This window comes from Ambystoma mexicanum, chromosome 13 (genome assembly GCF_040938575.1).
Source record: "Ambystoma mexicanum isolate Mex_15411 chromosome 13, UKY_AmexF1_1, whole genome shotgun sequence".
NCBI classification, from domain to species: Eukaryota; Metazoa; Chordata; class Amphibia; order Caudata; family Ambystomatidae; genus Ambystoma; species Ambystoma mexicanum.
The window spans coordinates 496360333-496432421 of record NC_090938.1 but is presented as its reverse complement, the minus strand read 5'-3'; positions in this window follow the sequence as shown (position 1 = coordinate 496432421).

Sequence of the window (72089 nt, the reverse complement as noted above, 5' to 3'; positions counted from 1 at the left end):
CTTCAAACAAGTCACTATGAACGTCACTAAATATACAACGTTTCAATGGTTGTACAAACTATGGGGCTCTTAATTACGCGGCCCCCTACAATTGGTTGGCACTCTTACATCCGTCAGTAATTTTCCACCAACGTTAGCAGCACACAGGCTGGACTGCCAGGTGCTGGTGTGCTGGTCATAACCATAGCTTCTCACCAATTAGCATATCATCTATCATCACCTCAGTGGTCAGTGGTCAATTAAGCCTTTGAACTTGACCTTGGAAATTTTACTTGCTCTGGAGAATTCAGGGGAGTAGAGGCACGCTCTGCCCCTCTGCGTAGGTGTGGTTCATCATGTTTGTCCAGTTCCATCTATCTACATGACTGAAGACCACAAATTTGAGCTCTGGTGCATTTAACATACTATTTTTTAATAAACCTCTGACGTCTATCTTGTTTTCATCCATGCCTTCTGAACAGAAGTTTCATTCTTTCACACGAATGTAATTACTGTCTGCTCATCCCAGTCTGATAAGACCTTGGCTTCTTAGGGCTGATCCAGCCTTGCCTTTCTGAGATTCACTTCTGTAATTCAATTGGTTTTTCAACTGCGACACGCTGGAAAAGGCCTTCCTTCTCTGGTCCAGCTCTGCTATAACACGTTGTGGAAGGTTCTAGGTTAAAGTATCGAAATCAAAAGGTTTGAATGCCTTTTATTCGACAGTCAAAGGTTAGATTTTTTTTATTTATGGGGGGGGGTTTCCCCCCAACCCCCTGTTTTCTTTATTAAAAAAAACTTTTTTTACCAAACCAAACTAAAAAAAATAAATAAAGAAATAAAAAAATGCAAACCTTTTTTTTTGACCCTTTGACTTTCGAATAAAAGGTCATGCGATCCTTTATTTTCGAAACTTTAACTGGACCCGTTGTGGAAACATCCTTTCTTTACTTACTCCTATATATGTATATATTTGAGCTTCCGGCAATCTATTTACTACATAGCTAGCCTCAAGAATACTTAGTCTGCTTGTGTTTCTTTGCATCTGTACACGTGTAAAATAACTTGATATCTTCATCGTTTCTGTAGCATACGTTTCTTCATCTCGAGCCTGAGATGTCTCTTTTCTTTGATACTTTCTTGATGCCTTATAGACCATTGTCACCTTGTGTCTCTGCATATCAGTTTGGTCGTTTTTCAAAGCAACGAGCTGGGGGTAGATCTCTGTCTTCGGCTGGGACCTCCCTCTGGAACAGCCTCCCTGCCACTCTAAAACTTGAGGAGAACCATCTCCGGTTCCGGAAGCTCCTCAAGACCTTCCTCTTTGCTTCCGCTTTCGCTCTCCCACTCCCCTGCTGAACTGCTCTCTTGGCAGCGTGCACCTTGTCTCCCTCTGTCCCCTGGGCCAAGGTACCTGTTCACCCTGCCTCCCTCCTGCACTGTCTCCTGGCCACCCCTTGCACTGGTGGACTGTATCTGTACGCATACAGTTCCCCACACCCCCATGTTCTTCTTTTTCTCTGCACTTATCAGATTTACCCAGTCTGCTGCCTTAAATGCAGCACTTTCTGACTGCACTACCACTGTTTATTGCCTCTACTATCTATTTATTTTTATTTTATATCATTTATATGTCCTTCTCCTCTCCGCACTTTCCACTCTCCCCCTTCCATGCACTTTTCCCCTTTCCCTTTCCCATGTACTTGCGCGTTCTCAATGTCACTGGGCCTAGTAAGATCGTTTTGTTCTCCCCTGTTTCCCTCCCTTGCCTTCTCGCGCTCTGAAACACTTCTGTACGAGCGCAATATAAATAAATTATCATATCATATCATGGCCATCATACTGTCTTGTATGCAGGTATGGCTTCCTTAATGGAAACCTTGCTTCCAGGATTCTCCTTGGTATCAGTATTTTCACTGGTACTGCACATGTTTCACACTCTGGTTCCCATCATATAGGCAATATGGACAAGACGTTTGAGGTGGGAGTACATGGCTCCTTCAATACACTAGGTATCTCGAAGTGGTCACTGGACTGGCTGACCTCCTTCCTCACTGACCATCCCTCCCAAGTTATCCTGGACTATTTTTCCTCTCCCACAGCTTTCACCACATGTGGTGTTCCTCCGGGCTCCAATCTCTCTCCCTGGCTCTTTAACATCTATCTTGCTCCACTTGCACACCTAAGTTCCTCTTTCTCCACTTACTTCCAATGCAGATGACACACAACTCTTCTTCAAACGTCCCTCTGATCCTCTCCTTACTTCCTCCATCATTCCCAACTGCCTTTCTGCCATCCAGTCCTGGTGTCCCTCCAATGATCTATGCCTCAATGCCAGCATGACTGAGATCCTTCCCATTGGGACTCCTTCTCCCTCTTTCTTCCCTTCACTGTGGCCTCCCTTTATGGGCTCTCCCTTCTCCCTCATCTGAAGCCAGAAACCTTGGAGTCATCTTTGACTCCTCTCTTTCCTCCCCCCCTCACATACAGGACCTTGCCAAGAAGTCCTACTTTCAACGCCACCGCCTCAAAGGAATCCTTCCTTTCCTCACTTTTCCTCAGAAGCTCAATGTCTCTAGAGCTCTGGTATTCTCTAGGCTGGCCTACTGCAACCTCCTCTTCCTTAACCTACCCTCCTTCTCTCTACACCCCCTCCAGCTTACCCAGAATAGGGCTGCAAGACTTATCCTTGGCCTCAGACCCAGGGACCGCATCTCTCCAACCCCTAAAATCCCTCCACTGGCTGCCGGTTGCTGCAAAGATCAAATTCAAATCCCTCTGCATCACCCATAAGACTGTCTGGTATATCGTTATAGACTTCTTTTGACTTTGATGAGAAAATAGTTGAGCAACCTCTTCCTCCTTTGATGTTTATCTATTTTTGGGAACTCATCAATATGAAGGTCACTTTGAGGAATCACTAATGCAGGAACTTGTATGATCACAATAGAGCATATTCCTCCCCAATTCTTGGGCAGCTACAGATAAGCTCTGGATCCACAGGCCCAATATCGATCCATCAGCACGGCAGTTCCTCCATTCATTCCTGGTACTGATTATCTCCTTACGTCCTTTTTTTTCTCTAACCAGAACCATGCTTTTGTTCCTGAAGCATGTTGTCGCATTATTTAGTGGTACTATGGACACTGCTCCTGCTTCATTGTCAACCCACGTCAGTAGTTTAGAATACTTGGCCCATGACTTTAGGCATATGCCATTTACTATTTGCCCTATGCTTACAGATTCCTTCCACAACAAGTGTGAGGTGTAAGATAACATTCCTACTTGCCATCATTTGCTGTTGGCAACTCGTCCATACACCAATAACTGAGGTCTATCCCAACATCCTGGTACTCCTTCTCTTTCCACTATGACCGAACAATCCATCCTCTTCATTTCAATAATTTTTACTTTTTCTCCAGCCACGGATGAATACACAAGCATCTTGCTTGTTCAGCCTATTCATGTTTCCATCTTTTGTGTTTTCCCATAAGCATCTTCATATGGAAATGTTCTTCTTGATCGCCATTGTAGAGTTGCTCATTTTCCTTCGAATTGGCCTATAGTTGTGCATGCTGCTAGATGGCTGAGGCACTTCGCATCATGTGCAGGCATTTCTCTTGCAATTCATGTTTTCGCTGCGTCCATGGTGTAGGGGATGAGAGAAAATACATAGCAGCTTTCATCTGATCTTCTCTCTCCTACCTTCTCCATGTGCTGGTACCACATGCTATTCTTTAAATGGGCCGAATTATCAAGACATGTATTTATATTCTCACTTTCTTCACCAGTATCTCTTTTAGTCGAACAATTTGTTCAGTAAAATCTGGAAATATGCTGCCCGTGCTTTTGTTAGGGATCATAAAAAATGTTTCATTGTCACCCCCTGTATCTGCATTTTTTATCATTATGTGTCTAAATGCCATAATAATACGGAAGAACAGACAAATCATAATGCAGAACGAAATTACAATTACTATTCCAGAAAAAACCCATCGATTTTCTTGATGGTAGTGCATCTCTTCTATTTTAATTCAATATTTAATTTTATTATTTTTTGTAAATCACACTTTTGTATAAAAAACTGGAAGATAATTGCGATGATGATTCTGAAAATAAATATGATTGTTTTTAGGATTGCCAACAAATGTCACAATGTCCATGTGTCATCTTATCAGAGCTGGGAAAGACTGTAATATATAGGTGAAAAGAGCATTCAAGAATGTGTGCAATATTTATCCAATTAGCAGCATAGAAGATGCAGTGTGCTCCTTTTCTTTTGCCTCTGGTACATCAACACATTGTTCTTATTTGTATCTAAAAAAGTTCCAGGAAAGCTGTAAGTCCATTCATTCCATAATAGATTTAGAAAATGTCAATTTTTAATTCAAAAGTGTTTTGCTATTCCATAGACTCTTTTTCTTTGCCCTTGGATGCCGATCTTGTCTGCATGTGCGGAACTTCTTCTCTTGCTTCACTGTCAGTGGATGCAGGAGGGGTCGAGGTCTCTCCTTTGTATGGTTTGATGTTGTGCAGATGCAGCCAGGCTCTCCTTCCTTGTAGCTTGACAGCTGTGGTGTAAAAGCAAGGAAATATCGAGGCTGAGTACCACAAAAGAAAATTCACCAAACAGGGGCTATAAAGATTCACAGATCTTTAATACTGCGCAGTTACAAAGAAACACAGATCTGATACAGATAGCTATCTGGCTCTCGACACCCCGCAATGAGTACCAGCCAGTCAGAGTGAGGAGGGAGAGTGCTGGACATCTAAACATTCACATTTTTATAAATTTCCTGCAATATTGTTCAGCCCCTTTACAGGTTACTAATCTGTGGTCTAGAGTTTGTGCCGAGTTCACATATAGTTCATACAATAATATGCACATGGATTACATTGGTTTGTGTTTCCAACAAGTTACAATGGCAAAGTGTATTCCTGGATTTAGCATTGAGCCTTAGTACATATCCCTTCACAATGTAGTTCTACCAGTGTCCACGCTCGACATTTACATAGTATTGTCCTCGATGTGTATTCGTGGATGAGGCTTATTAGTGCAGACAATCCTTAGACCACAAGTCATGCTCGGGGCAAGGTCTCATTACCTAGTCTAAACAGTCGGCCCTCGGACAGTCTAACCATTGACAGAACTCAAAGGTCATGAAGGCTTGGTTGCGAGTTATAAACACAATCCACCATTTTAGAACAGAGAATCACATACGAACAGAAATCAAAATGGCGGATGATTCTAAAATGGCGGCGAAGTCGATCTAAAGTCGGAACTTTGCAATGCGGGTTTCTTCGCAGAGTGACTAGGCTTAGGCCAGTATAGATCAAAAGAAGTCACGATATGATTTCCCTTTTAACAAACCCTCCTTTTGGCCTAAGCCAAGCGCTAAACTACAACTAGTCACTTTACGAGTAACTCCACGTCTCAATGTCCATACAACCCGAATCACAATCATCAGAGATATCAATCGCCATAAGGTCTGTGACAGAAATTTCTTTCAACACAAATTTGTTGGTCATTCTTTCCGGTGCGCGTACCTTTTGTCCTAATGTTCCCAAAGTCTGTGCACAACATCCCCCTAACATTGAACATATGGCAGGAAGACATTGTATACAGCAACAGCAGAACAACAGAATAATCAATAAGACTGAAAGTAGCTTCCATCCCCAAGATCGTAAGAAGTCCCAGAACCAAGCGCTAAGATCCCAATTTCCCTCGGGAACATGCACTTCTGAACTAAGGATGTTCAGATTTTATATAGCCTTAAAGATGTTTGGGGAGGAATCCGGTACGAAAATGGAACAAGCGGACCCCACTCATTTACATACTCCACCACGCTCAGCCAGGATGCCGTCTAACGCCATCCGGTTCTGTAGTGCCACTAACCTTATTGCTTTCTGTTCTAGAGTCATGTGATAGATTATGTCAGTGGTCCGGTTGATGGTTCTCTCCAGTACTCTCGCTAGTCTTCTGATATCCTCAGAGTTAAGTATTTGCCCCCAAAAAGGTACAAAGGATTTTGCTACGTCACCCAGAACTTGTGATGAAGTATCGCCATTCTCGTCCGGACTTGGACGAGCCCTAGAGATTTCTGAGGTACTAGCTATAAATACCCCAGGCAACAGAATTCCTAAATAACAGGTTCCCTGCCCATCCCTAGGTAGCCATGGGACAGCTTCATTACCGCAAATGAAGTAGACAGGTTCACCTACATACAAAGGTATGTCCTCACTGGTCAAGTTCGCAACATTGGTGCAACTCTTGAAATCACCCATTGACTGAGTACCATTCTTCTGTAAGCAGAAAAAAACGGAGTCGACACTATGGTCGACAGTGTAGGAAGGTGGCGTGGCATCCCTATTGCCTAAAGGAGCCATCTTGAAAGAGATCAAAGATTGAAAAGGTTGAGACAGTCTATCAGGCCTAATGGAAGCAACATTAAGCTTGCTTCTATTTGCAAAAAGTGCACATCCCCGGGGCGTATTCATCTTTCAAACTCATTCAAATTTGTTCCATCAAAGTTCCGCGAGATGCTATCATTCCATCGGCCTAAGAATAGTGCCCTTAGAGAAGCATAACATCCAGTAGTTAGAGGCAAAGAATGAATATACAAGCCCAACCCTTTTTCTCCATGTTGCGGTAAATGAGAGCAGACCCAACAGTTAGACCTGTTCAAAATTGAATGTGTTGCATTCATCATAAGCAATAGTGTGTTATTGTGGTAACTCCATCTTCGTTGAGAGTCTCTAGGAGATAGAGTATACAGATGCACGGAAGTTGTAGGTACAGTGGGTACATTTTCAGTGGGCAAAAGTGTTTCGAGGGGACATATTTCTTCCATGTACCAAAATCCTAAAGCAATTACTATTGTGAAACCGGTTAACATGATTACAAGAAAACAATATGATATGATATGGTATTTATAACGCGCCTATACACAAGTGTTTCAAGGCGCGAATACGTTTTTAAAAGACCATGTATTCGATCGTCCATTGTTTTTGCTGGCACACAGTCACTTATTTGTTCCATACGTGTAGAGGCGATAACAGGCATTGTTCCTGCAAAACTAAAACACCGTAGTTCATTTGCTGGTGATCTCCAGATCACATGTTTTCTTAGTCTTTCCCTATCCCCAGCCAACACTTTCCTTTGTATGCAAAAGACAGGGCAAAGGACAAGCCCTATGATGATTTTCCTGTTGGCACAGCCGAACCGTGCAGAAAGTCTAGCTCCGTGGACGCAGATTGTACCTTGTGAGTCCTGGTACAGTGTGATCTGCGAACAGTGTGTCGTTGCTTCCTGATGGAAGTGATGAATTTGCAAAAGAACCTAACAGCGGTGAAAAAGGATCTGCAGGAGAGTGTGGAGATGAAGCAGCTGTTTCCCCAGGCCCCACGGGCTCAGGGAGTGTCTCTGAAGTGCTCTCAGTACTGCTCAATGCTGAGTGATCGTTAAGAGCAGAGCAGGTAAGTTTCTCCGTATCTTCTTTATCGTGTGGCAAGGGGAATGGTATCCTCTTGACATGCGATGCATGTATCCAGTGCCTCTTGCCCTCCACCCGAATCGCCGTCTGTGTGGCCAGGAGGACCTGGTGCCGTCCTCTCCACTGTGCTGCGAGACAGGATGCTCTTTCGAATGTCTTAAGGATCACCCGCTGCCCAGGTCGGATACTATGACCTGGCCCCTCGTACTTTGCTGGGAGGGCTTCTCGCACCTGTTGGTAAATCAAATATAGATTTTTAGTTAACCGGTCACAATAATCAGAAAGAAGTACATGCTCAATGTCCCTCAGAGCCCTGGGTTTTGGGAGGTTCCAAATGTTAGCTGGCCTACCCATGACCAGCTCATATGGGGAGAGCCCAGTCTTAGTATGTGGGGTGGTGCGCATTGACAGTAACACTATCGGTAAGGCATCTGGCCATTTCAATTTGGTGCCGGCACACGTCTTAGCAAGCTTGTTCTTTAAAATTCCATTGTGTCTCTCTAGCAAATCAGCACTCTGAGCATGTCTAGCCGAATGGAACCGTTTATCGATCTGCAATCTCGTGTATTTCTGCAGAATTACGGCAGCGATAAAATGTGGACCATTGTCTGACCAGATGACCCTTGGAAAACCAAACCCAGGAAAATATTCCTTAAGCATGGTTTTCGCCGCTGTCATTGCTGTGGCATCTTTTACAGGAAAGGCTTCAACCCATTTACTAAAGGCGCAAATAACCAAAATGAACTTAAAATTGTTACAACACTCCATTTCAATAAAATCAAAGTGGATCACTTCAAAGGGGACAGAAGGTAGACCAAAAGTACCCCTTGGTGTCGATGTGCCCTTCCCCATATTGTGCTGTAGACAGATCATGCAACTTTGGACAAAACGTTCTGCTGTTTTCCAGATGTTATCGTTCACCCAGACATTTTGTAACATTTTGCAAACTTTCCTCGCACAGATGTGGGTGGGCCCATGAGCCATTGCGACCATCATAGTAATGTACGCATCTGGCAGCATCCATTTTCCCTCTAACCTATCCACCCAACACCCATCATCATCCAACCTCGCCAAACCCTCAGCCCATTGCTTAGTTTTTTCTAGAGTGGCATCGGCTTGGGTATTCTTATAGATTCAATACCTTCATCTATGGTACAAACATGTGTGGCTTCCTTTGTAGTGTACATATCTGAATAGAGATCAGTAGCAGTTTGTTTGGCTATCTTGTCAGCAAAAGCGTTCCCTTTTCCTACATCGTTTATGATTTTCTGATGCGCTGCGCATTTCATGATCGCTAACTGAGTGGGAAGTGCAAGCGCTGAAAGTATCGGCACTATCAAGGAGCCATATTGAATCTTCGTTCCATGTGAGGTCAAGAAACCTCGTTCTGCCCAAAGTCTACCGAAGTTGTGAACTACCCCAAAAGCATACTGACTATCAGTATATATGTTTACTCTAAGCCCTTCGGAAAGTTTACAAGCTCGAGTCAATGCAATAATCTCTGCGGCCTGCGCGGGGTTTATGCGAAATTCTTTTGGTTTCCACAATCATGCTTAGTGTGGTGATGGCATAAGCAGCCGTGGATGTACCATCCGGAAGTTTGAAACAGGAACCATCGCAAAACAGCTCCCCTTGTGGGTCATTCAAAGGTGTATCTTTCAGGTCGATCCTGCCTTTAGTCTCTTGTTCTGCGGTGTAAAGGCAGTCATGTGACATTTCGTCACTGCAAGCAGTACCTGGCGGGAAAGGTAATAGTTCAGCCGCATTCAATACACAACAACTCTTTATTTGTATATTTGGTGCAAACAAGATCAATTTATATCTCGTTAATCATGCAGAGGTGAGGTGTTGTGTTTGTGTTCTATTTAATAGAACATCTACAGAATGAGGTCCCAACAAGGTTAAAGCATGGCCTAGGACTGTACCCTCGCTCTGTTTTACTTAAGTAGCAGCAGCAGAGACCGCTCTTGGACATCTCGGCAAAGCGCATGCAACAGGATCAAGGGAGGAAGAAAATTAACCGCACGGCCTATTCTTCCCTCCATGTTCCTGCATTAATACAGCCAAAGCACATCCATCACGTTCATGCACATACAACTCGAAGGCCTTTTCATAATTTGGTGTGCCCAAAACTGGTGCTGAACACAGTGCAGTCTTGAGCAGATCAAACGCTTTCTGGTGTTCCAAGTTCCACGGCAATGGCAAAGAAATGCCCTTCTTTGTCAAAGCCAACATTGGTTTAATCATTAGTGAGAAATTGGGGATCCACTGCCTACAGTAAGAAGCCATTCCTATCAAGGCTCTGACATCCTTCTGTGTATTTGGGACAGACATGCTAGAAATTATTTTAATCCGTTCAGGCGTCAACCTTCTTCCCTCCTTTGACAGGAGATGGCCTAAATAGGTGACCTCCTTTCAACAATATTGAAACTTTTTGAGTGAAGCTTTATGTCCATGTTTTGCTAAGTGGATAAGCAACAACACGGTGCCCTCCTTACAGGCACTTTCTGAATCAGCAGCTAAAAGAAGATAATCTACGTATTGAAGCAATGTACAAATGGTAGGCAACTCGAGTGTATCAAGCTGCTCTTTCAAAGCCCTACTATAAATGCTTGGACTTTCCGTGTATCCTTGTGGCGCCGGGTGAATGTAAATGATCGTCCCCCTAGGGTGAACGTGAACAGGTATCTGCTATCCTTGAGTATAGGACTGCTAAAGAAAGCATTTTTAAGATCTACGACACTAAAATGAGTAGCAGAAGCTGGGATCATAGTTAATATCGTCGTTACATCAGACACAATAGGAAATTGTGGAGCAACAATCTTATTGATAGCGCGTAAATCAATAATAAATGAAAAGGAATTGCATTATCTCCTTTCTTATACACAGGCTAAATCAGACTATTGCACAAACTACCTGCAATTTCATCAAATACCCCACGGTGTACAAAATCGGAAACTATACACTTCAGAGCTTGCTCACCATCAACCGAAATCTTATACTGAGGAATACGTGGCAACTTTACTTCTTGTTTCAAAATGATTTTAACAGGCTCAATTTGTAGAGCACCAACATCATTGTCAGCAATTGCCCATAAGCACTCCGGAACATCACTAAATTCCGGCGGCAAAGTTATAGTCAGGAACTGTGAGGCAGAAAGTTGCTGTCGTGAAATCGTCAAAGGCACTCCATCCGAAGAACAATGAATGACTGCATTTCATTCCTTCAACAGATTCAACCCCAACACATTCTCTCCACAGTTCATTGTCAAAAGAAACGGACAGTGATCCGTGAATGGACCCAGTGTAAACAGCACCAGCGAAGAAACCGGACTAACCACTGGTGTACCAGACAACCCTACAGAAACATTGGTTTGCCCTGACAGTGTAATGTTTGAAACCCGTGAATGGTCAATGGAACACTTCTGCGCTCCTGTATCTATCAAGAATAGATGTTTCCTATTTCCCACTATCATTTGCACGTAGGGACCTTTCTGATTAACGGAATAGGTGTTGGTTCCAAACCATGCTTCGGGCAATCCTAGCAAAACAATATATCATCAAAAGGAAGGTCTTCAGAGAGGTATGCAGTAGAAGGATGATCAAAAATGTTTCTATTATCCACACTCGGTGACTGATTGTCTTGTGAAAAAGACTGTGAATTCTGAGAAAACTGGCTTCTACCAGGACCGCCTGCCCCAGGGCAGCCTCTGGATCGTCTACCCATGGTACCAAATGTGTTATTCGACCTCTGCTGGAGGATCGGGCATTGTGCTTGCCAAAGACCCTCTGGTCTGCAATAAGCACATTGGTTCGGGTGTACAGGACCCAACGGCGCATTACCCTGTGGAAAATACTGTCCCCTAAACTGTGTACTACCCCCTATTGGGCCTCTAACAATATGTTGCAATAAAACTTTAGTTTTCAGGTCTCCCTTTCTCTTTTCGATCCTCTCTTTTTCATTTTTGACTCGGTTTTCATAGTACTGAGCCATATACAATACTTCAGATTGAGACTTAGTTTGCCAAGCACTCTTGGAAGTCATAATTTGCGACTGGATGTCAGGTAACAATCCACGCACAAATTTGTCTACAAATAGTTGTTTTCCAGACTCTGTGCTCAAATCTTGTCCACTGAAATCTGAAAACACTTGTTCAAACCGATTAAAGAATTCGGTAGCACCCTCAGACTTTCCTTGGACACAAGCACTAAGTTTGTCCCAGACAATCCTTCTCTCAGGAATTAAGGCTTTCAGTTTTGTCACTATTCTATCAGGCAAAGTCAGTATTACCTGTGGCGGTCTCTCGCCAGCTGGTCTATCTCTATCTTGTCTAGCCATATTATCCCATGTGTCCCCTAACCCTGCTGCATCATCTACTGTCCTAATTTGTTTCCACAAATCAATGGGTAGGAGTACGGGAAATAACAAATCTATATCACTCAGAGTAAATACTGACGACTGCAAGACAGATTCTATCTCTTTATAGAACCCCGTCGGATTCTTTCTAATATCTGGGATGGATTGTCTAATGGTGTTCACTTCCTGTCTGGAGAACGGGACGTGAACAAACTGTGAAACATAATGTGCAGGAATGTCATAAGCAGCAGTACCTGCTGTGGCATTAGCTGGAACCTCAACATTTGGGACACATGTCAGAGGAACCTCTCTCATAGGCAACTGAGAGATAGGAAACTCTGAATGCTTACTGAGCAACAGAGCTAAATTGAGTGCTAAAGCAGCTGAAGGAGTGTCAGACAAAAAAGCTCTCTTATAGATGTTCCATAATTCTGCAGGACAACAAATCTTTCTTTTTATACATTCATCCTGCAGGTATTCTACCATAACCTGTATCACTTTCCTCTGCATGTCTATACGTGTCATATACTTCTACGGGAGATATCGACATGTCTGAAATCCATCTAATTGCATCTTTTGTGCAAATTCGTGTTTCCTCACTCATCGACTTATAAAGAGGAAGGAAACGTTTCTGTACAAAAATAGCGCTCAAACTATCAACATCAATTTCTTCATTCCGTAACCTTTCCAACTCCCTTCTATACTCAAAAACCCTCTTTATGTGCTCATATACTTTCTCCGCAGTATCTTTTGAATATGCAAAAAATATTCAGATCCCTCAACCCTTGTGGGAGATCTAAATCATTCAGTCTGTTCCACTTTACAGATAAATAAATTCCCAGTCCTTCGATAAAAACATTTTTCTCAGGAAAACTTTCTAGATTAGAGAGTGTGGCAAAAACATCTGATTGTTCACCCTTCTCCATGCATTGTCTAGCCCACGCAGTTAAATCACGCTTTATCTCTTTAGACACTGTATTGTAAGTTATAATCTTTGATTCCGCTCCCTTATCAACTACAAGCGGAACAGAACCACTTGGAAGAGAAAGAGTAGAATAATCTTGTACAATCGGTAACCAAGGTACTATCACTGGTGCAGAAGACAAATCTACCAGACCCGTAACGGTAGGCAAAGGCAGAGGTACAGGTGGAGGAGCAGCGATAGGAGAAGGAACAATAACCGGAGGAAGAGGAGCAATAGGAGGAACAATAGGAGGAGCAGGAACTACCACGGGAGGAGGAACGACAGCAGGAAGAGGTAAAGCAACAGGAATAGGAACATACAGAGGTGGAGCAGTGGCACCAGGCCTTCGTTCATTTAAAAGCTTGTCAATTAGTTCATCAGACACATGAACATTTTTAGACGGATATATTTTCTGAATACCAAGTTGAAAAGCCCTATCCATATTTCTAACTGAGTCTGACTGTTTACTTTGATCATACAATAACGCTTTCTCAGCGTTGGACATGTGCTGGCGCGCATGTTTCTCTCTACTTTTAAGTTGCTGCATCGCTTCTTTCTTCCAATTTTGTAATACATCAAATGCTGCAGGTTTAGCTTTTTTCTTTAACAATATAGACTCTAAATATTCTATACAAGGAATCTCAAAGCTACCATTGGTTGGCCACTGAAGTTCGGAAGCATGTCTAGTTTGTCTGTGCCAAACATCATTGAACACTACACTACCAATGCCATGCTTACAGTACATAGTACACTCCGGCGACCCCTCCTGTGGCGCCGGACAGCTAAATTTCAAAGATTGTCTGTCTCTGCGGAATAATACCCTGAAACAGGCATATCAGATTCCTGGTGTTACCTGATCAATAATTCTGATCGTTAGTACAATACGCCAAAATCAAATTATCAGGATACTTAAGAATCAGGTCACGACTCACCTGATCAAAGAACTAAAGGAGGTCCGATCGGATTCCAAAGGACAACTAAGGACCCTTGTGGTTGGTGATTTTGGCAAAACTAGCCGCCACGATATATGGACCCTCGTCAAGATGCCGTCTCGGACCGCGGGCTCACCGTCTAGGGATCGGGTCGTGCAGTACTGTTGAGGTATCGTGTCTCATCCAAGAAGGGGCCCCTTTCACACCGTCCGATCCCGGTCCGATAGCCGCGTCAACACTTCAACGAGATGGCATCAATCTTGAAGGTCCCTATTCGGGCACCATCTGTAAAAGCAAGGAAATATCGAGGCTGAGTACCACAAAAGGAAATATACCAAACACGGGCTATAAAGATTCACAGATCTTTAATACTGCGCAGTTACAAAGAAACACAGATCTGATACAGATAGCTATCTGGCTCTCAACGCCCCGCAATGAGTACCAGCCCATCAGAGTGAGGAGGGAGAGTGCTGGGCATCTAAACATTTGCATTTTTATACATTTCTTGCAATATTGTCCAGCCCCTCTACAGGTTAATAATCTGTGGTCTAGAGTTCGTGCCGAGTTCACATATAGCTCATACAATAATATGCACATGGATTACATTGGTTTGTGTTTCCAACAAGTTACAATGGCGACTGCGATTGTAGCATAACACTCTCTCTCGAGTCATATGCATGGGGTAGTAAAGCTGCCCCAGTGCCACCCTCAATAATGCAAGAGATACGTCCTGCTCCTCCTGTGAGGCTTGACCTTGTATCTCAATTAGCTGAACAATAGACAGCATGTTAAAACCCTCCTTTACCAACATACACCATCATGTCATCTGTTTAACACTTCTTATTTCAAAATCAGAAATATTTGTGAACGATGCTGCCTTTTTAGCTTCTACATCTGCGGTTTCATTTCCACGAGAAATCATGTTTGTTCTTTAAGTAATTACAACCATTACACAACCACACTGCGCATGAACATTGGAATTAGATTAATAGAATATTTAATGGAGTTGAAAACAGCCGACATGTGTTTCGACCACAAGGTCTTGTTCCCGGCTGATATGTGCATATCAAATATCACAAACATTTGATGTACATAACAATAACAAATATAACAAATAAATAGAAATGGAAAGTCAGACAATGTTGCATACATATTCGGGGCATATAGGTGCACAGAACAAAGCCAGGTCAACCAATAATTCAGTTAACAATATTAGAATGAAGCAATTTTACCATTCATGAGTTGAGTACAACATAGTCACCAAAGTCACCAACAATTCATAGCAGGGAGACAGAAAAAGATATAACACATTGTAAGTGAACACATAATCCATTAACAATTGATAAGATGACTGTCTTAATCTACCTTACAACATACACCTGCTATTGGGAGTGCACCTCTACCATTACTTACCAATTTTGGCTGATTAACCGTATTTATAGTACCCTAATGGGTGACACCAGAGCCAAGTGAACCATAACACATGCTCAATCATGCAGTGACTATTCAGTAACTTCAATAGGCCAGCAGGGATGTCATTTGGGGGTCACCATGGGTCACAACTGCAACCCCTGTGATCTCCCTTGCTACCCCTGTGGTCTCCTTAGCTACCCTAAAAAAATAAATTTTAAATAAAAATGTTTTCTTAATTTTTTTAACTAACCAAAGCTCCTGGGCTGTGGCCAGCGCCATATGGCTCTTTGCTTCTGGAGTGTCTGGCTTTGTTGTTCAGGCCTCTGTATAAGAAAGAATATGAATAGTAAATAATTTGTCTTTCTGGAATTCTATACAATAACTGCTGTACTCATTAAAGGTTTATTTCAGGCACGCTTTAGGGGTTGAGTCACTGATGTAATTTGTTCTTAAACACCTCAAATTCAGAATGCAGACAAAAACTTAAAAAAAACATTTAGAGGGTAATTCATAGAATTCGGCGCACAAGTGGTGCATGCCGCTGGAGCACAGAGTGCGCGTGCGGCAGTCTGCGCCAGCCGCGTGCGCCAAAACTCATTTAGGCGCACAGCATATTCATGGATTTATACATCCATAACCAGCCGTGGCGCAGAGTGGCGCAGCGACCCTGCGGCAGCGCCAGTTATGCCCCCGACCCCGCCCCGTGCGCCAAAGAAATCGCACAAATCCAGTACCAGGCGCAAAGGCCCGTGGACCAGCATACAGCCCCCCAACCACGAAAATGCATGCAAAACTCCCAGCGCATGCCCCAGGATACACATTCCCCGCTCGCAGTAGGCCAATAGCATGTAAAACTTCACACGCACCCCTCGGAATACACGTACCCCACTCGCGCTAGGCCAATAGTGTGTAAAACTTCACACGCACTCCTCAGAATACACATACCCCGCTCGCGCTAGGCCAATAGCGTGTTAAAATTCACACGCACCCCTCGGAATTTGCATAGGCAGCCCATCCACCCTCCCCATAGCCCATGGAGTGTGCATGGAGTATTACACACCATTTGGCAGTGTGGGCCCTCCCTGGTGTGCCCCTCCCGCCCTCCCCATGCCCTGCAGGCAGCCCAAATGGCACCATGCACTTGGGAGCCCTGACTCATGTGTCCCCCAACCCCAGTGTCGGGCACCTGCCAGCAGGCCCCGACTCATGTCCCCCACCCCCAGTGACGGGCACCCGCTAGCAGGCCCTGACTCATGTCCCCCACCCCCAGTGAGGGGCACCTTCCAGCAGGCCCCGAGTCATGTCCCCCACCCCCAGTGACGGGCACCTGCCAGCAGGCCCCGACTCATGTCCCCCACCCAACACGTCATCACAATCCAGACCCATGGCCCTTATGGCCACCCAAATCCCACCCCATGCCACCCCAGTCCAAACACCCAACCAAGCATTCCATCCACTCCACATTGAAATCCCCATGTCATGATAGATCCCATATAACCAGTATGCCCATGAATACATGTCCATCAGACCCACACATTGTCGACACATGAATGAGAAAACCCACATTGTGACATGCACGAAAACAATGAGAGAAGACCACACCAATGAAGTTAAAAAAAATGTATTATATAAAAACAGACTGAATAAAATGAAATCACACAAGAAAAAATAATCATAAATAAACATCAGGATTTGCAAAATTAAGGGAAATAAATGAATGCAGAAATCAATAAAATCCAAAGTGAAATGGATCCAATGGGTCAGTCCATCAAACAAAAATCAGAGTAAAAAAAACAAAGTATTCCCCCGTGGGTCCAAAAAAAGAAATCCAGGTCCAAAAATATTTACAAATGAACATCAAGGGTCCATGAACAAAAGGCGGGGCATAGTCCATGCGCCCCAAAGGAAAAAAACAATAAAGGAAACCTACAACTACATAACTATTTACAAAGGCGGCGGCCTAGTCCCACGGCTCACTGTTCGATGTTCTGGCCCAGGGCATCCTCGAACTCCATGTCAATGTTCCGGAGGGGGGCCTGTTCCCTGGACTCAAGGTCTCGCAGGGATGCAGCCATTTAATTCCTCAAATCCCTGGGAGTTTCCTCGAGGCCCTCCGCCCGCCTCAAGGCCCGGTGCATGGAGTTCTCCGCCCTGAGCATCCTGAGCCGTGCCCTCTCCGCCTGCCGCCTCTCCGCATCTATCTGCCGGCCCAACCACTGCTACATGGAAGACACTCCCAGTCTGGAGTCCTCCTGCCCCTCGGCCGATGCCTGCCCCCGGGGTGTTGATGGCCCGAGGCATGATGCCTCCCATGCTGTGCCTGCTGCTGCCTCTGATGCAACTGCCTCTGCCACCACGACGACATCCGGGCTGATGGAATCCCCCAGCCCTGTCGTGCACGTGCCCTGCACGTTGATGCCGGCACATCCTTCATCTGCTGGGGTCCAGTTGGTGGGGTGTCCACCCCTGCTGGACCTCCGACTCCCGACTGCGGCAGGGATGGGATCTCCACCTGGCTGGCTGCGTTGGTTGGGGCAGATCCACAGGGGGCTCTGGTGGCATCTGGGCCGGAAGACGGCACGGAGAATGAGTGGCGTATAGTGTGCACAGAGGAGGAGAGGGCCCCAAGACTGGCCGACACATGGAGGAAACCCCCGACCATGGCCCCTCCCAACTGGGTCATGTTGGCACACAGCTCTTCGTGATGACGTGCGTGGTCCCCCCAGGAACCATGCACGTCATCACGAATGACACGTGTGCGCAACGCGACACCAATCAGGATGGACTCCATCCGATCACGGGTCCCCTCGTCCGCAGGTAGAGGAGTGCCAGATGACGTGGACCTCCCCCCTACCTGCGGATAGGCCTGGGACGGGGCATCCCTGCTGGTGCATGGTGATGCAGTCACAGTGTCAGGGAGAGAGACATGCACAGGCACCTACGTGGTTACCTGTGCTGCCACCTACCCCTGGACTGCACCACTTGCACCAGTGGTACCACCCCCACCAAGCCCCATGTCCGGCTCTGTAGTGGCCTCCTCCTCCTCTATACACACCACTAACCTGGATGGCTCCACACCGTCTTCTGCCGTTGCAAGCCCCTGTGGGGGCTCATCCATCCCTTCCTCTGCAGCCATAGTGGCAGACGCGGCACCAGTCCCCTCGCTCCCGGATGATGGAATTTCCTGGGAGGGTGACTGGGCCTTGCATCGCTGGCCGGTGGAGGCATCCTTGCCGCTTTCCTCCACAGCGCCGTCTCCCCCCTCTTCTTCACTCGCCGCTGTGTAAAGGGAGACATTTAACACAAGCATCAGGGTACTGTACAATAGTCCCCTAGACAGGAAGCAATAGCAGATGAGTGGCACTGTCAATCGTCACTTCCATCATGTCTCCCAACAACACATGGGTCAGTGCAGGCAACACACATGCAGGAACCGGCATGGCACATGCAACAAAGATGTGCATCCATATCCACCGCACCGTAGATACACCCAATGGTGGCCTGAGACTCACATGCATCATGGGAAATGCTGATCACATGCACACGCATCAGTGGAGGGTCATGCATATGGCCTTGTATGCCCACAGACACAGTGGATACAAGGATGAGTAGGCTGTATCAGTGATTCAACACATCGTTACGGACATGTGTCATGCATCCATGGTGCGCACACTACTCTGACACATGGAAATGTACTTCATTCATGTCCATGACAGCAGCACACATCTATCACACCACAAACATGTCACGGTACAGACACAGGCATGCATACATGTGTGCATTCCGCATGCTGCTCAGCATGATGCATTGTAACACATACACCATCCATGTGCGTCACGCATGACTAGACTCACATGCAGCACCATAATTTCCCTGCACACACACATCCATACATGACCCATGTCACACATGCAGCCGAGTACCTAACTACCACCACGCTTCAACATGCACTGTTTCAAACGTGAATGCATGGGCACTTAGCGCTCAACTCCAGAAGGGCCTGCATCCTGAGGATCTGGTGGTGAAGCACTGGGCGAATGCACTCCAGGACCCTCATCTGCTGGGTGGTAAGCTGGGCCCAGTGCCCCACTACATCCACTGCCTCTAAGAGACACCGGGCCTTCTTGAGGGTCCTGGATTTGTAGTCCTCCCAGCGCTTCCGGACGTGTTTGATGTCGCCGGGTGCCACTGCCTTCGCGTTGATGGCACCCACTATGTCCTCCCAGATCCTCTCCCGTCCTTCCTTGTCAGCACGCGATGGTGTGAAGAGGGCATCATAATGCCCCAGGACTTGCTCCACCAGGATACCTACTTCCTTATCGCTGAAGCTGGTAGCCCTCTGTCTCTGTGGCTGGGGGTCGCCAGTGGTCTCTGATGGTGTTTGCCCCGACATGGCGACCCCCGAGGCAGGTGTGGGCAACTGGGTCCTGGGGCTGGGCTATGGAGTGATGGTACACCAGTCGGGAGTTTTCTGTTCCAGCAGGGGTGGTCACAGCAGCTGGACCCCTGCAGATGTGCAGGCACCAAATGGCAGGGCACGGTGGCAGCAGGCAGGCAGCAGCAGTTGGCTCGTGGGAGGCTACTTGTGGCTCTGGGGGGCAGGAAAATGGCCTTCTGGGTAGGAGTGTGGTCTTCTGTGTGTTGTTGCGTGGCCAGCTTGATACGGAGTGATTTGGCACGTGAATAAACTGCACGTCAGCGTGTAATTTGAGGAAAGGCCCTTAGCGCGTATGTGACGTAACACGCGTGGGCGTTTCCCTGGCATGGGTTGAGGGTGCCACATGGGTTTCCATCGCTCTGTACGTGCTTTTCGTGGAAAGCTGTGCGTGCGTTTTCCAGGCGTTGGGGTTCACACGCGATTACTTCACAGCGGGTGGTTGTTGGCTATGCGTTCTTCTTCTACACGCAAGGCAGACGGTGAGTCGCACACACTATTTTTCCCACTGCGGGTGTCCCTGTCTGTCGTGTAGCCCTTTTTTTCTGCCCATACTAGCCTGCGTGTTGTTCACGTACGTATTTTTTGGGTTCCTGGCTGGCACAGCGTACTGCATGTGTTTTTTTACATGCACGTGGGCTACAGGGGTCGCTTATCTCTTTTTCTTGCTTTTATGGGATGCCTGTGCATTGCTTGACATGTCATTTCTCCTAGGGGGACACAGAATGGGACATTCATCGTAGCTGTATGTGCGTGTTTGTTGTTTGCGCACACTTTTGTAATGCGCAGGGACGCTTCCGCCTGCCTTTGTGTGGCGGACGTGTTTAGGCCTGTGCATGTCTTTTGCCGTGCGCAGGTTTCCCCTATTCGATTCCATGAATACGTGTTGTTCACGTGCGTGTTGGCGTTCCGTGTATTTCCCTGCAGTACTTCCCCAGTTATGCCTTCTTTTTCACACATTGTTCCCCATTCTGCGCGTTACGCCCCATGTTCTGCCCCCTTTTTGGTGTGTGCACTAACGTTGGGTGCATTCACTGTGCGTGTCGCGCACAGCATTCTGGATGTTGCAATGACGTGTGCTCCCGTGTGCGCCACGCATGGATTTGGCGCACATCCCGTGGAAAACACGCGCAGGCCCTTCCATGAATCGCTCTCGAGCGCTTGCTTTATCATGCTTGAGCCACGATTTTCAGGTGCACATTTGATCCATGAATCAGCACCTAAGATTAGAATAAGCATCCATTTTGGACTATGTATTTTGCTTTTCGCAGGTTGCAATTATAGCATGTTTTTTCTGCTGTTGTCTCTGTCACGATCATCACAAGACTTTCCATCTTGGTGTCCTCGGTCAATTGACAAAATCCTTGTGTACAGTGTAGAAATGTTTCACTATAGAACATAGTGACCCTTGATTTAATTATGCCATAATTAATGCTTTATTGTGATATCTCTATCTTTCCTATCTCCCTGGCATGCTGTTCAAGATATTTCTTTGCATGTATGCGGTAATGAGTGCCCAGAGTATGGGATACCGTGTGAGTGTGCTGCTTTCCTTGCGCTATTCTCAATTGTTTAATACACAGTTATGAACCCTCCCAACTGTATGTATTTTGCCAACCTCTGAAGCCTGAAAAGTAGATGCATGCAAGCTTGACATGTGGCCAAATTGGCACCAGACCTGCAGATGAACTGGCCTGCTGTTCACAGTTACCAGTTTAATTGTATCCACTACAGAGTGTAATTTGCTTTCTGACTTTGAGAACATTCAGGCATGTCATTTCTAATTTTACTATAGCTGGTAAAATAGCTCCGTGAGTGGAGCGCTCACTGATGTGATGTGTGTGTGATCTGCAGGTTGTAGGTTCGAACCCCAGCAAGACCAACTCAGCCATGAGTTGGCCTTGCTGGGATTTGAACCTACAACCTGAGTGCCGACACAGGTTGAGTGACATTGTATGTACATTTCTTCTATGTAAAGTGCTTAAGCGTAAGTGCTATATAATAACAAATCATTATCATTTGGCTTTGGACATCTGCTTGCATTCACACTAATTTGGTAATATGGGCCCATACATACTGATATTAACGCTACATATGGTGATCCATTCTTGTAATTAAATGTATATCACATTACAGTGATATCATATTTTATGTGGTGTACTTAGTAACAATGCTATGTGATGCCAGTTCCTGTTTTGTCAAGGGGTGAAAGGTCATGTGCCATCGCTTCCTGTGATGTCATTTCAGGGTGGGGGTCAAATAACATCACTTCCTCTGATGTCTTGAGAGGTCAAAGGTCGTGTGATGTGCCTTCCGCTACCCCTGGCATTTTAGTGAAAGAACGTCCCTAGAGGCTACCTAATTATATAAACAAAGGTGCACTTTGATAAAATAAATTAAAGCCACATTGAAAAATTGTTTGTAGCTTGTAGGGAACGGCTTGATCATTATCTTTGTCCGCCTACCTTAACTTTGTTCTGGTGCCCCCCTTGTGGGAACTTGAGGTGTACTGAAACTGGAAACACAAAAAAACGTTCACTCAATTAAGTGCCCCCAACACTGACTTATGAGTGACTCTGTATAAACCTTCTTAAATTATCATACCTGTTTTCAGTAAATAATATAAAACGCAATTGCGTAGAACCCAACTCTGGAGGGGGGTCCATGGTGGTGTGAAAAAAACAAGAATGAATAAGCAGGACAATATTACATATTGCCCTTCACTTATAAGGAAAAGACTTGAAATTTGTGAGTAAATCAATATCCATTCATATATATAGCTTACCTGAAATCCCTGGCAGATCGCCATGCATCCAGTCTCAAAGGCTTGTTTTAAGCTACCACTAAAGACCCAGAAGTAATATGTGATCCTGCATTGTTCCGCCATCTGGAATGCGGTAATTATGGTGGTGACAATCGGTCTGGCCACTGCCACTTCGGAAAGTATTCCCCTTATATATAACGCGCAATTGTTTGTATCGTGTACCGGCTTAAACATCATTCTGGGAAACTGCTGCATCACCAGAAGCGATGTATTTGGCTCCATTGGCCCGCCATCTTGGAATGTGATGAAAGAAATAGGGACCATGGGTCAGACCGCTGCCAGGGCAAAAGTGTTTACATATACGAAATTTCACATTAATGAGGCTCTGGGTCACAGGCCGCTCTGATGTTCCCCCAAATAAAAATTGAAGAACATAAAGATTTTTTTTATATTTGACAAACTGTTCAATGGATACAGACCTAACATAACACAATTAAACATAGCAAACCGGATGCATGCATATGCATAGAAGTCTTAGGGCCTCATTAGGACCCAGGCGGTAAGGGGTTTACGGCAGCGTAAACAGCGCCGACCCTTACCGCCTGAGTACGAGATCCCTTAGCGCCATGGCGGATATAACACCTGCTTTTAGCAGGTGTTAAAATCCATGGCGCTAAGGGACCTTGTTGTTAATTACGCCACCTTAATTTACGGTGGCGTAATTAACGCCTTCCCCACTCCCATTATGCCCTATGGGGCAAAAATGGGAATGGGGAAGGGTAAATGGGGATTGGGGACTTACCGCCCCGCCAAGGTCGGAATGGGGCGGTAAGTCCGCCAACCACCATGGCGGAGTTGGCAACTTAGCGCCATGGACCATGGTGCTTATAGCGCCATGGTCCTCCGCCAAGGTCCTAATGAGGCCCTTAGTGTAGACTACACTGTTATACACTGACGAAACAGGGCAGACAATTTACATACAAAGCTCAATGGTATGTTTGGAAACCCAATACATAACCATGTTACAATGCAATTACATTATGCACATTGCCTATTGATAACTTCCATTCTTCACAGCCTTGGATCTCTGTCTATATATGTAGAGTTACATATTCACAAAAACACAGAAAACACATGGCCTGCGTTAAAACCACAATGGACTGTCCTATATTTGCAGATGAGGCGAGACTCTAATTGCCTCAACATGGGTTCTCGATTCCCACCCCTCGGCGGTGAGGGTGCTTGTATCATTTCTACAAACTGCAGATGCTTAGTGTTGTCCATTCGGTGGTACCATTGCCAATGCTTGGCCAATGGGTATTTGGCATCTTGACTAGAAATCGTACTGATATGTTCACGAATCCTAACCTTTCAAGCGCAAATTGTGCTACCTATATAATGTGATCCACAAATACAAATAATGCAGTAGATTAGAAATTTGGAGTTGCAATTAATGAATGTGGCCACTTTCTGAGTATCTTTATTTCCAAGGTTAATCTCATTTGTTTAAAAAGGCAAATGGACACATTGAGCCGCCTCCACATTTATGAAAGCCACCTTTGCTCATTTTATGCAGCCAGTCTCTAGTTTGGGGTGTATCTCTCATGAATGAAGGGCATAATAGATTCCTCAATGTAGGATCCTTGCTGTGTGTGATAGGTGGTTTGGTATTGGTGTGTTCCAACAGATCTTTATCCAGTCTTCAGAGATGCCCATGTTTTGGGACAATACGAAACTAAAGCTGGCTGTCCGAATTCCAGCCTAATGAGTGTTGCTGAGTTCACTATTCTGCATCTAACAATTTTGATCGCAGGATTTGAAATAATGACCTCGTATCCTGATCCTCTTTGTGTAGTCAGTGTACTTTTGGGTTTTTCTAAAATAGCAAATAATGCATGGGCAACGAATAATGTTTCGGAACACCCAATTCTTCATGATAATCTGGAATTCCTAACACAGGGGCTTTATTGATTGTCTATTTTAATTCCTCAATTCAGTCATTGCAAATGTCCATGATACCTCACTCTTGTCCACCTGTGCTTCTTTAAGTCCTTTTAAAAGGGGTAGAATATATGGACTATAATTGAAAACCCAGGCCCTGCAATAGTTACATAGGCCTAAATACAGTTGCATTTCACTCTCTGTTTAGGTTCTGAAGTATTCATAATTGCTTCTGCTCTTTCAAGTGTCACTTTTCTCCCTTCTTGAGAGATTAACTGTCCTATATTCAGGATCTCTTCCTGACATTATTGTAGCTTTTCTTTGTCCACTTTGCATCCTTTCTCTGCTAGTACGGTCATAAATCGAACTGAGTATTCTCTGCATCTTTATTCTGTCTCACTGCTTACTAAAATGTCATTTACGTACTGCATTATTGCACTCTCAAGCTGTACATTACCCAAGTTGAGTCCAGTCTGCTTCCTGCTTGGCTCTCTTGTGCTTACCTGTGAAGAGCTGCAGCCACGTTGAACTGCCAAGTTTGCTCCTTTTTTTTTCATTTTGCCTTCATTTTGCCTGGATTTGCACTGGCTCTTTAAGTGGGAAGCCCTCCGCTTAAATAGAATTTCCTGGCACGGAGCACCACGCGGAGTCACGCGTTCAGTCCAGTCTGCTTCAGTCCACGGCTACTCGACTCTGATGGAAGCTGCCACGAGTCCCCTGACTCGCAATAAATCTCTATTACAACGGCGGAGGGGAAACATGACCCCGACTCGTGATCTTCAAGTCAGGGTAATTGCATTTACTGAACCAGTAAAAGTGAGCGGCTTTTTGTCTTCTGTGACTCCTTTCGAAATGGTGTCTTCGGTACCTTCCTTAGCCTCACTTGCGGTGGCGAGTTTAAATGCCGAAAATATGAAAACTCATTGCAAATCGCCTCTTTTATTTGTTGACTCTGAAGCTCATGAAACATTGCGCCGCAGTACAGGAAATACTAACTGTCCGTCTGAAGTCAAAATTGACTCTGCCCAGCTCCCTTCTTTATTTGAAATTAGTGATTCTGAGCTGTTAGAAGCTCGAATCTTGGACGTCTATGACACGGAAAAAAGTCCAGCTGAAAATTCCTCTGTACGATCTATAAGGGAAGTAAGCGAAGCTTATCGTGAAAATGATGCACCTTTCTAATGGTCACTTGGGGCTTCCAAGCATTGTTTATGCTGCCAGTGCTAATGCGGCTGTCAGTAGCCCGTCGGCAAAAAAAAAACAGTTGCCTCTTTATCAACAAAAATAGGTCTCTCTGTTCGCTACATGTGATCATGTACATCTGTACATGCAGTGCCCAATCTTCTGGCAAACGGGGTAAACGTGCACCAAACTCCACTAAAAAGTTTGGAAGCTGGGTGACCATCTGAAACCGTGCTCTCTGATACAACAGCTCACTTCAATGGAAATAACCATGATTATGCTGCCCGTGAAGCCGGTTTAACAGAGCGCTTGAAATCTGACTTTGAGGCTATAAAGGAAAGATTGAATGAGAATATTGCTAACCCCATTACACCGATGTCGCTGATGGCAAACTCTAACAAGACAAGTGGGTCCCAATCACGTTTTCTGTCTAACTCACGGGCAATTGACTGTTCTACCATTCGAGTGGGCAAAATAAACAATAATCTTAAAAATAAAGGGCCTGTGTTTGATACTTGCAAAGCTGGTTCGAAAAATCAAACTCCTCTGGGCATTGCAAATTATGTTGAACACCAAGAAGCCCATAGGCTATCTTTCTGCTCACCGGAAATAAATAAAACAAACAATGTGGAACCTGTGAGCCAGGTAGACCTCGAAAAAGGAAGTGGTATGAAAAAAAATCTCTCGATAGCTGCTAGTATACAGATACATAATAATGTTCTAGCCGCTACCTCTGTTGCACTCATACCTTTCACCAAATTATATGAGTCATTAAAAGAACAAAGCACCCTGCTTGGCAACATCTTCTCCAAAATTCACAATCCGGAGACCACTAACTCTTTTCTCCAGCGACACCTAGAAAAAGAGGCGGAAATATCTGCAAGCTGGCAAATTCGACTGAGTGACTTAACAAGAAATGAGTTAGCAGACAAAACAGATTTAATGGAGGCCGTTTTAGAGTGCACTAAGTGGATGCGTCACAATATCATGCCGCCCCAATTATCATCCGCCTCCCCTGGAGAAAAAAAAAACTGTCGCTGTTAACTCCAGGCTAGAGGAGCTCGCCAGCTGACAGCACCTGCCGTTAAAAGTGTGGTACTTTCGAATGATCAAGTGCAGGATACCATACCCCTGATCTCGAGTCAAGATGCAACGTTACCAACTGAGTCCACAAAAAATACAGAGCATTCAAAGGCCCCAACAGAGTCTGATCAAGACCGTATTGCACGCGATTCCATTGGGATTCCAACGACCACCTCTGGAGAAGCAAACACAATGGGAGTTGAACAGATGCTGAAAGTGTCAGAAACAACTCTGACAGCCATAAAAGGGCAGAAAAAACAAATGAAGGTGCGGGTTCGTCCAACCCGAATAAATGACCACGTGTGAAAGATGTAGTTGAAAATATCCTCCCATCACCTGCTTCATTAAATCTGGCTGATCTATCAACATATTTTATTGAGGAGAGTGAAGCCGGGGATTCTTCAATTGCTTCTGGAAGTTCTGTCTCCCCTTCTGGTGTGACGGCGCCAAGTCGATCAGTTGAATTGGCTCAAACTGCCAATTCTGTAATAGGCAATCGAACTGTCACGTGGGCCTCTCAAAAACAGAATCTCTCCACCCAAATGAAAAATCAGCAACCATAGAATAAAATGTCCGAATTGATGTATGATCAGATTAATGTGAGACTGTATAACTTAAATCCCAAACTGACCACTGCGCATCTTAAAAAAAAAGCAACGCGAACCGACAATGGGAATCAGTTAACGAACTCAAGTAACTCTGCAGCCAAAAGATGGAAACTCCAACTGGAAAATATACTGTCCATTAAGAATGAAGTCAACTTAAATCGAGGAAATGTAATTAAATTGTTTCACTGCATTCCCTCTCTGCGAACAATTTCATCTGAAGATATACTGATCGTTGAATATGTTACTGAAACCAGTTTGGATTTGGTGATTTTACACATAAAATCACATATAATCATGAAAAACTTGTTGGCAGCGAAAGAGGAGCTCCTCTTCTTTGGTTTTGAAATACTAATAGAAGACGACATAGAAAGCAAAGTTGTAACAAATTAATATCTTGAAGATGGCCTTCCTAACCCCAGAGATGTAATATGATCATCACCCTCTTCAAGAAACAATGCAGCATGTTCTTCAAAGTTCCAACTACGACAAGAACCCTTGCAAAGATTCGTCTCTGAGACTAATTCAACAAGACAACTAAACACTCAGTAGATGGCGAGTACCTCTGGAGGTGCTAGCTGTTCGCTCTTCTCTTGTAACACTAGAGGTTTTTCCCATCTATTTAATGAATTACCATTTACACTTGCCAACAACTTCGGGATATGTCTACAAGAAACAAGGCTACGAGAAACCCCGTCCATAGATGGCTACGTAACCCTACATAATCGTGCCGGTAAAAATCTCAAAGGGAGACCATATTCTGGTCTAATAACAATGATAAAAATCAATAACAAGTGGAAAATAATTGCAACAGAAAATCCAAATCTATTCGTACAAGTGACAGTTTTGCAATTATTTCACCAGAGCGACAAGGAAAGTGACTACTTGTTAGTAATAAATACATATTGGAACCCGGCAATGATATCTACTGTGAAATATTTGTCATCTGTTACCTCAATCATCGACAAATGGATGAACAAATATTTGGACTTGAAAATAATCATCTGTGGGGACCTGAATTTTCCCCTCCTAGAAAATAAAGCCTTTGCTAAGAGCTGCTCTCCCCCAATAAACTCTCAGACATCAGGTAGAGGGCGAAAGTGGTTAGCTGAATTAAAAATAAGAGATTGCACCATGTTAAATGGAAATGTCAGAGGAGACATTCCTGCTAGACCAACATGGCACTGAAACAACTTCTCTACGACGATAGACTATTTTTGGTCTTCTAAAAATCTTTTTTGTAAAAATTGATGATTTATCGATTCAGAAAACCTTTAAAAGCGATCATGATGTCTTAAAACTAATATGGAGGCTATATACTGAGACCATGTCTCTAACAAATTCCCAGGTTCTTCAAATCAATCAAGGAGCAAATAGATTAAGGATGAATAATCAACAAATTAACGTGCTAAAAGAGCTCCTGTTTCCGACCGATAACCTCCTAAATTCGGAGATAGATTATGCACCATTACTTTTACAATTTAAGTTGAAATCATGTGGAAATAAAATCACTGTCTGTGCAAACAAGCATGCATTTAGCATATTGGTGAAAGAAGCAAAAAGAACACTCCATCAAGATATCCAATGTTTAAAAAAAGCTCAGAATGAGAATATAGCATTGGCTATCCAGAAAAGGAGGCAAAAATATAGGAATTGGCTAAAGTCTTTCTCCACAATTCGAGACCAGGAACGAGGTGAAGAGTTTATACGCTTAATTCTAAAACATAAGTCAAAACAAATTTGGTCGATTCTAAACAAAGGCTCATTAAATCAGAGTAGTATGCTAATGAACAACATTACTTCCAGCGCATGGGAGGAACATTTTTCTGCTGTATTTGACAAACCCCCAGACGCAGGTCAAACTGCAAAATTGCTGGACCATGTACTTTGGAGAGACATCGGAAGACATTGCAGCCGCAATCCAAAAATTAAACAACTCCAGAGCTGCAGGTCCAGATGGATTGACAAATTCCATTCTAAAAGCAAATAAAGAACCATGGTCGCAATTTATAGCGCTGCTCTTTGAGAGAATTGCAAGTGCAAGGAAAATACCTATTTCCTGGTCTTTGGCTATTGTGGTCCCTAGCCACAAAAAGGGCAATCGGGACGAACCTTCAAACTATCGCCCGATTGCCCTACTGGACATTATAGGTAAGAATTTTGCGACCTTCGTCCAAAAAAAGCTAGCATTATGGGCATCCAATGCAGGGTTCACGGACATTCGCCAAACTGGCTTTATGCAAGGAGTAGGCATTGAGCTAAATCTAACCCTGTTAAACATACTAAAGCTTGAGGCTATACTAAAGAAAAAACAACTTTACCTCACCTTTGTTGATCTTTGACAGGCGTTTGATAGTATAAATAGACACCTCTTATGGGAAAAGCTGCAGTCTTGGTCATGTCATGCAGAACTATTGCAACCAATAATTGCCCTTCATCAAAATACTAGAATTGGAGCTCGTATTAACAACCAAGGGGACCTTACCAATGAAATAAAGACTGAAAAAGGAGTTAAACAGGGCTGTCCCCTTGCGGCCCGGCTCTTTAAGCTATTCATCGCTGACTTGCCAAAATACCTTGGTGAGGCTAAAGCATTCCCACCGAAAATCAACGGTGAACAAATAAACTGGGTCACTTATGCCGATGATCTGGTGCTGATAGACTCGACCCCAATGGGGATGCAAAGACTATTAAATGCTCTCCAGTCCTACCTTGAAAGGAACAAACTCCAAGTCAATGTTAAAAAAACGAAAATTATGAAATTTGTCGTGCAGGGCAGCCGCCAAAATAAACATCTTTCCTGGAATGTAGTGGATGAATTAATTGAATCAGTTTCCACTATTCGCTATCTGGGTATTCAATTTAATTTATCCATTCGGGAATGGAGTTGGTGTCAAGCACTAGTAGAACGTATGCAAATGTTTTCACTACAAGGGTTTAGACTGCAAGCCGAATATGGAAACTTTTCTTTAAATCCGATCTTGACATTTTACTCACAGAAGGTATTGCCAACAATCACCTTTGGAAGCGAGGCTGGCTGGAATATAAATAAATCAATGTGGGCGGTTCTGGAGGGTTCATTTTGGAGGAAGGTCCTTAAATTCCCAAAAAATGTATCTATTACAGCTATTAGATAGGAATTATGTCTTGATTCCTTATATGGAACAGTACTCTGGAAAACAATAGCTCTCTGGAGGAAAATGCATCTAGAGGTAGCAGCTGCACCCTATCAGATCTTGGCTCCAAAAATAAATCTCCCATATGCTGGTCTTCTAAAGTACTGGGTAGAGATGTTAAATGTCATCTTAAATCAAGCTGATATAGACATAGAAACTGTACTGCATCATCCACAAATTGCTAAGCATAATTGAAAAGATGGCTCTGGATTCAAAATAAAGCTGAACGCAATCTTCTTACTTCATCTCTCTATCTTGGGCCTGCATTACAAGGAATTGACCGGCCGCCGAAGTATCTAATTCAATTTTCATCACGGTATCATCGAGATCAGTTTTTAAGGCTGCGATTGAATTTATACAAAACGAAAGAGATGCTATTATTAAAAAAAGACAAGGAGACAAAGGATAATCTTTGTCGTTACTGCACAATTGAAATTGAGTCTTTAAAACATCTAGTTATTGAATGTCCCGATGTAAAAATCCCAAGGACTCGTTTTCTAAGCAAATTTGCCCCAATTAGTGGAAATATGGAAAACTGGTGGTGTTTGATATTGACTGGAACCAACCAAAAGTTAACTTGTGCAATAATTGACTATCTTGATTATATTCTAAAACCTGCACTGTGATTAATTTATCCGCTCAAGGATCAAAAGGCAGGCAATAATGGAATGAAACTAAATGACTGTGTTTCTGTTCCTTTTTTTCTTTTCCTTTGTACTGTGATGTTTAATGTTGAAACAAATTTAATAAAAGTTTGTAAAAAACTAAATATTACAATTAAAAAAAAATTACCCAAATCCATCAGAAAGACCCTGTTAAAGATTGAAGGGGACTCACAGTACCACTACGACAAACAAGTATGTTTCAGGTGGCTATTTCTATATGAAAATGAGGTCAAATCTTGTGAGTCCTCATGAAGAGGAATTGAGAAGAACGTATTTTTTAAATCTATAACTGTAAAATATTTGGTCTTAAATGGGATATTACATACTATTGTAGCAGGATTTGGAACTAAAGGAAATTATGTTTCAACAATATTGTTTAGGGGCCAGAGATCCAGAATAAATCACGACGACGACCCCCCCCCCCCACCCAGTTGATTCCTTCACTGGGTACATAGCCATGTTACATGGGGACACAGAATGCACCAATATTCCCGGATTCATTAAAGGGGAAATAGTCTCAAATATACCTTCATCTGCTTCCCTGGACATAGGCTATTGCTTTGTTGGTGACAAAATAGCTCCTGGTTTAAGCTTCATTTTAACTGTGCCTACTCCATTCCATAGACCCACATTATATAGAATGGTAGTTCATAAAATATTTGGCACTCTCTCTAAATCTTTCTGGAAAAATGAAAGTTTCTTTTTCACCATTGCCATTCTGTGTGGTATCTCTCTATTCTCTACTTTAATCCAATAAGTGAGACTTATGAAAAATACTAACTCATCATCTGAATAATCATCCCTGAAAAGATCTTCGTCTGATAAGTCTGTCAACCTATATTCTTCACTGAGGGCTGTCACTGCTCTCCATCCTCTTCGCTCATTATCTGTCCCATGGACAACCACCCTTTCTCCTCTGACCACTGTTGCTTCTAACTCCAAGGGAATGACCTGTCCTTCTTCATCATCCATAGGTATTTCTGGTCTAAACCAAAACTCTTAAGGTATTCTCAATATTTTACCTACCAACTTGGGTAACCACAGTAATAAAACTGTCACTCCACACAAAAATAGTTCTGGATCCAAAGGGACTCCTCGTAATGCCTTCTGGACTGGGAAGGCTAATATAAACTCTTTAACGTTAATGTAATGTATCCCTGGAGTGGAACACACTATTCCTTCATCAGTAAAGGATATCGTCATATTAAGTTTTATCATCAAGTCACGCCCTAATATTTTGACTGGTGTCTGCCAAGAACATAAAATTGGCATAGACATGTTTTGTTCTCCTATAGAGATTAGCAACTCATCTGTAAATTGAACTAAAGTCATGGCCCCAGAGAATCCCTCTGCATTCATGGCAATGCCTGGCATTTGGTATTTTGCCTCATGGACACAGGAGCGAGTTGCTCCAGTGTCTACAAGAAATGAAAATGTCTTGTCTCCTATCGTTACCTTGACCCTTGGTTCCTCTTGGGGGTCCAGTGTCACTGACAGTACTGAACAGATCAGGTCGCTCTGTGGGATGTCCTATTGTGGATATAAATTCATCCCTGTACCTGTGAAAAGATTTTCTCCTACCACAGTCACACTCCCTAATCCAGGTGTGGGTATTTGCGGTACTCCTGTGTTTGTATGCTATTGTGGTACCATGGCCTGTTTTGTCTGCGCTTGCTGAGTTTGTATCTGTTGTGTTTGCATAGGCACTTGCTGTGGTTGCCCTTGTGGCGGTTCCATTTTTAATGGAGCTTGCTTTGTTTGCTGTGCTTGCGGTGCACGTGTCTGATTCTGTGTGTGATCTTGGGCATAATACTCCTGTGGTTCTGTGTTACATTTTGGAACATGACCCATCCCCCTCTAGGGGCTTGCCAATTTTGCTGCATACCTCCTCTACTTCTAAATGTTCTGGCTATGTGACCTATCCTTCCACAATTCCAACATTGTTGTGGCTGTCTGCCATTAAATCCTCCTGCTCCCTGAGTGTTCTGAAATCCACCTGGTCCTCCTCCTCTAGGTTCATTCCTTCACCCTTTTGGCCAACAGTTCTACCCACTCTGATCCATAGGGTATACTACATTGCTTTGCTGCGCTGATCGCATCACTTGTGTCGCTAGACCTTCACCGCTCATCAATACTGCTCCCTCTATGGCTAGCTTTGACAATTTTTTCTGAACTAACTTCACTCCTCCTGCTTTCTACTCTCAGCTTTTTTCTTATTCTTCTCCTGTAACAATAAGCGGTGCATAATAGTCAATTTTATTTATGGCCATGGCTTAGCTTCCATCCCTACCTGTTTCTTCATCTACCGTTGCACTGGCTCGGGCAGTCCCTGACATAAAATATGGTAAAATAATGCTACCGTTTTATCCACGGTTCTCTCATCTCAAGAAGCCATCGCTCTTGAATATCTTGAATAAAGGCAACATGCTATTCATCCTCACCCATTTTCCTAGTCATAATCACACCCACATCTGATATATCAGGATATTGTTCTCTGAGCGGCCGCCAGAACTGCTCTGCAATTATCAAATGGCGCTCCATCGTGTGTTGTGTTTTGTGCAGTCACACCCGCATACCCTGCTCACTACCAAATATTGTCAGCCCTCTCTCCTAGAATGGCTGCTAGCAGGCCTTTTATGTAGCGTATTGCTAATGCCATTTCTGATGTCATTTTCTCTAACTCACAAATCAATTTTCATGCACTTGAAGTCAAACGAAGCAATTTACATTTCAAATGATTCCTATCCATTTGTGGCCACAGAATGTATTGTGGTTATCCTCCCTCTTTCTCTAATAATGGATATTGTGAAAACCCGATCCATAATCATGACCACCAATGCTTCTTATTTTCCAGGCTGGGCTAGTGTCACCCGTTTGTCTCTGTGCTGGTAGTGACCTTAATCTGCTCACATAAGGTGAAGATACCTGCGCTGCACTGTGCAATCGTGCTACTTGTGGTCGTGCAATATATGGTATCAGTTCTGTTGTTTTTTCTTTAGGGTCCTCTAGGTCTGACCATTTCACCCCTTTTTCTACACTTGAATCTTTTGTAAAACTGCCTGTGCCCTCTCTTCACGCGTTCCCGTTTTCTTCCCTACCTTGGTCTGACATCATTATGGCCCAGCTTGTATGACTTTCGTCCCTCTCCACATCATCGAGATCTAGTCTACTTGAAGCCAGCGTTCTATGCTCGTCTGTTATGATGTCACCTGACCTACCTCCTGTTTCCCCTGATAAAGATCTTTCGATATTCTCTTTGGTTTTAAATCCATCTTTATCCCTCATCTGACTATATAAATCCCCAATTCATTTCCCTATATTTTCTGATTCATGCTCGTCAGACCATGTTTGTATTCTCGGTATCCCTTGCAGCTCCCTGCGGGGCTGTTGTAACACTCTCACTTCCTCAGTTCGTTCTCGTGCTTCAATCGGCACTATACTTCTATTAAATAGATGATCTATCACTTCATCCTTTAGTCCTCTACTTCTGTTCACCTCTTCTTCCCATCTCCTCATCTTCCGCATCTCTTCTACCTTTTGCCTTCTTTACATCGTACGTACTTTCAATATCTATGGTTTTATCTCCTCTTGTTTCTTCTCTTCTAGCCTCTCCCTTTCTTTCCTTGCCTCGTACCTTCTTCATTCTTCCTTTAGCTTCTTCTCTTTTTCCTTCTCTTCTTTGAATGCTCTCTTGTGTTCTCCTTCTTTCTTTTCCCGCTCTTCTCTTCTTCTCTTTTTCGAACCCTATCAATACTGTTATGATCTAGCTTGAGTAATATCTGTCCTGCCATCCATTCATTCTGAACCATCCTTACCCCTTTAGCATTGTCTTTCACTTCCCTTTTTCTCCTCGCTTCTTCCTCTATCTCTATCTATCTTGCCTGTCCTTTCTCTCATTGCGCTGTTTACTTTAATTGTGTGTTGAAATATATTTGTGGTCCCTACTTTTCTTTTTTCTGCATTATCCTCACTGTCTCGGGAGGATAGCTCAGCGGCAACGTGCTCGCCTTGGAAGCAACACTTTTGATATCTTGTGTCTACAGGAGACGTGGCTAACCACCAAGCCTACCTTAGATGGATTCGATATAGCTTTTGCACCAGCCAAAAAAGGACTTAAAGGGAGACCTTGCTCGGGGTTGTTAACCGCAATCAGAAATGGAAAAGGAATGGAACTGACAAAAATCTTGAATACATCACTATTTTTGCTCTCAGTACATGTTAAATGGAACTACTGGAATGTAGTAACGACTAAATCAGTGACAACAACAGTGATAATCATAAACGTGTACTGGAATCCAGATGCCATTTCAGACCAAGAATTTCTGGAAACGGTAGAAAAAGAAATTGACAAAGCATACATAGAATATTCTGAAGTCCATCTGTATATCTGTGGAGATCTGAATGTCGTATGTGCCAAGAAATTAACAGGCAAGCCTAGAACAAAGGCTGAACTTAGAGGGGTAAAATGGGCAGTGCTGATGAAATCTAAAAACTTGATTAATGTGGCTATGCTATTTCCAACCATAAACCAGTTCCCAACATGGGAAGGCCGCAGTTTATCGGCAACAATAGACTACATTTACGCCTCCTCTACCTTACTGCCAATCATTGCATCCTTTGACATTGCCAAAACCAAGGCGAGTGACCACAATCTGCTATGCCTAACCTGGCCAGTCACTCCAACTGAAACAATAACGCATGCTTCAAAGCTTAAAACGAATTTCAAAGGAAATCGGCTCGCTTTAAGTCTAAACAACATCATCTCTTTGACAGTAAACTACACCAAGCTAGATCCAGCGGATGGTGCCTTTTTACAACCGGATTACAGTGATTTGTTGAACGTCTTCAAGAAACCTAGAATAAAAATAGAACATCTACAACTAAATCAGTTCATACTTACGATCAAGCTTTGGTTACTAGAAGACGACAACTTAGGAAACTAAAGAGAAGATTCACGAAATTCAGCACTAATATCAAAAAACAAGCCTGGATTAGTTAGTCAAGGGCCTATAAGTCCTGGCTGATGGAGCACCGACACAATTTGTATCAAAAAGACTCTGAAGATATGCTACAATGTGTGACCAGCAAGAATTCTGGGGAATTCTGGGCTTTGATAAATGCGACTGAACGGATTAATTCAGGCACCTTGATCAATGGTATCGCGGAGGCTAACTGGATACTACATTTTGAAAACCTCTTCTTCGATGCTGTGGCTAAAAACATCACTACACAAGGCCAAAATACATCTTCCTGGGTGGAGCTCCACGACTCAGAAGATATTTTGTATATCTTGAAAAAACTGAAAAACTCAAGAGCCCCTGGGCCGGATGGCCTGACCAATGTGCATCTAAAAGAACATTCTGAGGCCTGGTCAAAGTTTATTAGTGCAGTTTTTCGACAAGTTACCACAGCAAAAGCCCTACCGGAAACCAGGACAAATGCTGTGATCGTCCCTATCTATAAAAAAGGGACGAGAGACGATCCTAGGAACTTTCGGCCTATTGCCTTGCTAAATGTGATCGGCAAGGTTTTCGGATCTTCACTTTTCCAACATTTCAAAAACTGGGCGGAGGACTCGCCATGTAATGACCTGTTTCAATCCGGGTTAAAAAAAAAAATGGGAACAACTACAAACATCCTCACGGTTAACATCTTAAAAGGCAAGTCCCTTGCCGGTGGCCCGCAAACTTACATGGCTTTTATTGATCTAAGCCAAGCTTTTGACCAAGTCAACAGATCGAGGCTTTGGGAAAAGATAAGGGCCTGGAAGTGTCCAGCTGGCATACTACATCCCATCATAGCACTCCATACGCCTACTAGGATTCAAGTGAGGCTTGACCATCAAGGTACAGGAGGAGATCCTAACAAACCGGGGGGTTAAGCAAGGTTGCCCGCTGGCCCCGGGGCTCTTCCTGAGTTTTATAGGGGACTACAAAGAAACAGAAACACAAATTGGAAACATGAAAATCCCAAGAATCCTGTATGCGGATGATATCATCATTGCAGACCAGACAGCAATAGGGTTACAAAGACAACTGACCAATTTGGCTGTATACATCGCCGCAAATGGCCTGGAAATAAACAAGTCAAAGACTAAAATTCTGTTTTTCGGAAAAGGAAGACAAAAAAGTGACTCCTTTACATGGTCTATGAAGGAGAGCATATTGAAAAGGTCACAGAATTTAAATATCTGGGTATCATGGTGGATAACACACCAAAGGAAAATGCCATGCAAAAACAGCTCCTGGAAAAAGCAAAGAGCTTAATATCTCAGGCTAAAGTGATAGACAAAAAATGTGGTCCCTTCTCCCTCATACCGGTCATGGACTTTTATAAAGAAAAGGTCATCCATACACTCGTGTATGGAGCAGAAGCCATGCCCAGGCTACCAAAAAAAATCTGGTCTACATTAGAAAGTCAATACTGGAGAGGAGTCCTAAATCTACCTAACTCAACACCATTGGTCTTAATAAGACGCGAAATGAGTCAACTCTCAATGGTTGCGATAGAAGAAAGGAACACTATGATGCTGTTCAGGAAATTACTGCTTGAGAAACGTCCGAAACTATTAGAAATGATATACATCGAGGCTGAAGGAGGTCGTTCCGCTGTCCTGAACCAGTGGTATAGGGACCAAGAAACGAAATTGGATAAAATCCAGTGCTCAAAAAAAGAGCTGGTGGAAAACCCTATGAAAATCCCAAAAAAATTAAACGAGCTTGATTGGATTAATACCTTGGAACAGGCCGCTACATACAAATTGGTGGCACACCTACCTCTTATGACCTACAAATTGCACGAACTCCAACCTTTTGTGAAAAAATATCCTGATCGCAAGTTGAGGAATACTTTCTTAAGAGCTTGTCTCAACTTACTCCACACCAATGAAATTCTTAAGATAAGAGGCTTAGCCACAACAAATAAATGCAGATTCTGTAAAGATCATTTGGTGGTGGAAACCACGAAACACCTGCTTGTAGCATGCCCAGGAGTGGAGTCTATAAAAAATGCCTACTTGAAGACGATGCTAGCAGCGTCATATATTCTCGACGAGGAGACCTGGTGGGCCAGGTTAATTGGAGGTGGGCGCACAACATGGGTTACTGCCACCGCCAAAATTCTGGACACAATACTTTTGACTGTAGACAAAGTAAACGATTTAAACAAACTGTAAAATTGCAGAAATGAAGAACTTCAACACAAAATCTTTTAAAAACCTTCGGCTTAAATAAAGTATATGTAAAAAAAAGAATTAAGCGCGTTATAAATAACCAATCATAACATACGCCACCACTGCTTTCAATTCCTTTAAAGGATAAAATCCTTGCTTTTCAGTATCTTCGCTCTTATTCTCAGAAGAGGAAAGAGAAGCCAAAGGCGTTACATCCTCCTCTTTACACTCATTAAGCATCCACTCCTTCTCATGCGTATGTTCTTTCTCACTCTGGTACATCTTCCGCAACTCTAAAACGGCCAACATTTTCTGCAACTTCTTCCCTTTATGTGTAGCATGCAAGAAATTTGTCATGTGTCGCAATACTGCTTTTGACAATGAACCTTCTTGAGGCTACGGCATAAGTGTTTTATTAGTCATGCCCTTCACTCATTCAGTGTGGTACTGCCTTATTTTGAGTGTATATCTTGGCAGTGTCCTGCACAGATGTAAAAGGGGAGTGTGCTCTGTTGTGACAAGCCGGTTTTGACTGTCAATACTTACCAGATATGTTATTCTTTTATTTACTTTAGCAAATATACCACATTGATTAGTTTGAGCAGGCACCATCAATCGTCACTCATTAGAAAAAACAACACTTTTTAACCACTTAAAAAATCTATGCAATGATGTTGTTTTAATTCCTTCATTTACACTTTCTATAAAATTCTCGTTTTATTATTATTGTTTTAAGAATCTCTTCTTAATTTATTTATTATTATTCTTTGATTTTTGCACTAATGATTGACGTCAATCTCTTGATATAAAAATCTGACATTTTCCTTCATTTTTTATATCTCCTAATCTAGACACAATGAAAGTTTTATATTGACATAGTTATAACCCCATACACTTGTGCACTTTTACATGTTCTGCATAGGCCTTCCTTTACTATCTTTAGTATATGTACCTCATCTCACTTTTTACCCCATCTTGGAGTTTGATACACACTTTTCTTTTTGGCCTTGCTTCAGGAATCCTTAATGCCCCTAGTTGGAGTTTTTAGTGAGCACCCTTGCACCACTCTTGGAACCAGGAATCAAGGTATCCATTCCTCTTCTTTCTAATCCCCTAAACTCCTGTTACTTCTATACATATATTTACAATACAGTCATTCCCCTGCTCCACCAGAGCCATCAAGGACCACATCGACAACCTCGCTCCAGCCTTGACCGATTTCTGCAATCACTTTTTTGCCACTGGGCACTGTGGATTGCGCTGGGCCTTTTCCCTCATTGATCTGATTTGTTAGCACGTCAGCAATCAGATTGCCTCTCATCTTCACACTGAAATGTATTTGCATGATATGGCTTTCATAAGCCCAGCCATCGTGTTACTAGACCAGTATTTTCACAGCTTTATCGATGGGCACATTGCACTGTGGATTGCGCTGGGCCTTTTCCCTCAATGATCTGATTCGTTAGCACATCAGCAATCAGATTGCATCTCATCTTCACACTGAAATGTATTTCAATGATACGGCTTTTATAAGCCCAACAATCGTGTTCCTAGACCAGTATTTTGACAGCTTTATCGATGAGCACATTGCACTGTGGATTGCGCTGGGCCTTTTCTCTCACTGATGGGGTTCGTTAGCACGTCAGCAATCAGATTGCATCTCATCTTCACACTGAAATGTATTCGAATGATACAGCTTTCATAAGCCTAACAATCGTGTTTCTAGACCAGTATTCTGACAGCTTTATTGACTAGTACATTTCACTGTGGATTGCGCTGGCCCTTCTCCTCATTGATCTGATTCGTCACTGCATCAGCAATCAGATTGCATCTCATCTTCACATTGTCGTGTTCAGAATCACGACCTCACTCACACAGTTTAATCGCCATTGACTTCCATCACAGGGACGTATAGGAAACTAGTCTATTCTAGAAGAATGAATGTAAAACCAATAAGGAAATTGGAGTGACTAAGAACAAATCTCATTTGTAATCCATGTTGTGCAGCTTTATTTATTCTCAGTGATTGGTATCGCCCCCAAAATGTCCTTCTTTAAGTGGGTGAAGGAAAAATAATATCCAGTAACACTTACCGTAAATGTACTTAGAGTGTGAGCGCCGGAGACCATGCAGATCAGTACTGCTTTCTTTTTTTCAATAACCTTGGATACAGAACAAACTGTCGGACATATAGAGGCACCTAACAATGTAGTATTCTAATTTAAAATATAAATGCCCAAAATCCTACTTGCTTTATAGTTGTATTCCTTTTTCACCTTATGGTGAAATTCACTTGTGTGTCCATTGTGAAGTCTCTTTGTGAAGGGGTTTGGCTTCAATACAGAGATACCCCACTCAGTTGTGAGGCTGATGTAGCCACAGGGACCGAGGTGAACCCACATCCAATGTGTTCTTCGCTCTTTCTGTACAAAATGTTACATCATTGCCGGAAGCAGCCCTACATATAAGGTGTGTATCAGCCATTTTACTCCCTAAAAATGGGCAAGTATTCCCCAAAAAGAAAAATAGGGAGTAAAAATACTCCCAACAAAATATAGGCAACTGACACATACGTTGGCTGCCCCCTAATTTCCCCCCACAGCTCCATGATTATGTCTGGACCAGTAGTACACACAATGCCAGAGGGAAAAACTACTACTAATACTGCCTGATCTCGAGAGGATAAAAATGTATTTTATTTTTTATTTTTTTTAACGAGTTTCTTCAATACATCTCAGTACAAACAGATATCTGAATACATCTCAGTCAGCACATCCTTAACAAATACTGTACATTGAATAGCCATACTTCCCCCCACCCCACATTATGGACTAAAACAGAAAAGGTTGATTGAAGAAGAGAGGACAAGAGAATGGAAAGAAAGGAAGAGGTGAAAAATACACCCACCCCAACCACAAAGGGGAAAACCCAATCCTCACATACTGTCATGATGTAATTACACATTTCACTCAATGACCTTAACGGAGGTTTACATTATTAAAATAGACTCATATTAACATCCAGATTCCATCATATCACCATTTCTTCTCTATCTTGTCCAGTTTAATCTGATTCCAAGCTCCGAAAACTACCCCATACCTTATCAAATAGTCTCTCCTTCTTCTGCAGACACATCACAACTCTTTCAATATTACACATTGAATACATTTCCTTTATCAACTATGATTTTGTTGTGGGAAGTCCAGATGGTTTCCAATGACGGGGGATTATCCTTTTCACAACCAAAGAATCCTTCAAAATCCATGTTACTTGGTGGTACAGCAGATCAGTATCTTCACACAGAATCAAAGTTTCAAAGTTAAACTCCCTCCCTTCACTCAGTAACTCAGTACTGTATTCGTCACATCAATAGTTCCTTTCCAAAACGCTCTCACTCTGTAGCAGTCCCAAAGCTTATGTCCAAAAATGTTCCTTTTTATGTGCATGAATAACTAGGTGCACAGAAATATTTATTACAAAAACATTTCTGTGTTGCAGTTGAAATACTCGATTATAAATTACTCCCATTAGGTCTGGGTCTTACTTTTTACTCCCTAAAAAATTGTTTTACTGCCAACTTTAAAAAACAGGGAATAAAATACTCCCAGTTCAGAATTTTATCTAGAGCATTGGCCGGAAGTGATTCAGAAGCTATGGAACCAAAGAACATGAAGGCCTTATTGGCGGTGCTATGAGGGTGCAATATAGTGTGTTATCTGTCTCCATAATTCTTTTATTTTTTAAATAAATATATTATCTAACATACCTCTCACTTATTTTGTGGAAGACTTCATAGACACATTTTACTATTCAAATTGTTTTATAAAATGTACTCTAAATGTAAATGTGCATTATAATAAATCAGGAAATTGGAAGTGTTTTGCTTCATAAGCTGCCAACATGGAGCAGTAGCTCAGGGCCAACCCCGAGGCCCAAGGCCCATTGCAACAGAAAGAATTGAAATGCCCTGGCGCTGTCCCTGCACAAGGCAGAACTAGCTCATTTAAATATTGGGTGTAAGATCGAGGCCTTACGGAGTGCCGTTGAAAGTGGCCTAAAATCTAACACGACAGGAATATACAAAGCTGGCACAGAACAGTCATTCTTGGATGACCAGCCCCTCAGCAGTCCACCAGAGGTCCTTCTCTAGTCCTACACACATTCTTGCTTCCCCATTGACTCGGTGCAGCTTAGTGCCAGGGTCTGCAACCTGAGGCTTTCCCCATGCTATGGACATAGCTCCATAATCACTCAGCAATGAGCTTGCTGGCTCAGACTGATGGGAGATGTAGTCCAAAACATCTAAAAAGCCAAAGGTTGCAGATGCTATGTCTTTCTCTCCCATGTAGATCGGAATCATGTCTAGAGCCGTTCCTGCTCTTTTCTTATGGTCCCATAGGGTCTGGTGCTCCCTTCAACCTGAGGCTCTACGGATGATATAGCCATAGCTTCCCTATTCTCTCACCATTGTCCATGCTGGCTCAGGTTGATGGGAGTTGTAGTCCAAAACATCTGAAGGTTGCAGGTCCTTGGCGGTAGTGTATGCCTTTCTCTCCCATTTAGATCAGAATCATGGAAGCGTGGTTCCTGCTCTTTGCTAGGGTCCCATGGGGTCTGGCGGTTGCTTAAGCCAGGGTCTCTGCTCCACTCTGGGCTCTGGAAAAATCTGAAAATAAATCTTTGGATCTTTTACTCATATCGTTTTCTTGACAAACTCGCAACATTCCCAATTTACCAGTTCACATAATCCACAGCCACTCAAACCGTGACACCAATTGTCATTATATGTGCAACGCATACTATCACAGGCTACAGTCTACCATAAAGACAGGGGCAGCGCTGCACTGCTGAATGGCCTTCAGCGCTTCACGGCCTAACCGCGGGTCATTTAGCACTGTACAAATACCCAAGTAGCAGAACATAGCATCATCTACCCAAGGCACAAAACTGCTTCATTTATCACCCACTACCACTCACCTCCACTTCCCTCTCTGCAGTTGTCCCAACAGTCCAGTGAGGAAAAGCCCTTGACCAATCTCTTAGCAACAAATAAACACAAACTAGCTCATTTTACCACTCACTAATCTGCACACTCTGTTTTCGGCTGGATCAGGGGTTGGTTCTATATTCGTTCATTTATTTATACTGCCCTAAAGGTAGACTTCTCTAGCTTCTGGTCCAGGGTACAAACCCATGTTGAGCATCTCCATCTTGTTCCCAAGACAAGCACATTGCCCCTGAGCTATCCTCCAAGACCAAGCGCTTCCACTGTCCTACCTAAGCATACCCCTTCAGCGCTCTAGAGTGCAGTGTGAAGTGCAGGTTTCAGGATTTCACATTTAGTTCTTCTTCAGGGTTCACCCTGCTGCCACCATCTTGCACAAGGAGAAAACTTTCTCTTAGTAGGAAACTGTGGTAGGGTGTGGTGACGGCAAATGTCCCTCAGAGCAGCCAGCAATGGGCAGCGGTGGACTGGCCTACACGGACGTCTGGAGATGTCCTACTGGGCTTCCAGACAATGGGCTTTTTTTGGGGGGTACCCTGATTTTCTACTCCTCGGCTGTGACCCTCTCTCCCAGGCACCCTGCGCCTTCCTTACATCTTTCCTCACCCTTCCTCATCCCATCCTCATCCATATCCCTTTGTTGTGTTTGGTTATTTTTTAATCCCTATATAGTAGACAATATGGTTTAAAATTCACTATTTGCACTCGTTTAAAACAAAGAAATTGTGGGAGAACGCCCTCAACCAACCCTACTTAGAGGGCTTGGGTTTGCTCGCAAAAAAATGGGGCCACATTGCAAAACATTTTCAGGGCCACTCTTGGTTCCCAGTCCACCCCTGGCAATGGGATAGGGTCACAGCCTTCAAAATGCAGCTAGAACTTTAAAAGCCATCTACCATGGCTCCTGGTTGAGCCAGCAATCAGCTGGGAAAATGCAAACAGTAGCCCACACTCACGCTAGAGTGCCTCAGAGTCCTGCCAGATATCCCACTCATGGAACAGGGCCACTGTGCTGGGAAGAGGCAGACAGTAGCCCACACTCACGCTAGAGTGACTCAGTAGCCCACACTCACGCTAGAGTGCCTCACAGTCCCGCAAATATCCCACTCATGGAACAGGGCCCCTGTGTTGGGAAGATGCAGGAAGTAGCCGACACTCGCGCTAGAGTGCCTCAGAGTCCCCCAGATATCCCACTCATGGAACAGGGCCCCTGTGCTGGGAAGATGCAGACAGTAGCCCACACTCGCGCTAGAGTGCCTCAGAGTCCCCCAGATATCCCACTCATGGAACAGGGCCCCTGTGCTGGGAAGATGCAGGCAGGAGCCCACACTCGCGCTAGTGTGCTTCAGAGTCCCGTCAGATATCCCTCTCATGGAACAAGGCCCCTGTGTTGGGAAGATGCAGGAAGTAGCCGACACTCACGCTAGAGTGCCTCAGAGTCCCCCAGATATCCCACTCATGGAACAGGGCCCCTGTGCTGGGAAGATGCAGGCAGTAGCCGACGCTCACGCTAGAGTGCCTCAGAGTCCCCCAGATATCCCACTCATGGAACAGGGCCCCTGTGCTGGGAAGATGCAGGCAGTAGCCGACGCTCACGCTAGAGTGCCTCAGAGTCCCCCAGATATCCCACTCATGGAACAGGGCCCCTGTGCTGGGAAGATGCAGGCAGGAGCCCACGCTCGCGCTAGTGTGCCTCACAGTCCCGTCAGATATCCCACTCATGGAACAGGGCCCCTGTGTTGGGAAGATGCAGATAATAGCCCACACTCGCGCTAGAGTGCCTCAGAGTCCCATAAAATATCCCACTCATGGAACAGGGCCCCTGTGTTGGGAAGATGCAGGAAGTAGCCGACACTCACGCTAGAGTGCCTCAGAGTTCCCCAGATATCCCACTCATGGAACAGGGCACCTGTGCTGGGAAGATGCAGGCAGTAGCCGACACTCACGCTAGAGTGCCTCAGAGTCCCCCAGATATCCCACTCATGGAACAGGGCCCCTGTGCTGGGAAGATGCAGGCAGGAGCCGACACTCACGCTAGAGTGCCTCAGAGTCCCCCAGATATTCCACTCATGGAACAGGGCCCCTGTGCTGGGAAGATGCAGGCAGGAGCCCACGCTCGCGCTAGTGTGCCTCAGAGTCCCGTCAGATATCCCACTCATGGAACAGGCCCCCTGTGTTGGGAAGATGCAGATAATAGCCCACACTCGCGCTAGAGTGCCTCAGAGTCCCATCAAATATCCCACTCATGGAACAGGGCCCCTGTGTTGGGAAGATGCAGGAAGTAGCGGACACTCACGCTAGAGTGCCTCAGAGTCCCCCAGATATACCACTCATGGAACAGGGCCCCTGTGCTGGGAAGATGCAGGCCGTAGCCCACACTCGCGCTAGAGTGCCTGAGAGTGCCCCAGATATCCCACTCATGGAACAGGGCCCCTGTGCTGGGAAGATGCCGGCAGTAGCCGACACTCACGCTATAGTGCCTCAGAGTCCCCCAGATATCCCACTCATGGAACAGGGCCCCTGTGCTGGGAAGATGCAGACAGTAGCCCACACTCACGCTAGAGTGCCTCAGAGTCCCCCCCAGATATCCCACTCATGGAACAGGGCGCCTGTGCTGGGAAGATGCAGGCAGTAGCCCACACTCGCGCTAGAGTGCCTGAGAGTGCCCCAAATATCCCACTCATGGAACAGGGCCCCTGTGCTGGGAAGATGCAGATAATAGCCCACACTTGCGCTAGAGTGCCTCAGAGTCCCATCAAATATCCCACTCATAGAACAGGTCCCCTGTGCTGGGAAGATGCAGACAGTAGCCCACACGTGCGCTAAAATGCCTCAGAGACCCCCAGATACCTCACTCATGGAACAGGGCCCCTGTGCTGGGAAGATGCAGACAGTAGCCCACACTCACACTAGAGTGCCTCAGAGTCCCCCAGATATCCCACTCATGGAACAGGGCCCGTGTGCTGGGAAGATGCAGACAGCAGCCCACACTCACCCTAGAGTGCCTCAGAGTCCCCAAATATCCCACTCATGGAACAGGGCCCCTGTGCAGGGAAGATGCAGACAGTAGCCCACACTCACGCTAGATCCCACTCGGGAAGATGCAGACAGTAGCCCGCACTCACGCTAAATCCCACTCGGGAAGATGCAGACAGTAGCCCACACTCACGCTAGAGTGCCTCAGAGTCCCCCTATTTATCCCACTCATGGAACAGGGCCCCTGTGCTGGGAAGATGAAGACAGTAGCCCACACTCGCGCTAGAGTGCCTCAGAGTCCCGCTAGATATCCCACCCATGGAACAGGGCACTTGTGCGCTTCCAGCGCTTCGATATCCTTAGGAAGCAGCACTAAGCGCTTCAGTGCACCGAGGCTTCCTTCTTTTGTTGCGGCTGCATGTACTCTGTTTTTGGAACTGGTGCTTGCTACTGTGTGTGAAAGCGCCCTGAAGCAGCTGAAAGGGGCATTTGCTCAATTGCAAAATACCTGTCATCGGCTCTGCTGCATTAGTCTATGTTCCCTTTTGAACACAGGGCAGCCTTTTGTTGTGCGTTAGAGCGTTACCTGTAGACTCGGATTTGGAACATGTTAAGGTACTGCAGTAAAATGTAATGTTTTAATTAAATTAAATATAGCTGCTTCCACAACCTCATTCCCTCTCTGCACCCTTCCTTAGCAGACTTGCCTTTCCACCACAATCCATGTTGGGTATCCCACACCCGTATCTTTTCCCCTGTCCTGTCTCCTAATAACTTTGTCCTTTTTCATTGTAGGTCTCAAGGATCGGTAGCACCTTCACTGCCACCCCCCCCCCTCCCACTTCGACCAACCTTCTCTTCACCCTTCTTAACCCTGCTTTATCGTGCCTTTGCTACTTCTTCTCATCCTCACTCCCTGAGGTGACTTTTATTCTTTGGACAGCCAATCCATCGTGCGCTACCATGGTCCACTTTGCTCCAGAAACCCTCAAAGACATTGCACCTGTAACCGGATCCTATCTCTTAGCCCCTCTTCAACCTCTGTCTCAGTGCTGTAATCTTCCCTGCCTGCTTCAAAGGAGGCACTCTCCTGCCTAGCCTCAAGAACCCCTTTGCTGGGCCAAACCACCCAGCTAACAACCGGCATGTCGCTCTAAAATCCTGTGTCCTTCCATGGGGTCAACAGTTACTTGGAAATAATGGACTTTGTGACCACTTTAATCTGGGTTCTGCAGCCAGCCCTCCACAGAAACATTGCAGACCTATCTATTTCTTCAACGTTCTTATTACTGCCCATCACCACATCAGTCTTTCCAAGATACTCATCCTTCTTGACCTCTCTGAAGCTTTGGCACTGTGGATCACCTGTCTCTCCTTCCAGCCCTTGCTAACCACAGTATCAGAGACACATCACTCAAATGGACAGCCTCCGATCACACTGCTCATACCTTCTCCTGCTCCTTAAACATAGACATTTCTAGTGACACCCCCTTCCCTGTGGGGTATTTCCAAGGCTCTTTCCTCTGCCCACTATTCTTCACCTTTTACAATTCTACCCTTGGTCAGGTCATCTCTTCCTTGGCCTGTTCCAACCAACTCTTTGCTGATGGCACTCCAGACCGCTCCTCAAAGATCTGGGACTGACTCTCGACCATCCGCCACTGGATGGCTTTTCTCTGTCTTATGCTCAACTCCTATAAGACCAAAGCTTGCAATCTCTCAGCCCAGAACACCACACCCCTGACTTGTATCCCTTGCCCTTGACCTTCTCCCCACCGAAGCTTGCCGTCCCATGATCCACTTCGAAAGCGATCTGAAGCCCTAACAATTCATCACCTCTACCGCTGCTGCTGCTGCTAGGTTCAACCTGCTGAATATCAGAAAGATCCACCCCTTCTCACCTATGATTCCAGAAAGGCTCACTTCTCTCGTATAGTGCTTAGATGACGTGACCACTGTTGATGCCTTTGCTTGGGCCTTCCCCTTTACTCTTTTGTCCCATCAAAATAAAATCTTCATTTTGCAATCCCTTCCTTTCACAACCACCTCTTCTCTCTATCTACAATTGGTTCCTCTTTACGTCCCTACTATTGGTCTTCAAATCTATCCATGGGCTAGTCGCTGCCCCCCTCACTTATGTGCTTGTATCACTGGCTTTTTCGTCCCCTTACATCCTCCATTCTAGAACCCTTCTCAACCTTACAGTCCCATGTCCACCCTGTGCATCTATTCGATTCTGCTCCTTCTCACACTCGTCCCTGCACCACTGGAACTCCCCACAGCCTGAAATAAAAAACAACACCAACATTCCTGCCTTCAAGACAGCGATCAAGGTCCATCTCCTTCAAAGTGAAAGGGCCCCCATACTATCCTAGCAGAACTCCTCCTTTCAGCCCCTCTGCACCTGCCATCATTATAATTCCACAGACCCCCACATCCCCAGTAAATAGTCTATGAGTTTTCCCTGTTTATCTGTAATGTTCCCACTTAATTTCCCACCTTGCAGTGGTTCCTTTTCCATCATCGCCCGCCTAATTTCCCATCAGGCAAGTCATGTTGTAAGGCACCCAATTGCAGGATAGCGGGGCTTCTGTATGTTCCACTTTATCTGTTTCTTGTCAAAAAGTCTTGTCACCTGTTATCAAATGCCATTCATTTGCTGTTTTAAGGTAAGAAATGTAGAGCCCACAATTAGCAAATGATTGGGAGCGGGGCTAAACCTTGGGCTGATTTTATCTGCATTATCACACTCCCCCCTCTGGTTAATTTATTGACCACATACCCCTATGTTGTCCTCTTATTAGGTTTAATTTTAGGGATCCACATCCTAGAGACCCCCCTCATGCTACTTCCCTGTCCCATATACTCCTCTGGATTGCACGTCAAAAAACAGCATTCTCCATCTCCTTCACAGTCCACCCAATGCTGTGTACAATTGTGAGGATCTAACAGGCGTTCAAATCTTGTACTCAGAGGCCCAAATGTCCTTTCTATGACATGCATAGAGGGTTGTTTATCTGTTTGAGTGTGAACATGCATCACTGCATCACCTCATCACCACCCAGCACTATTGTCAGCATGTGTTTCTTCACTATTTTTCTCCCTGCTCTTTTGCATTGTTTCGGTATAATTTGCAGGACACAGAGACAGGTCAATACTTATACTTTTACTGCTATTAGTATTTTAAATGCATTATTCAGCTAGGTAGGCACCTGTGTGAACAAGTAATCAAACCAGTCCTCTTCTTCTGTTCTATTAGTCTTCTGCACCATTTTTGTATACAAGAATTGCAGGGGTGTTATTGCATTCTGCTCGTTGTGTGTGGTATGACTGTGCAGTAAGTTGAGCCAATATTTGCGCACACACATCCCTACATGGCAGTGAGGAGGCCAAAGACATACCTGTTTTGGAGAGTCATCATTCTGATTGCTCTCATCTCCTCCTTAATTGTGTTAAGCCCCTTTGTAGTGGCATTGATCGTTTGCAGCAACTTCCATCTTGTTATCTGGAACAACTTAGAATTGCAAGCTGTTTGCAAGCCAGGGACAAGGAGGGATGTAAAACATGAATGGATGACAGAACAGCCTGTGTTCAAATGGTATGGCATCCAGTGACTCAACACTTTTCTCTGAAAAGTAACTCTCTCTTTTTATGCATGGTAACATTAAAGATTGTTTGCTCTTTTGTTTATTATCTATAATGTATTCACCTATCTGCACTACATTAGTATGGGGCACTACCAGTGCTGGTGCATGCAACACTGCCAGTGAGCATATAGCACCCCAATCTGGTGGTAGCTGCATATAAACCTTTGTACCAGAGGCCCAATAGTAGTCCATCAGAACAGCTGGGCCTACTTTCATACCTGGCAAATCCATGATGCGACTGCATCCTTTATTCCCTCCTACTTCCGTTATTGTTTCTGAAGCACAAGGAATAATTTATCATCTTTATTATGTCCTTTTTTAAGTTCTTTGGACCTCTTTCATCCTCTTTCCAAGTTAACAGATTGGCAGTTTTTGCCTGCTAATTAAGACATTTGCTGTTGGCATTTATCCAAACTGCCTCCCATATCCCTATCAGGACTTCTTCTCTACACCCCAACATCCCTTCTACCCATCCTTCAGGGGTATACACTTTCCCTTTTATGTGCAGTTGTGGTTTATCCCAACAGAAGGATATTTCTTTCCCTGGTGAATCTATGCAATTCAGCAGTGGATTCGATCATTGTTACCTCACCTCTGCGTGGCCCAGATAATGTATATTTCATGAACATTTTTTTTGTTCCTTTTATTTTCGTTTGTTTAATAAAGTTATCTTCATAAGGTGAGTCTGCTTTTGTAACTCATGTCATATAGGCAAATTTGTCCTGAAACTGTCCTCTTGTTTTGCACATTGTAAGATGTGTTAGGCAGTTTGCTCTTTTTACTGGTATCTCTTTGGCCACAAACACTTTGGAGGTGCTCAATGCATGCGGAATGAGAGAACACACAAGGCCGTTCTCATCTGATTTCTCGTTCCCCACCTTTGCCATGTGCTTGTACCACAGGTTGTACATTTTTTCATTATAACTCTCTAAATTATTTTTCAAGAAGTGTACTTCATCCGACACACCTCTCCTAAGTATGCATTTCTTCACTTGTGTAAGCAGCTATATTGATGCTATTATCGCTAAGAAATCTAATTGCTATTGTGTATACAAACCAAAAACAACGAAGAAAAAAAGAAAAACAAATCAATCATAATGCTTGTAGAGTCCACTTTCACAAAAAATATTTTTCAAGGTACATGTTGGGGCACTAGGGAAACTGTGCATTTTCCTGGAAAAATACATTGTTCGGTGGAGGGACATCACATATCACGTTGCTGGTCAGCTCTCACTCTCGCCCTAGTCTGTGGTGTGGTCACCTCTTCTTCTGGTCTCTCTTTGTTTGACAGCGGGGCTGTAACTCTGAAAAGCTTTACATCACCTATATGCACCCAATCCATTTTGTCGCGCACTTTTACAGAGAAGGGGGTTGCGTAGAGGACATAATATGGATCATCAAATCATGGTGTATGCCACTTGCGGACAAAACCTTGCACATAAATCAAATCACAGGGGAACAGTGGGAGGGGTGGCATTACAGCATTTACATCTACAATTTCCTCTGTGCTGCCATTGTTTGCTTCTTTGCCTCCTGCTGCACCTGGTTCTGTCAAGAAAGGAATTTCAGACATTTAGTTATGGTGGTTAGATAATCATACATCTCATTTGCACTCTTCACTTGCACTGCCTCCCTGGCAACCCCTGCACTGCGGGACTGTCTCTGTATCACTACAGCCCCCCCCCCCCCCAGCACTTGTCTGCACTTGCCACCAGCTGGCCCTATTTATTTATTATTTTATTTCTATTCTACTTATTTGTACTGCACTCCCCCAACCCCTCCCCCTTCCCCTTGCACTTTTTCCCTTCCCCCTACCCCTGCACTTGCGCGGTCTGAATGACACCTGGCCTAGTAGGATCGTTGTCTGTCTTCCCCTTGTTCCCCCCTCCCTGCCTCGTCGCGCCTTGAAACACTTGTGTATAGGCACGTTACAAATGCCATATCATATCATATCATATAATTTCCCCAAACAGTCACAGAGCTCTCTGCATCCAATCAAGTATGTGTGGGAGGAGCAATGGGGACATGCATTCTTCTGCCTGTCACTATTTCACGGGGCCTGAGGTGGTGATCTGAGCCTGGCTGATTGCATAAGGCAAAGAGAGCCAGGGGAAGGCAGTGCAACCAACTTTTAAATAAAGTGTCTCACAATTTTGCAATGCGTTTCTTCAAAAGGCCGTTGAGAGGTTCCACAACGCTGTTGGACTGGGGTAATAGGCAGAGCAAAGCTTGTGCTAAATGCCAAGCAGGGATGTTATTTCAGCAAATAGTTCATTTATGAAGTGTGGCCATTATCTAGTCGTAGTACTTCGCACACTCCCCATTGGTGAAACACCTCACGTACAAGGAACTTAGCAGCCAACTTGGCATCTGCATGGGTACATGGTCCTGCTTCTACACAGCGTGAAAAGGGACATGCGACCACAATCACATATCGATATTCATTTAAACTTTTGAAGCATATCGACATAGCTTATATGCAAGTGCCGAAATGGACCTGTAGGGCGGGTTATCGCGCCTTTGCCGTTCTCAAAATATGTCCAGCTGTATATTTTTGGCATGTTGAGCAATTGATAATAGAATTCCCTGCATTTTAATGCAGGTTAGGAACAAACCATTCTTCAGAAATGGTTGCTGCAAGACATTCCCTTGTGGTCTGTGCTGGGTAGTGCAACTGCTCTAATGCTATTGCAAATAACTCAAGAGCCATTATAGGCTTTCCTGTACTTTCTTGTCACCACACCATGCCAGTTGGGGACAGTGAACGCCCTCTTTATCCACACGCTTTGTTTGTCCGGTGGTGCAAGTCCATGCAGTTCAATTCATTGTGTCAATTGTAATGCGTTATAGTTTTCCATTGTGACAGTCCTGAATGTACTGTAGCCGTCACATGGGCTGAATCTGAATATATCATCACTACGTGGTCCACATGTTGTTCGACTGAAATTATCATTGCTACTAACTCGGCCGCCTGCGCTGACAAATGTCCTGGTAACCTCACACTTTCCACTACCTCAAAACTGTCACCTTTCTTTCTTACCAGTGCTTTTCCTGAATACCTCAATCCCATGATCTGATCTATCATCGATGACCCATCAATGAAGACCACCTCTCCCCTCTAGTGCAATCTCCTTAATCTGGGGGATGTCATTGTGTATGTCAATTTATGTGATACAATCATGGACCCAATCTCCTTCCTCCAATGATTCAGCAATAAATGTTGCAGGGTTCACTGTGCAGCACCTAACAATTTAAATAAATGGGTTGGTCAATACAACCTCATAACCAGATGCCCGCAGTGTAATGAGCATGGATTTTGGTTTCTTAAGAATAGCAAAAAGGGCATGTTCGACCTACATGGTGATGGGACAACCCATTGTTATCGTAGAGCTCTTTTCTATTGCAAATGTGTCTGCTGTTAATGCTTGTTCACATGGGTAATGTCCTATTCTCACTGGATCTAAAATCCCACTGTAATATGCTAGTGGTGTGTGCCCCAATTAAGTTTTTTGCGTGTAGACAGCCATCATCACTTACTCATTTGAATCAGAGAACAAGTAACATTCTTCTTTGTAATCTGGTATTTCCAGCACAACAGCTGTGCTCATTTCTTTTTTTCAGTTTGTCAAATACATATATCCTCTCTTCTGCCCACAATATAGTGCTGTTTTCTTTCTGTTCTTCTTTTAGTCCTTCCAATAGGGGCCACACATACGTGCAGCAGTCAAAGACACAAACACTGCACTAATTACATAGCCCCAAAATTGATGCAATTCTTTCACTGTCTTTGGTCGAGATGCATTACTTATTGCCTCTGCCCTTTCAGGTATCACCTTTCTTCCCTCTTTTGATATTATCTGGCCCAAATAAAGTACTTCTTACTGACAATACTGCAATTTCTCCTTGTTAACTTTGTATCCCTTTTCAGCCAGCAGTGTCAATAACGTCACTTAGTCTGTCCTGCACTCATCTTTTGTGGAGCTACACACTAAAAGGTCATCTACTTATTGTATAATGGTTGCAGCACCCTGCTAAACACAGTAGGGGATTTGCAGTACCACTGTGGCAGTATCGTGTTTTGTAGTCTGATCGATGTATAGGTAAACGCTGTCAAATACTGTCAGTCTTCATGTAAGGGGATGGAAAAGAACCCGTTTTTCAAATCAATCACTGTAAAATGGGTGGCAGTAGATGGTATGTTACATAAAAAGGTGGCCGTATTAGACTAGAAATTCTGCCTCCACAATGTTATTTAAAGGGCATAAATCTTGTATAAATCTCTAAGAACCCCTTTTATGTTTTTACAGGGTACACAGATTCACAGGGTATACAGCCGTGTTACATGAGGATTCAGATGGTATTATTATCACTTGTTTAATCAGGGCAACAATGGTTTCATAAATGCCTTCATCTGTCTCTCTCGACATTGGGTACTGTTTACTTGGGGCAAAATTGGTCCCTTCTTCAGTTGAATGTTCACTGCTCCAACCCCTTTCAATAATCCTACATCATAGGGGCTGTTAGTCCATAATTCACAAGGTACTGTTGCCAAAAGAATGGTACCTTTTTGACCAATGATAATATCAGGGGCATTTCTCTTTAAAGTAGATGTCAAGAATAACTTCATCATCTTTATCATTGTCATCAAATAAGTCATCATCTGTTATGCCACTTAGTTGCTGGGCTGCGTCAAGTGCTATCACTGTGCGCCAACTGACACTATCATACATCCCATGTAAAACTACCCTATCCTCTTGCACCACTGCTGCTTCGAGCTGTATTATAATAATCTCTCCTTCTGCTACATTTGTGGGAACTTCTGCTCTGAATAAAAACTCTGCAGGCAAGAGCAACAATGTATCTTTTATCTGTGGGAGCCATGCTAACAAAACCTGCACTGCATAAAAGAATACTTCTGCTTTCAACGGTGCTCCTCTCAGTTCCCTTTGGCCATAAAATGCCTGTATGAATTCATTACATAATGAACACCTGGTGTTGAACATATCATATCATTCCCTCCTCAGGAAATGAAGTCGTCATATTCAGCTAGCTCATTAGATTCACTCCCCAGTATGCTCAATGGTGTCTTTTTGGGAATATAATAATGATGCAGTCAACGTGTGCTCACATACAGTTGTGGGCAGTTTTTCCATAAATGGAACCCTTGTAATAGCCACAGAGAATTCTGACATCTGATACCTGCCTTGCTTAACACAGGATCTCATTGCCCTGGTATCTACTGAAAAAGGAAAATATTCCGTCTCCTATTTTCAACCCCACCTGGGATTCTTTGTCCGGGTCGGGAGTTACTGATAGTACTGGACACATCAAGCCACTCTGTGGGCTGTCCCATTGTGAATACATGCTCATTCTAGACCCCGTAAAACCACCCCCCCCCACAACTGTTACTCACCCTACTGTGGGCACAGGTGTTTGCAGCCATATGTTCCTATTCCACTGTCCCAACTTCTTCCTTTGTATTTGTAATGCTTTTGATAACTTTTGTTATGTTTGTGGTTGCTGTATCTGGGATATCGATACTTGTGGCTGTTGCTGCAATATCTGCAGTTTTGGCTGTGTGTGTATTGTGCTCCTTGTTGTGCCTGTGGCTGTTCATTGCTATTTGGAAATTATTGTTGTGCGTAATCAAATGTTCTGTGCTGTTGCTGTAATTGTAGTGGGTCATGAGTGCTACCTTCTTGGGCTATACTGTTGCCATTCCTGCTGCAGTACCCCTGCTCTGCTCCTCATGTCTGTGAATAATGCCCCATTCTTCCACATGTTCAACATTGGCCCGCATATCCTCCAGGACCCCCAAAGGCATTCTCATGACATCAAAACCTCTTCCAAATCAATTTCCAAACCCATACCCTCTTCCTCTCGGTGCATATCCCCTCCCTCTGGGGTAATCATTTATTTCCCCTCTCCCTCCTAAATTTATGCTGGCACCTACCTGGCTGTAGACCTTGCTGCCCACGCTGCTCTCTCCCAACATTCGTAATCATCGCTCCATCTGCCAATATTTTTGACAATTACTTTTGTACTAATTTTGCTTCCTCCCTTTGTCTCGCTTCAATTTTATTCCTCTCCTTCTCCTGTTTCATTTGGCAATAATGTACTATGTTCAATTGTATCTCAGGTCATGGTTTTGCCTCATCCCCTGCTACTTTCTTTAATTGTTTTTGCGCGTCTTCAGGGAGACCCTGACATAGATGTGATAAAACACGGATGCATTTTTGTCCCTGTTTTTGTCTCCAATCACCACTTTTCCTGTATCTGCTGTATATGTGGCTGAATCCTCATTTATCCACATTCTACGTGTCATAATCACAGTCATGTCTGATGTGTCTGGAAATTGTACTCTTAATGCCCTCCAAACGTCTGCTTGGCAATTATTAAAGGGGGACCCATCATGTGTGGTATTTTGCACTGTTATTCCAGGGTAACCTGCCCTTTTTCATATATCTTCTGCTTGTTCCCCCAATATAGAAGCAAATAAACTCTTAATCTCCCCTATTGCTAATGTCATCCCTGATGTTTGCTTTTCCAACTCATAAATCAACCTCCCTATTCCTGCTGTGAGCGATGGTAATTCAGTCATTAAGTTGTCCTAGTCTGTTTGTGGCCATAGTATATACTGAGCCAGCCCCCTCCCCTTCTGGAGTAAAGGTAATTGTGCTATCCCTGCCTTTCATATGGACGCAACCGTGCCCTTTTACTGTTACTGCTATGCAATTTGTTCAATGGTTTGGTAAATTCCTTAATCTGTTTACATATGGTGTTTTCCATCCTGAATTTACTGGGAGAAGCTCCGGGAGCAATGAGCCGTCGTTCTGTTACCAGAGATCTATTAGTGGATAATCATCTGATATTCAGTGCTGTTGAGAGGCAGATGAATACGACATCCATAGCTACTGCCCCTCCCCCTGCCCAATACCACACAAGTAAGAAATGCTATTCACTAAGGCGACACCGCTCTTAGCAGGAGATGAACATAATGTAACTAAACATGGCAATAATAAACAAACTTACAATGGAACAACACATGTGCATGCATTAGACATGAAGCAAATGTGCACACAACAGGAAGAAGGGAGACACTAAGTGAAATATGCATTTATACACAATGAATATTAACATGGCATCTATAAGACATGAAGAATACTAACACAAGCAATAAATAAGCAGGACACAACATGAACAGCATGCTTAAATAAGATCATTATCATAGAAACGCATCAGTAATGGGCAGCCATCTTTTCCAAAATGGAAGACGCAGTATGCTTTCAAAATGCAGAATTTACAGAAATACAGATCTTTAAAGAGCTCAGGCGGTAGTTATGCAGACCAAGCCAAGGTTACTGAGAAATTAAGGAGGGTCTGAATGTCTCAGAGACACGAGATAACAATTCCCAAGGCAAGCCATATATTCTTAGAATAATTAGAACAACCAGCCTTGAAAGACAGGTGCAGGATAATTATAAGCTCAAGGGAATGGATCAAGACTGTCCTCAGTGGCAGAGAAATCCATAACACTTTAATTAATATTAGGTAAACAATCTAATAAATGCAGGGTGAAATAATTCCAAACCTGGTCTCATCACTTTAGCAACGGACACAGATAGGACACTTGCCTAAATCTTTACGCATATTTCCAGACACGAGATGCTGTACAAGGCCAACTACAGAGTAATCACCCTGGCTCATGACCGAGGACTAAGAGATGGCATCTTCGTTAATTGAAAGCAAAGCAGTCCATGGACCTCTCTCCCACTACTCCTGTCTGGTTCAAATCTTGACAAATTCAAGATAATTGATTAACTACAAGTGCACGAGTACACCCAGCTTTATTCGAACATGAATGGCTGGGAAAATACAAAAAAGTATTCTCAATCATTGTAATACAAAACACAAGCTTTTAAATGGGAAACATGTCATAAATGGCACCATAGTCATGGTTAATGATAAGAAACACTTGTATTGACTCATCTTATTGGTTAGTAGAATATAACATCTATACATTCTATATGCAAAGTGTACTACTAATGGATATTCTTTAACTGATCACTCTTCCTAAGGTCATCTTACTAAAAATGGTACACTTCATTCTATTGTTCTATTGGTTGGCACTATGCTATAGTAGCCAACCGGCGGACAAGGTTATAATTGGTCAGTAGTTTGCTCATGCGGGCGTGGACACTTTGATATGATTGGTTTAAAGTTGGATGAATAACACTAGTCCATGCGCTCTCCCCCTTTGATTTTTGTTTTTGGCTCTTTGTAGTCTTTTTTCCTCTTTCCTTTTTCTGACTTCCCACACTATGTGGTGGTCAGTGGCTGCATGTCTACATAAGAGTAAACATCCACCTGTTGGCCGGTTAGTTGGGATACATGTAGTGTTTTTCTATGTAGACCTCTGCGCATGTGTTTATACGTTATTCGTATAGTCCAATCTTGATATAATTAGCTACTGCACACTGTTTAGTGAGTAATAGGTAAACAATTTCAATTCAAACGTTTTACAATTTTATCCACATTGGTGAAAGTTTTATTGACTTTGTGCCCATTGTATACAGTGGTATACATCAGTGAAAGTTATATTACCTTAGTGCTGTTACATACAGTGATGCTTACCAGCAGCCCAAGGAAACAAATGGCATCAGAAGTCGTCCAGCAGTGGGAACCCCCATTAGAGAATGGGACATATATAATCATATCCCAGGAATCCTGACCAGTGTTAACAAACACAGAAGATGGACTGCACAACGGGGCAGTATCATCATATATAACAATTTTATTTATTACATTTGTTACACGCACATACCCTTGAGTACCACGGCGAGGTTACAGAAAGCTTGTTAAGATATTATTCAGAGGGCAAACATTTACAGAGAAGATACAGTCATAAAAGTATTTACATGCATTGAGTCATAAAAAGGTACAGTATATTTACAGGTGCTGTGGTTATGGCGTTATTCGTATTGGTTGAATAGCCACGTTTTGAGTGATTTTTTAAAACCCATGAGGGATTCCTCTTTTTTAATGCTGAGTGGGAGGGAGTTCCAGTGTTTTGGAGATAGGTATTGGAAGCTGCTACCACCTGCTCTGGATTACCTGTAGCGAGGTGTGGCAAGACGTTGAAGGTTATTAGATTTTAGAGATCTGGTGACTTCTTTTTTTGCTAGAGCTTTGTTGAGTTAGGATGGTCCTTTGTTTTGGTGACATTTAAATGTAATGCATAGTGTTTTGAAGATGACTCTGGCTGCTATAAGCAACCAGTGGTGATCTCTTCTGGTTTTGGAGATGTGGTATGATTTTCTAATTCCTAAGGTGGCATGTAAGGCTTTATTTTGTATCAGTTGGAGTTTTTTTAGATTAGTGCTGTGAGCGCCTAACAATAGGACATTGCAATAGTCGAGTCTAGAAAGGATTAGGGCTCTGAGCAACGTGATGAGGTTTGTGGGAGAGAGGAATTGCCGGCTAAGGGTGATTAGTTTAGCTGTGTAGGCAGTGAATGAAGAAAGGCTATTGATGTGTTTGGTCATCGATAGATTTGCGTCCGAGTAAACTCCTACGGTTTTTACTTGCCTCAGTACAGCTATTGTGGAGCCGTCAATGTTGATGGATGCGTAATTGGGAGGTAGGGCTCCTATTTTAGACTTAGTCCCCACAATAAGAATTTCTGTCTTTTCATTGACTATTTAGTGCCATCCAGTTTTGAATGATGGCATAGATTTGGTTAAGTATTTGTGTGTCTTGGGGGTAGTTTCCTGTGGGTGGAAAGAGGATCTGGGTGTCATCTGCAAAATTTGTGTAGATGACACCCATATCATCTATGGTTGAGAATAGGAGTTTTTTGTAGGCGTTATAAAGGGTAGGAGATAGGCAAGAGCCTTGAGGTACTCCAATAGGGACTGGAATGGTGTCAGCAGCTTCTTTGCCTATAGAGATTCTAGAGGTTTGTTCATCTAAGAACGATTTAATCCACATGGTGGCGTTGGTGGAGAAGTTGAAGTCTTTAGCTAGGGTGGAGCAGTGTTTGTTATGGTCAACAAGGTCGAACGCTGCTGTGAGATCTAATAGGAGGAGTATGCAAAGTTGACCTGAATCCCTGATAGAGTCCACAATAACCCATGACAGTGGAAAACACTCACCCGGGTAAGGACTACGGAAATATGTTCCCTCATGAACTATGAAAAAGAATACTGTTAATGGATCGTTACCGAAAACAAATTTCTTGCACTGTACTGAAATGAATGAAATGTATATGTACTGAACCACATTGAATACACTAAAAGAAATTGTTAGTGCCATGAGAAAGCCCAGGAAAGGGCGAAACAGATGCATGTGCCTCCTAGCAGAGTGATGTTGGCACAAGGTTAACATAAATCTCACCAATGCAAAACACTGTATATAACAACGCTAAGTTAATATTACTCTCAATGATGTATAACACTGTATACAATTGGCACAAAGTCAATAAAACTTTCACCAATGTAGATAAAATTGTAAAACGTTTGAATTGAAATAATTTTCCTTTTATTCACTAAACAGTTAGCAGTAGCTAATTATTGCAAGATTAGACTATACGAAGAACCTATATACACATGCACAGAGGTCTACATAGAAAACCACCACTATGATATGATGCCAATGTGTGTGCTGCAGAAGAAGAGTTGAACAAACCACTATGATTCAGTTTCAATAAGTTACTCCCTCTCATTCCCAGGCCCGAGACCTTAATTGCTAATTTGTTTGAGTTCTTGACATGTAGCCCCAGTGTCTGGAACAGCAGGTGCGCTATCTGGTTGGGCCTGGAGTAAATGATCACTGTTCCGTTCATGTGGTAGAGGACCACTGTTCAGAGCTCATTTTGTGTATGTGTTTAGTTTGTCTGCTGTTCTAGCCCCTGTATGCTGCGCTGTGTGTTTATTCATTGAGAGACCGCTTGGGATGGTAGCTACTTGCATCTGGTGATCAAGGCTATCTGTAGTTTTCTCACGGATACCAACCAAAACAAATTAACTTTATAATTGCATGCTGTGTGCTTCTGAAGAATGATATCTAATGTTGGTTTTGATTCCCTGTGGGGCCCCCTTGCTTACTGGCCTTGATCCCTCAGCACCTGTCTGAGCATCGTGGGGCTTGGGGTTGTGTGCAAAGCAATTTTGGTGTCAGGATTCCGTATTTCAATAAAGTTCTGACTAAAAATGGCAGTACTCTGCTTTGTAACCGATTTTATGGCACGGCACATTCGAGCCAGAGACTTCTTCTACTGACATTGAAGGTGGCGCACGATAAAACACGCCTTTTTATTTTTATTTGAACCCTGGATTCTTTCTTGAAGGGGTATCCAACCCGTCTCAAACCCACCTTAACAAACACCCCGTGTCGCAATGGACCATGAACTAGGACGGTCTGTAACAAAGAAAGATTTATTTATTTTTAAAATTCAAATGAAAAATCAGAGCGAAACAAATTTTAGGGCAGCAGCCACCACGGTGTGGCAACACAAATGCAAAATCTTATAATACAATGAATTCACTTTCTGACATCATCTACATAAACCTTAAATAGAAATGGAAATAAAATCACTTTTCTTCACAAGCATAGATGGCACATATGTTATGCCAGAGGTGATGCTACGGGGGGGCCAAGGGGGCCATAGCCCCTGGTCTTTTGGTTGTAGCCCCGGATAGAATCTCAGGAGCTACAACCAAAAGGTTAGCTAGCCTGAGTCCCGACAGTCCTGACATTAGCATAGCCCCAGGTCTTTTCTAGACCTAGCAACACCCCTGTGTTATGCACTCCCCCTGCAACACTCCCCAAACACCGGCTAACTAAATTCTGTGTGGATGGAAAGCATTGGCAAGGAGTCAGCAACAAGAGGGAAACATTGGTTTGGAAAACCATCAGAATGAGCAAAATAGCATACTCGGATAGCACTTGTTATTTGTTACTTGTAGATCAGTTTACATGGTAGGATAGATAGGACAGAAATGTGCGTGGCTGCACTAAAGAGACAAGGACGCTTACAGGCTACTGAGCAGGGCACTAAAACAATGTGAACACAGTTGAGAAGATTGATTTTGGGAGGAAAACAATGCAACAAAAATCACACGTGGCAGAATTGCAATTTCTTATTTCAGACAAGCTTTAAACTGGCAAACAGCTAACAAAATGGGCTTAGCAGTCAAAATCGGAAATTGGTTTTGGGATGGGAAACAAAGACACAGAACAGATAGGATGCTGAGGGGAAGAGATGACTCTTATGGGATGACGTTATGGGTTTTTATTATGGGAAATGCAAGTCGGATTTTAAAGAAAGCAAAATACACAAGCACAACCGGTTTTGTTAGCACAATAATTAGTTCTACTGAGACTATATTTTAAACAGTATAATTGTTAAAGAAAGGCACTTGTCATGAGGAGGTTGAGTTCAAATTACAACCAACTCACTGTGAATCTCTTTATAGGGAAATTTTATTGAGTTATTCCAAATGATACTAAGGACTTACACAGGTAACTGAAGGAAAAAGAAAAGACATATGCTAACAGATATGGACGTACACAGATTCTTCAAAGGAAAGTGTTGAACAGAGGATACTGGTAATTTGGGAAATTACTAGGGTTTTTACAGGATTTTAATAGGGTTTGAACAGGATGCAAGGTAAAATAGCATGATATGCAATTCTTTTGGGTTATTGGGTGATGGGATACTTACAAGGCAGGCTCGGGTTTGGTAATTAGGACAGCCAGCAGGGTCTCTGGACAGCGGGGCCAAGAATCTGTTCACAGGCAGTGGGGTCAAGAGATCTGGTTACTGGATCAGCTGGGCTCTCCTGGTTGGGAACAGCTGGGAAAGGTCTGGTCACTGTGGACAGCAGGATGGGTCAGCTGGGCAAAGAGTCTGGTTATTTGATTCTCCTAAAGGAATCAGCTGCCTTTCCTCCTTTCTCCCTGGATTATTGGGTGAATGGGGTTCTGGATAGGTGGTTTTGCCTGGATGGGATCAGCTGCTTCTGGACCTGGTTCTGGAGACTTGGAATCTTGCAGGGTGAATTTTGAATGTTGAATATATCTGTGTCTCCCTGTCTACCCCTTATATAGGCAAAGTGACATCATAGATTTTTACAATCTGGGTGGAAATACTCTGGACCTACCCCTTGCATGGGATAGGCCAGGCTATGGGTGTCGCCTTCTTTCTCCGGGCTGTTTGGTTCCAGGGAAGTGTCCTCATTTTATGTGTGTATACTTTTATGACTCCCTTTGTCTCACAAGCCTATTTTTCACAGAAATGAGTTATAGAACAAAACTTCATATTTACACTAGTCATTATTATAAAAAACAGATAGGCAGATCCCATATTTTACAAGGAATATGCCGGTTCGAACGCCAATTCTGTGCGATGGTGCCTCGTCCTCGGGCACAATTTCACCATTTTCAGGAGAAACATATTATCTAAAATTCTGCAAATGGCTACACATATGCATAATAGTATTTGGTATAGTTTCCCCAAGTTTAATATTGGTGCCATTTATGCTTCCCCCAGAAATGCATTTTTTCTGTCATTTCAGTTCACCACGTGCCAGAGAGATGCACCTGGTCTTATGGTGCTTGTCCAAAAATCACATTAAAATTGTCATAATCTCACATTACTGCTTATTCAGATTGCGAAGGAAAATGTCTTAAAGTATAAATGTCCTGCATTGTCAATTAGGTGGATTTGCCAAAGATGTGGGTGGTGCTGCCACCCCCACAATCCAAATTGTCTGCCCTGGGTCAGTTTACACAAAGGTTTCCATGACTCCCCTTTGAAGTCCTCCAGTTTGAATGCAGAGGAACTCACACCTCTGAGGCAAAACACAGGGCTTCACCACCATCTTTTGTCCTTGGGAGCAGTTCTGCCTGGCAGTCTGGGAGAACCTGTAATTATCACACTGTCAGGTCCATAAGAACAGGTCCCCTGCCATTGCAGCCTTAGCCACTCATAGTTGTGAAATTAGCCTTGCTGCAAAACTGGTTTGACAGAAATTCCTGGGACTCAGCCAGGATGGTTTTTTTGGGCGCGAAAACAAAGCACAATATACCTAACTTTGCAGCCCCTCTCCCCAAATATACAATTGTGTTTCTGTGCGAGCTACAGTATTATTTCACATTTAGGTTTCCCAATGTAATTTTATGCTTTGCAAAAGCAGATTTACACGCGTTCTTTTTTTTACATGTTGATTTCACCAGATGCATTTTTTTCCGTACACGACTTACTTGCAATTTACTTTCTGAAAGGCTTTTTATAGATCTGGTCAGTGCCTGGACACAGGGATATGCTTAAAATGCTTTCTTGGTAATTGACACAAGGCAAGAGAGAACATCTTTTCTTTGAAGTACTTTGCTTGTGTTGGTTTATTTCAAAAAGTAAATCCAAGCCGTGCGGACTTGAAGCAGAATTCTTTTGTTTTTCATGGACTTTACTGATGAAACAAGGGCATTCTCTGAGGCATGGCTTTATTTGATGGTGTTCAAAATGCAATACATGGACAGGGCCATGTTTTAATACAACAAAACCGTGTGATGTTAAAATGAAAGTAGCACCAATGTGATGCCATTTTAAATGCAGGTCATTTTCTTGTTCAGCCTTGGATGTTTAAATGACAGAACAGCAATGTAATGCTCACCTGATTCCCACAGAGGCGCCGACCTGTTCTGGACTGCTATGACCTCTTCTAAGGTGATGCGCAGGACTCGGAAGACGGACTGGACCGGACCCCCAAACCTCGCCTGTCTGGCCCGTAGAAGAATCCTTCTGTAGATGGAAAAGGGGATTAACTGTCTGCTGGATAATGTGTCGGATTCCCCCCCTTCTCCCTCTCGCACTCCTCGAACCCCCTCCGCGATTCCCCGTAGAGTCTCACCTTAGAGTCTGAAAGGACAAGCTCTCCATCCTGCTTCCAATGCAGGGGCGCGTTGATTTCCAGTTACTTCACTGGATCTCGGGTTTGGTGAGTATTCAACTCCGCTTGACTTCTCCGATATGAGGCCGTAAGTATTCAGTTGCAAAAGTTCAAGCCTTAATTGTCCGTTGTCCTTTTCTCTATTTCAGATGCAGGGTGAAGAAGCCGCATAGAGGAATGGATTTGCCGAAGGTAAACTCTGGTGAGTCTTTTTGATGGATGGTTCCCTTAGTGATCTTGCTTTCACCCACTAATGCGTGTGTCTTTTTCCCCTTAGGGGCCGGGGTACGGAAGTGCCAAAGAAGCGGCGCTGACCCGAGGTGAGGAAAGATTGTCCCAACAATAATCAGGTAAGTCTTAAGGTGGAAGAATCAGGCCTTCCTCAATCTGTTCCTTCGCTCACCTTTGTTTTGTCTCTTTTTCTCCTTAGGCGCTGAAAGGCGACGGATGGTGCCAATGGTCGCTGAAGAGCCCGAGGGCGCCTCGTGAAGTTGAGTGGAACGCGGCGCTGCAGCGAGCGATGCAATGCGCTTCTAAAAATAATGTCTTTTCTCAGGATCGTCGGAGTGATGGTTCCGGACTCCGGATGGAGGTAGGTAAAGTTCAATTATTCACCTTTCTCTCCTTTCCTTCCTTTTCAGGTGTTCCAGGTTGCAGGCGGGCGTGGCTGGAGCCAGGATTCAGGAGCAGACACGGTGAGCGTCCAGCTGCTAGATGCAGAACAACGCGTAGCGTGAGCTGCTGTCTGGGCGTGGTTTAAATAGCCCCCAAAGTAGTTCCAGGTAAGTAGCCCACGCCCGAGTGGTAAAATAGTCCCATAGGTAAAATAGTCCCTTTCAGACCTCAAGGAGGTCTGGATCCGGCAGCATGGTCTGCATCAGGTAAGTCCATCCAAGCACTCCCATAATGAGCCTGGCGCCTATGGTGCCAGGACTGATGCCTTCTATGAGCCTGGCGCCAAAGGCGCCAGGACAATGTCCAAAAAGCCCCTATAAGGGGATGCTGGGTCCGTCCCTGGGGACATGATGTCTGCTTTCGGGGACGCTGGGCCTGAACTGGCTTCCCGGGAGTAGGCATCATGACAGCACTCTCCCCCAAGGCCCCTCCCAAGATTGTTCCCTCTGGGGGTTTTGATTTGTTTGGGAAGATCAGGTGGAATTTCTTAATTAATCGAGGTGCATGTACATGGTCACTGGGTTCCCACGACCTCTCCTGAGGCCCGTATCCCTTCCAATCGATTAGATAGAAAAGTTTTGACCTTAACATATTTGAATCTAAAATGATCTTCACCTCGAATTCAGGTTCTCCATCTATTTGAATGGTTTCTGGAGGCTTGATTAGTCTGGTTCCAGGTTGCACTGGTTTCAAAAGTGACGCATGAAAAACAGGGTGAATTCGCGTGTTGGCTGGTAAATCAAGTTTAACGGCCGCTGGATTGATTATGGCCGTAATGGAGTAAGGCCCCAGATATTTTGGATTAAAAGTTTGAGGTCCCTTGAGCGATAAGTGCCTGGTAGCCAGCCATACTTGGTCCCCAATCTGGTACTGAGGTGCTTCACTCCGATGCAGGTCAGCATTCTTCTTGTATTTTCTCTTGGCTTGTTGTAAATGTGTAGTTGCTTCTTTGAAGGCTTGGGTAATTGTAGAATGCAGATGGTCCACTGCGGGCATTCCGAGGCCTTGAGGCGAGTCAAGGTCTGAGGTTCGAGGGTGATGCCCATATAAAGTATAAAAAGGACTTTGCCCAGTTCCAGAGTGTACCGAATTATTATATGCATATTCGGCTATCCAAAGAATGTCTTTCCAGTTACTTTCAGATTGCTGCAACATACACCGTAAATATTGCTCAAGGGTCTGATTCGTCCTCTCTGTTTGACCATCGGCCTGAGGGTGGTGACTAGTCGATAATCTTACATCGATTTGTGCCAATTGACAACATCTACGCCAAAAGTGGGAAATTAATTGGCTTCCCCGGTCTGAGATTAGTACAGACGGGAATCCATGTAAACGAACAATATTTTCAAGGAATTCTTTGTCTAGAACTGAAGCTGAAGGTAAACCTTTCAATGGAATGAAGTGGGCCATTTTGGAAAATAAATCCACAATAACAAGAATAGTGTTATATCCTGAACAAGGAGGTAAGTCCGTAATAAAATCCAATGACAGGGTGTGCCAAGGTGCTGGCGGAATGTCTAAAGGTTGAAGGAGACCGGCTGGTCTTTTCTTTTGGCCTTTATTTTGGGCGCAAACACCACAGGACATCACAAATGATTTAACATCTTTTTGCCAAGAAGGCCACCAGAATTGTCATTTCACCTTTTCTTCCGTCTTGGCAATACCGGGGTGCCCCTCTAGTGTATCATGATAACGAGAAATAACGAGCTCTTGTAATTCCTTCTGTGGCAGAAATAAGCTCCCTTGGAAATAAGGTAAATCATTATTTATAGTAAAGTCAGAACCCTTTTGTACCCAATCCTGTAAGTCTGTAGGGTCCAGGAGTTGTTTAACTCTAGCTTGAATGTCTTCAAGCGTTTGTAAAGAAGTCATGCCCAAAATTCTCTGTTCAGGAATTATCGGTACAGGTTCTGAGTTAGTATCAGTTTCTCCCATTCCTATTCGGGATAGAGCGTCCGCTTTGCCATTCTTACAGCCAGGACGGTAGGTGATTACAAAATCGAATTCCGCAAAAAACAAAGCCCAACGGAGCTGTCGAGATGACTGAGCTTTGGCGATCTTTAAATACTGTAAGTTCCGGTGGTCGGTGATCACTGTGATGGTATGTCTAGCGCCAAGTAGATAATGCCACCAAACTTTAAAGGCGGATTTAATGGCTAACAGTTCTTTGTCAGTGATTGCGTAGTTAACCTCGGGTGCCGAGAATTTTCTGGACCAAAATGCAACGGGATGCAGTTGGTTAGTTTCGGGATCTCTTTGAGACAGGACAGCTCTCATGGCTAGCTGGATGCATCAGTTTCGACGACATAAGGGAGATCTGGGCGCGGGTGCTTCAATACAGGTGCGGAGGTAAATTTAGCTTTTAGTTCCTGAAAGGCCTGCTCGGCTTCTTCAGACCATTCGAAACGTTTATTTTTCCTTAAGAGCGCAGTGATGGGTTGAACCACACGAAAAAATTCCTCGATAAACCTGCGATAAAAATTGGCAAAGCCACGCATGCTTTGAACACCTTTCACGGAGCTAGACGATGGCCATTTGAGGATAGCATCCACTTTTCGTGAGTCCATGCGGACTCCCTTAGGTGTCAGGATGAAACCAAGAAACTCGACTTCTGTGGCATGGAAAACACATTTTTCAAGTTTAGCAAATAGTTTGTGTTGGCGCAATTTCTCGAGAACTGCCCTGACATGTTTTCTATGATCAGATTCCGAAGAGGAGTACACAAGAATGTCATCGATATATACGACAACACAAACGTCGATGAGTTCCCGAAAGACATCGTTCATGAAGTATTGGAAGGCAGCCGGTGCATTGCACAATCCGAAAGGCATCACCTGGTACTCGAATAGCCCATATTTGGTGCGGAAGGCAGTTTTCCATTCATCGCCTTCCCTTATTCGCACCAGATGGTAGGCCCCCCGGAGATCTAACTTGGTGTATATGCAGGCATCCTTCACCTGGTCAAGGAGTTCAGGGATCAGAGGCAAAGGGTATCGGTTTTTAACAGTTATCTGGTTCAATGCGCGGTAGTCAATACAAGTTCTGAGGTCGCCTTCTTTTTTAGGCACGAAGAATAAAGCCGAGGATGCAGGAGACTTAGACGGGCGAATAAAACCATTGGCTAGGCACTGATCTAGATATTGTCGTAAATGAAGATTCTCGGGTTCGGTAAGGGCATAGATCCTGCTGCAAGGGGGTTGTGCACCGGGCAATAGATCGATCTGGCAATCGTACGACCTGTGAGGCGGTAGAGTGTTGGCCTGTTCCTTTTGGAAGACGTCTTGAAATTCTTGGTATTTTGGCGGTATTTGCAAAATGACAGGGGTTACTGTAGCTAGGCCAATATTTGGATTTCTTGCATAACAGGTTTGTGCACAATCTGGAAAGGTTATCCTCTTTGCTCGCCAGTCAATTCGAGGATTATGTGTTTCCAACCAAGGGATTCCTAGAATTACATGAAATTGCGGAGCCTTGATTACATCAAACACAATTGCCTCCCGATGTCCGTCTTGACCCAACAATGTCACTTCAGTAGTGGAGTGTGTTACCGGCCCAGAGGCGATTTCGGTTCCATCCACTGTGGTGATGACATCCTTACTGGTTTTAGGGCAAAGAGGGAGGTTGATCCTGGAAGCCAATTCACGATCCACATAGTTTCGTATAGCCCCACTATCGATGTATGCCTTAATGGCATGTAACCGCCCAGGCTGCTTTGGATTTACGAGGACCATTGGCATGATGAAATGCGAGGTCAGAGAGTTAGTTTTTAAGCTCGGCAAGCGGACCCCTACGCTTGTCGGGCGTGGTCGTTTCCCGACTCAGATTCCATCAGGTTCTTATCAGCGACTCCTACTGCCTTCTTAGACGGTTTTATAGGGCAATCTCGTAAAAAGTGTCCAGAAGCCCCACAATAAAGGCATAATTGCATTTGCCGTCTTCGTTCACGCTCTTTTTGAGTTAAAGGTCCTTTAACCCCTCCAATTTGCATAGGTTCAGTAACATCGGCACCCTTGGGGTTAACATGGGTTTTGACCAAAACCCGGGTCTCAAACTTGGACCGATCTGCCTTTCTGTTTTGAAGTCTGTGATCTAATTGGACCACCAAGTCTATATATTCAGAGCAGTCTTGGGGTGGATTTACGACCTGGGCCAGGACATCCTTAAGTTCTCCAAGTAGACCTCGATGGAATAACGTGATTCTTTTATCCTCCGGCCATCCAGTCTCCACAATTAACCTATTGAAGGTCGCGATATAGGCTAAGAGGTCCTGGTTACCCTGTCGTAGGGATAGAAGCTTGTTGTCCAGGGCCTGTCCCTGAGAATGCCACGCAAAAAGTCTTTCCATGCTTGTCTGGAAGGCTTGAAAGTTCCGAAGAATTGGGTCATCTTGAGTAACCTAGTGGAACTGACCAATCCGCAGCACTGCCGCTGAGATATGATAGTACAAAAGCGACCTTGGTTTGGTCGTTAGGGAAGGCCCCAGGTCTGCAGAGGAAATGCAATCGGCATTGATTCATGAATACGGCTAACCTTTTGGGGTCCCCGGCAAAACGTTCCGGTGGGGCCAGTGGCATATTTCCAGGTAGATTAATTTGCACTGGGTTATTTGAAACCACTGGGGTGGAATTACCCCCAGAACCTGGTAAAGGAGTTTGAGCAGCCTGACCTTGTAATAGCTGTCTGGCAAGATCATCAGTTCGTTCTTTAGATACAATTAACTCTCTCCTGAGGGCATTCGTCTCCTGGCGAGCGAAATGAACTTCAGCCCGTAATTCCCCCAATAGCTGGGCCAGCTGGTCTGTCTCGGAAGTCTCCATAGCGCCCGGGTGGGAAATTGTAGGTAGGCTTCGCGTTCTGTAACGCTCACCTGATTCCCACAGAGGCGCCGACCTGTTCTGGACTGCTATGACCTCTTCTAAGGTGATGCGCAGGACTCGGAAGACGGACTGGACCGGACCCCCAAACCTCGCCTGTCTGGCCCGTAGAAGAATCCTTCTGTAGATGGAAAAGGGGATTAACTGTCTGTTGGATAATGTGTCGGATTCCCCCCCTTCCCCCTCTCACACTCCTCGAACCCCCTCCGCGATTCCCCGTAGAGTCTCACCTTAGAGTCTGAAAGGACGAGCTCTCCATCCTGCTTCCGATGCAGGGGCGCGTTGATTTCCAGTTACTTCACTGGATCTCGGGTTTGGTGAGTATTCAACTCTGCTTGACTTTTCCGATATGAGGCCGTAAGTATTCAGTTGCAAAAGTTCAAGCCTTAATTGTCCGTTGTCCTTTTCTCTATTTCAGATGCAGGGTGAAGAATCCGCGTAGAGGAATGGATTCGCCGAAGGTAAACTCTGGTGAGTCTTTTTGAAGGATGGTTCCCTTAGTGATCTTGCTTTCACCCACTAATGCGTGTGTCTTTTTCCCCTTAGGGGCCGGGGTACGGAAGTGCCAAAGAAGCGGCACCGACCCGAGGTGAGGAAAGATTGTCCCAACAATAATCAGGTAAGTCTTAAGGTGGAAGAATCAGGCCTTCCTCAATCTGTTCCTTCGCTCACCTTTGTTTTGTCTCTTTTTCTCCTTAGGTGCTGAAAGGCGACGGATGGTGCCAATGGTCGCTGAAGAGCCCGAGGGCGCCTCGTGAAGTTGAATGGAACGCGGCGCTGCAGCGAGCGATGCGATGCGCTTCTAAAAATAATGTCTTTTCTCAGGATCGTCGGAGTGATGGTTCCGGACTCCGGACGGAGGTAGGTAAAGTTCAATTATTCACCTTTCTCTCCTTTCCTTCCTTTTCAGGTGTTCCAGGTTGCAGGCGGGCGTGGGTGGAGCCAGGATTCAGGAGCAGACACGGTGAGCGTCCAGCTGCTAGATGCAGAACAACGCGTAGCGTGGGCTGCTGTCTGGGCGTGGTTTAAATAGCCCCCAAAGTAGTTCCAGGTAAGTATTCTTCCTCAGCCACTCCCGAGTGGTAAAATAGTCCCATAGGTAAAATAGTCCCTTTCAGACCTCAAGGAGGTCTGGATCCGGCAGCATGGTCTGCATCAGGTAAGTCCATCCAAGCACTACCATAATGAGCCTGGCGCCTATGGTGCCAGGACTGATGCCTTCTATGAGCCTGGCGCCAAAGGCGCCAGGACAATGTCCAAAGAGCCCCTATAAGGGGTTGCTGGGTCCCTCCCTGGGGACATGATGTCTGCTTTCGGGGACGCTGGGCCTGAACTGGCTTCCCGGGAGTAGGCATCATGACAAGCAATGCACAGCCATTCTGAATTTGAGTTGTTTTCTCTGGGTTCCCATGAATGAAAACAAAATGCAGTCATTCTTGGGGTGGCTGTGTGCAACTCTCGCCCCATATGTGCTCAGCAGACAAATGCACAGACATTTTTGGGTGACTGATGAAATGCAGTTTTCGTTGTAGGGGGGTTCTGCCTTAGGCCTTAAATGTACCCCACAGGTTCAGTCTCTGCCATGCTCTTGTTTGGTGCATGCCACCATAAGTTAGGTGCCTGCCCATGTATGCTGCAACCTACCCCCAATTACACCCATCTGTATGCTACTTGTGTGACCCTAATCTTGTATGCTGCAACCTTTTCCTAGGCTTACGAGGCACTCTACTTCTCGTCCTACGTCTGTGGCGCAACCTATTCTACTCTTTATGGCAGTTGCATTATCAATAATGTTTAAACTG